This window comes from Hippichthys cyanospilos, chromosome 20 (assembly GCF_059441005.1).
Source record: "Hippichthys cyanospilos isolate Australia breed blue-spotted pipefish chromosome 20, RoL_Hcya_1.0, whole genome shotgun sequence".
NCBI lineage: Eukaryota > Metazoa > Chordata > Actinopteri > Syngnathiformes > Syngnathidae > Hippichthys > Hippichthys cyanospilos.
The window spans coordinates 10,388,096-10,457,809 of record NC_142388.1 but is presented as its reverse complement, the minus strand read 5'-3'; the positions used below and the strand labels follow the sequence as shown (position 1 = coordinate 10,457,809).

General features: G+C 40.1%; 6 protein-coding genes and 1 non-coding gene across 9 annotated transcripts in view; 2 read left to right on the top strand and 5 right to left on the bottom strand.

Annotated features, from left to right (window-relative positions):
* Positions 1-23,054: 23,054 nt before the first annotated feature.
* Positions 23,055-29,912, bottom strand: LOC148407366 (cytochrome P450 2K1-like). The gene is made up of 9 exons (XM_088402986.1): positions 29,500-29,912; positions 28,315-28,477; positions 28,092-28,241; positions 26,691-26,851; positions 25,984-26,166; positions 25,762-25,900; positions 24,083-24,267; positions 23,673-23,814; positions 23,055-23,577 (listed from the first exon to the last, which is right to left on the bottom strand). Exons 1-9 carry the CDS (start codon positions 29,776-29,778, stop codon positions 23,387-23,389), a joined length of 1,593 nt encoding a protein of 530 aa, XP_088259112.1. The 5' UTR covers positions 29,779-29,912; the 3' UTR covers positions 23,055-23,386.
* Positions 29,913-30,758: 846 nt separating this feature from the next.
* Positions 30,759-37,026, bottom strand: LOC148407365 (cytochrome P450 2K1-like). Of its 2 annotated transcripts, none has more exons than XM_088402984.1 (9): positions 36,744-37,026; positions 34,739-34,850; positions 34,520-34,669; positions 33,538-33,698; positions 33,271-33,453; positions 33,050-33,188; positions 32,490-32,674; positions 32,149-32,290; positions 30,759-31,206 (listed from the first exon to the last, which is right to left on the bottom strand). In XM_088402984.1, exons 1-9 carry the CDS (start codon positions 37,023-37,025, stop codon positions 31,016-31,018), a joined length of 1,545 nt encoding a protein of 514 aa, XP_088259110.1. In that variant the 5' UTR covers position 37,026; the 3' UTR covers positions 30,759-31,015. The 2 variants fall into 2 exon arrangements, with proteins under 2 accessions (XP_088259110.1, XP_088259109.1); XM_088402983.1 differs by having other exon boundaries at positions 34,739-34,901; positions 36,744-37,022.
* A 400-nt stretch (positions 37,027-37,426) lies between these two features.
* Positions 37,427-43,912, bottom strand: LOC148407364 (cytochrome P450 2K1-like). The gene is made up of 9 exons (XM_088402982.1): positions 43,650-43,912; positions 41,627-41,789; positions 41,413-41,562; positions 41,172-41,332; positions 40,636-40,815; positions 39,104-39,245; positions 38,854-39,038; positions 38,552-38,693; positions 37,427-38,481 (listed from the first exon to the last, which is right to left on the bottom strand). The coding sequence occupies exons 1-9, from the start codon at positions 43,854-43,856 to the stop codon at positions 38,294-38,296; spliced, it is 1,518 nt and encodes a 505-aa protein (XP_088259108.1). The 5' UTR covers positions 43,857-43,912; the 3' UTR covers positions 37,427-38,293.
* Positions 43,913-44,842: 930 nt separating this feature from the next.
* Positions 44,843-59,309, top strand: vash2 (vasohibin 2). 2 transcript variants are annotated; one of them, XM_088402678.1, is made up of 9 exons: positions 44,843-44,987; positions 45,888-46,288; positions 49,351-49,439; positions 49,548-49,604; positions 51,008-51,082; positions 52,741-52,978; positions 53,847-53,990; positions 56,457-56,581; positions 57,766-59,309. In XM_088402678.1, the coding sequence occupies exons 2-9, from the start codon at positions 45,983-45,985 to the stop codon at positions 57,833-57,835; spliced, it is 1,104 nt and encodes a 367-aa protein (XP_088258804.1). In that variant the 5' UTR covers positions 44,843-44,987; positions 45,888-45,982; the 3' UTR covers positions 57,836-59,309. The 2 variants fall into 2 exon arrangements, with proteins under 2 accessions (XP_088258804.1, XP_088258805.1); XM_088402679.1 differs by lacking the exon at positions 44,843-44,987 and adding an exon at positions 45,306-45,478.
* Positions 51,726-51,798, bottom strand: trnat-ugu (transfer RNA threonine (anticodon UGU)). The gene has a single exon. It is a non-coding gene; the product is annotated as a tRNA-Thr (tRNA).
* A 755-nt stretch (positions 59,310-60,064) lies between the features above and the next one.
* On the top strand, positions 60,065-67,473 carry crnkl1 (crooked neck pre-mRNA splicing factor 1). The gene is made up of 14 exons (XM_088403690.1): positions 60,065-60,217; positions 60,326-60,478; positions 60,555-60,646; positions 62,068-62,226; positions 62,306-62,472; positions 62,589-62,767; positions 63,700-63,870; positions 64,607-64,798; positions 64,877-64,936; positions 65,001-65,081; positions 65,207-65,446; positions 65,578-65,679; positions 65,740-65,988; positions 67,033-67,473. The coding sequence occupies exons 1-14, from the start codon at positions 60,170-60,172 to the stop codon at positions 67,369-67,371; spliced, it is 2,232 nt and encodes a 743-aa protein (XP_088259816.1). The 5' UTR covers positions 60,065-60,169; the 3' UTR covers positions 67,372-67,473.
* naa20 (N-alpha-acetyltransferase 20, NatB catalytic subunit) overlaps positions 67,411-69,714 on the bottom strand; it is a 2,504-nt gene continuing 200 nt past the window's right edge. The window contains exons 2-6 of the mRNA XM_088403691.1: positions 69,314-69,338; positions 69,041-69,131; positions 68,797-68,932; positions 68,557-68,702; positions 67,411-68,485 (exon numbers count right to left, since the gene is read on the bottom strand). Coding sequence (XP_088259817.1) covers positions 68,400-68,485; positions 68,557-68,702; positions 68,797-68,932; positions 69,041-69,131; positions 69,314-69,338 — 484 coding nt within the window. The 3' untranslated portion in view covers positions 67,411-68,399. The remainder of the gene's footprint in view (positions 68,486-68,556; positions 68,703-68,796; positions 68,933-69,040; positions 69,132-69,313; positions 69,339-69,714) is intronic.

Genomic DNA, 69,714 nt, shown 5'->3' with positions numbered 1-69,714 from the left:
CTTAATCTCCACGCTTGGCCTATAATTATAAGCCAGCAGCGCAACCTCCAAAGTTGAGCACCCTCGAAAGGAGTTCAACCGAAACCTTTCGGGTAAAAATCTGCCAAGGAGTCAAACAGAGTTTCAAAGTAGCCTAGTGAAAAACGCGCCTGCCTCACAGAGGAACGGTTTTGCGTTTGAACCGAGGGTCGTACTGATCTTAAAAGAAGACAAAACAATAGATGTTGGGCTATCCTGCCAAGGTTCTTTCCTTTTAAAATATGTTCATGAGGTTCCAATGGAGTTCCATTCCGACAAAATCGATTTAAGATTTTTTTTAAAGTACATTTGAATAGTCTCATGAAGCTATGCTAACATGATTAGAAAAAGTTACCATCTACAGGACTAGACAAAAGTTTGAAAACTCGCAGTAATTGTTATTTTTTAACTCACAGCTGAATATCTAAGCCTTTAAATTTACAAAGAAATATTGATGGATTTTGTTGTTGTTGTTGTTTTAAATCATTATATTTTTATAATTTCGATTCTTCAAAGTATACAACTTTTGCCCAGTTATCAACTTTGCTCGTTTCGGTATTTACTCAGTGTTTTGATGCTTTCACAGCTATGCATTATCAAGAATCGTACTCTTGATTGTTTTAGCTAATTCATTTATTTTTAAGTCTTAGTGTCATTGAAATCTTTTGGATTAGAAGGTGTTTCTCAAATTGTCTGTGTTGTTCATTATTGGGTTATGATTAGCACAACCAAAGTGGTCCAAATTTAATACAAAAATAGTAATTGAACGTTGGCTAGTGCTTTTATCCAATGTGGTCCAAATTTCGTCCAAAAAATATCTTTCAAAACTGGGCTGTACGTTGCTGATGTGCTGATGTGGTCAAAATTTTGCTCAAGAATACAGTCATCATTAAACATGTCCAATCAAATCATCAAGGTCTCACGATTTGATTCGATACAGAGTCGATTTTTGATTCAAAACGATTTTCGTTTCTAAAGGATTCGACTCAGTTAAAAATGATTCCTGCTTCAATCAATAGATGTAATCATCCTATGTTAGTCTGCTTTGTAAAAGAAAACAAAAAACAGTCTTTTTTTTAACATTTATTAAGTTTTGATTTGTAAGCAACGTGTTTTTGTTTTTTTTTTTCACAAAAACAGCATGTGGACAACTGTTGTGTTGTGTTATAGTGTAAAATAAGATGAAACCAAAATAAAGTGCAATTGTATCATGAAAAAGGTTGAATAAAATAAATTGTCATTTCTCAGGAATTTGCTGTACCAAAATAACTTAACAAATTAAAAAAATAATATTTCTCAGTGCGTTTATGACAAACAAGATATGAAAATGAAGTTTTTCAAGTGAACAGCTAAATTGAGAATATCGGCAAAGCATGAAACGTGTGCCAGGTTGTTAATCTGTGTACCTGCGAGCATATTGGAAGTTTCTCGCAATCATCAGATCCGTGATGATCCTGCCGCTTTTATTTGCAATGGAGTGAAGCATTGCATTCACATTCATGGCCGTGTGGCCTTCATGCATAACACGGGTTTTCAAAACGCAACAAGATCGCGTTGCAATTAATGTCCAAGCATCACATGTTGTTGCCTCTTGTTTAGTTTAAGGCACTGGTGGCTTTTATTCAATTGCTTGGTAAAAACTGTGGCGCTGCTGTTTCGATTGAAAAACCTTTGGAATGCCTACTTCTTTCAATGTACTTCTTAATTCTTTTAATACTTTTAAAACACCACTAGTTGACAATATCGGACAACTTCCCAAAGTAGTTCTGTTTCATTTGAATTCAGTCATTAATACGATCGTGTGGAAGTCATACAGTGAATGAATATTTGATGCTGCTGAGAGTTGCGCTTAAATTTCTCATGGAGGGTTTCACTTGATAATGTGAAAACAATTGTGATAGCACAATAAACCTGACCTTCTTGATAACATGCATAAGAAAGCCATAAAGGCGCGCTCCGTTCAGCTAAGATGAGAGAGAAAGAGAGAGAGCGGGAGCGAGAGAGAGTGAGAGAGAGAGAGAGATGAATAAATACAGGGACGTGCCCTCTCGAATGCACCTCCACTCATAAAGAGACCACACGTCACTCCATTATATGTCTGCATGATTAGAAGCTTGGGCTTTGCGTAAACAGCCTGCGTAAAAATGTACATTTTACCACTTAGTGGCCCTAGCAGCTGTTTACAAACTGTGGAAGGGAAGCACTTAGCGAGTCCGCCGCACAGTATCTGCGTAGCGTGCAAGTTAGCGACATTGGTCTTTCCATTTACAGTGGAAAGCTGCAAATGTGCGGAACCCTAGAAGTTGTACTGTTTGATGTTCAAAACATTATCTTGGGTGTGTGTGTGTGTGTGTGTGTGGGGCGGATGAAATCCTTTTAGGAAAAGATGATGTCAGTAGTTTATCTTTTTTAGGACATTATCCAATAAAAAAGATTCTCAAATAAACTTCTTAATGTCTACAATAAAAGCAGCTTACATTTTCTTTTTAGCAACGCACAGCATCAACAGTGTGTTTGTAAAGTTCTATGTTAACAGCACATTTTTTTAAGTATCACATTAGTATTGTCTCTTCCTATTGGGAAAGTGCAACATTAATTGTCTGTGTTTTAGGTGGTAAAGGAAAAGGCAACAATTTAAATTTTGCAATCGCAAAAATATAACCTTTGATGGCTTTAGTTTGAAAAGTGGCATTGTAAAAGCGACATTCCAACGTACAAGTAACCTTCATCCCTATCATGTATCGTTCCAATTTGTTTTTTTTAGTATATGTAGTTCATTGTGAGTGTCTTGGGATTCATAAACATTAAGCTCCAGTTCCAGTTCCACTTAAAAAAAAATAAAAATAATGTATCGCCACCTTCGCTGGACCAGATTAGACTCTGATGCACCAAAGGCGAGTTTATCAGAATAGCTGATGTCACATGCAGGATAGAGCAGAGGTTTATACTGAGCCAAGCATCTTGTATCAGGCTAAGCAAGGTCAGATTGTCGATACGGTTTGAGGCTAAATAAGACCAATGACATTAAACAAGCTTGCCTTTGATTATTTTCCATCCTTCAATTCCATAAACGCCTTCATGGTTTCTTTTGTATTTGACACTCGTCTAGTCAGTTTTTAAAGCAAATAGCAAAAAACAAAATAACAGCGAGGTTCAATCATATTTGCAAGTATGTTCCTATGTAATTAATTACCTTAAACTGTCCTTACAAATACGCACGTAATAGCAAACACAGTGGATCCCCGGTTACGCTGGCCCTAGCTTGCGTTTTTTTTTTTTCTCATTACAAAGTGTAATGCTAAGTTTTTTCGTCCCCCAGTTACAGCATTTTTCCCGCTTTACAGCATCAACAACAAAATTCAAACTTGGTGGTTAATGTGGATGCGTGCGAGTCGCACCACGCTCATATGTCACTATGTGTGTCACTGTTTACATCACTAGGTTGCTGGTCTGATATTGGTTGGCATCGCGGTGTTACTAAAACGCTAAAGACTTGATCTCGTGTGAGTGCTTACAAAATCTGATTTATTGTGCATTTCAGTGTTTAATTCATTTTTAAGTGGTTAGTCATGGGTCCCAAGATTGCTAGTGATGTTAAAGAAAGAAGTAAGAAGATGATTAGTATTGAAACCAGGCTGGAGATAATACGAAGGCACGTGCATCGATACCCTCGCTAGGGAATATGGCCGTAACTAGCTCAAGTTACACCACTCCAAAGGTAACAAAAATGGTATTTTTCCTTTTTTTTATTTATTTTTTATTTTATTTTATGATATTATTTTTTATTTATGATGTTATTTAATTATATACAGTACATGTATATTATATGCAAGTAGTACTGAATATTCTATTCTGTCACTAGTTTTTACTCATATTTACTAATTTGGGGGGTTTTGCACCCATTAGCCAATTACCACAGGTTTCTTTTGCCCGCCATGCGACGATTCCAACTCTGGAACGGATCAATTTCGTACGGCTGAGGTATGCCATATTTCACGGGGCTGGGCAAAATAGAAAGGTCAATTTACCACTACAGTATATAAGCGTGTAACTGATAGTTGAGAGTATTTTTTCAACGTGCAAGACCTTTTGTAAGTGCACCTAGGCCATGTCTGCCATCAATTGGTGAATGGTGATACAACAACTTGAAACTACAATTCAATACCCACAGGGTCACGTTTTGAATATTTTTGTTTGGTTTTCAGCACAGTATGTGTTTGTATATACAGTATGCATTTATGTACAGTATGTATCTACAATCTACTGTATCAACATATAAACAATATATAAAGCATATATTATACACATATAATATTTATAATATACTGTATGTATATTATACAGTACATATCCAGTATGTATATCTATGCAGTATATACAGTATATGTGCCTGTAAAGTGCAAATGAAATTAAGGAATTTATTGTATAAGAGAAATAAAAAGTAGTAATTGGGTGATTCACAATTTAATATCATTTAAGTTGGCGTGAAGGGCTCTATATACCTTCCAGTAACAAAACAGGCCTCACTATAAAACATCTCAACATAGAAGGCTTGTCTGTCATTGAAGATACACTTCCTCTACACCATTTCAAATTTACAGTAGAAAAGGCTATAGCAGCATCTTGTGGCATCTTAGGCAGGGGTTCCCCTGTTCCTCAAATAGGAATTAATTCTATTTCCGAACAAATTAATGGTTGCAAATCCAACATCAGAGGCGTTTGTCTGGATGTCGGGTATACATTTCACATCTGTGGTTGGCCATACTGAGCTATGTGCAAAGCTGGGCTTCATGCGGCCCAAGTCTGCCCTGAGCTCCGCAATTCTCTTGTCACATTTCATTAAGCCACCTTATTGCTACATCTGATCGTGTCTGTCGGGCCTGCAGAAGGAAGGGAAGCAGCACTCGGGGGCGGCAGAGGAAGAAGAAGGCTTGCCGGTTACAGGGAGGACCTGATTGTGCTCTGGCATCCGCAGAATGACATTATAGCAGCGCGGTTTGACGATAATAATAATCCTCCGCGCAGCTGCATAAACATTTAACTGAGATCCACTCCCTGGGCATGTCGTATGTATCTTTAACTTTTCGGGCTAGTCTGATGCAACTATTTGTATCTCCGCCCAGCTCGCCTTCCCTCCCTCTTAGGTAGTACTCCATGTGCATTTATGAATTGCCTTAAATGTCATTGGAAAAGGAACGTTTGCATCACATCCGAGGAGAGGGAAAGCACACAATGCGATGAGTTACAAGCCTGTCGTTTATCCTTTTAAATGTGGGAAGTCCTCGTGTGATTTTCCTCAGGCAGCGACAACCCCCACGCTATCTAGCTTGTTTCCCGGTAACGTTTGTCTCCGGCCGTGGCACTTTGTGTAAATATTTATTGGACTAAACTAACTCTTCTGTATACAGTAACCCCATTTCCACACATAATCTCCTCTGGAATGTCATCTAATTGGCGGTTTCCTCTGTTTATCCGCTTTCCGTATGATGTACAGTGAGGTAAAGATAAAACCGTAAATTGAAAAGGAAATCAAATGAGGTTAATCATGCAAGACCCGCCCATTCCGACGCACCACGTCTGTAATTCACATGGTGGATTATCACTACGTGTCATTTGTGTTTGCGATATAATAAACAAACTCCAGATGGCTCTCAGGGTAAGATGTATAGCTTCAGAAGCCAGGCGGTCCAGAATTGCTGTTTTACTCCATTTTCAGCTCCTTGTCCGCCCTGTCTCATCGCAAGCACGAGGAAATGGCAATTAAGGCGTCCGGGGTTGGTGGATTAATGTGTGTAGTGTCCCATTCAATCAAAGCGCATGACTAAGATTCTACAAATCCGAGCATGGTGAGAAGTAGTCGAAACTGTCTGGATCTGGTCGCCCGCCTAAGCCTTAACACATCCTTGAAATTGTGCAGCCATGTATGTAAACGGAAGGCAGGAAACGAGATCTGCCAATTTTCGCTCTGCCCACATCATGCTGTGTTTTTGTATATGTCTATGTAACAAGTAGACAAGTCTATAGACTGGCTTTCGTCCAAAAGTCCGTGAAAACACAGTCATATCTTGACTTTATTTTGCTCTCCGACCACATTCAAACGCAAATAAATCAAATACATTTTCCCCGTTAATAATTTCCAGACTCCCCAAAACATATTGAATGTGTTTCAATAAATGAAACCCTTGTTCAAAAAAAAAATTTGCATTCTTTTTTTTTTTGCTTTTATTAAATGTAATTACCGTACGCAAGCTGTAGTGTTTATGCATTTGTAAGTGTCTTATAATGTACATGCGTGTGAGCGTCTCGGTGTGAGTTGTGGCCAACAGCAGCTCTTTGTGAATCTTCTCAGTTTGCATTTGTGAGTTGGACTTTCTCCCATTTGTTAAACAAATTCATCCTTTGGAGTTATTAGGGCTGCTGTCCTTTTGGGCTGATGCCATTCATTCATTCATTCATTCATTCATTATTTCATTTATAATACGGAAAGCAAAACGAAAGAGTCAACATCAGTGGGCCAGTCTCAGTCAAAATAAGTCCAATTTTAATATATATATATATATATATTTATTTATTTATTTATTTATTTATTTATTTATTTATTTATTTATTTATAGTTTACAGGGACATTTATAGTTCCCTGTGGAAAGTTTGAGCATCACAAATAACAGATAAAACACATAAAGGAAGACAAACTTCAGTCTTTGCCGGTTAATGGGATAAAGTTGTTCTGAAAACAAATTGTGGGGTTTGTAAGACAGTTCTGGCAGTCAATGGCAATGCTTGTCAAGGACATGGTGTTCATTTGCTTTTACTCCCATGTTAAAAATGTCATCAACGCGAGCTTTTGATGAACCGTTTCTATGACGATGGCTTTCCATCACTGTGATTTATCTACCTATGATACAATTGCTGTACATTTGGGGTGGGGGGCGACCACTCGTTCTTCTCCTACTTGAACACAAGGGCTCTTGTCGATTTTTTTTTTTAACCGAGAATGAAACATTCTATTTTCTTAACCTGGTTAAGTAATCATATTAGCTAAGACTCCATAAAGGGGAACAAACAGTAGCGTATAACTCGGGCTTCTTTTTATATGCCTTGAGTGGCAGATTGGCTTTCATCAAAGCGTCCCAGCAAGTTATAGAGTCATTCTGCTGCGCCCGAGCATACAAAATTGATCCTCATATGTGCAACATATGGTGGAAAGCAATTTCCACCCGAGTGTTTTAGTATTTCCTCCTAATTAATTTCGCATGTATGAGACAAGCGCGTGCGCCCTTCCAGAACCGAGGCACAAAAGCCAGCTTTGTTTCACGCGTTCGTCTGCGGTTTTCAAACTCGCCTGTGCTTTTTGACACACCGAAGGCAACATTTTGGGTAGAGAAGTCACATCTTGCACTCTGAACTGCCAAGGGTGAACTTTTATAAACAACCAGTTGAGGGCCTAAACAAAGCCATGCCAAGAACCCCTGACACGAGGATGGTAATCTCCGTGTCCGAACTGAAGCAATAGATTTTTACGTTAGTGTTTAACGGGTTTCTGAAATCGACCCTTTAATGATGACCTTTTTGACTGCGTCACCAGAAATTGCTTTGAAAAGATTTTCAGAAATAAAGATGTTCAAGATGAATCATTGTGTAGTATTACGATGCATATGACAATAAAACTCTTGAATCTTGTAGTTTTAATATTAGGGTGGACTACCTGTTGTAGGGTTGAAGTGAGATTCAAAGCAAACAGTCCATGTTGTAGATCTGAATGATTTACTGTATTTCCCCAAATATAGGACACGCCTGTGTATAGGACGCACCCTTAATTTGAGGCCCAAATGCTGGTATTATCTACTGTATTTTACTGTGTATATAGCACACCAACAGTTTTGTGACAGTGTAAAAATATCAGCAAGATAGAATGCAGTAAATGTCATCTTTGTAATTGCATCATATTTTCTTGTATTTATTTTTATAAGTTACATACACGTATTTGTTGATGATTTGATGCCTGCTGACAGCTGTGTGTGGCTTGCAGACGAGTGAGTGAGTGAGTGAGTGAGTGAGTGAGTGAGTGAGTGAGTGAGTGAGTGAGTGAGAGGGGAGCCATGAGGCAAGAGAGCATTAGTTATATTTTTATTCAAATGTTGTTGAGATAAACGAAAACCCTACCTCCTCGTTCTCCTGCTTGATCGGCTACGGGCTCCACTCTAGGTTGCCATGTGATGGCCGTTTGCCCAAACCTTGTGGCAGCCTCATGGTCTCTAACCTGCACCCCTAAAAGAATCACTCTCTTCTTGCAAAGTTTACTGTAATAGTCCTGTAAGTGAACAAGGATGAACTCGGACGCTGGTTCAGTCTGTTCGCTTCTTTTGTTGAAAATAATGCAGAATTTGCAGCTCACAAGCTGCTCGTGTTAGCCCAGGTTGTTAGCTCTGGTTGCTAACAGCCAGCTGACTGCTTCTAGTCTAGCACATCCTAATACCGTAATTACCATCAGTGAGAAAACATCCAAAATAGAAATGCGCGTCCCAAAATCATACCTCGGCTTATGTGGCCAACAGATGCAATCATCCTCAAATGTTGCCGAAAATCATTTTCTAATCTTTAAGTTACCGTTTATAGGACGCACCCATACTTTTGGCCTTCATTTTTGGGAAAAGCAGTGTGTCCTATATTTTGGGAATGACAGTAATTATCTTGAGAATTTACTAGGATTCTGGTCGAAAATAAATCTAAGTCTGAATTGCCTTTGTTTGATTTTGAAATTTGTGTCTCCCTTTTTCTTTGGCTTTTTCTGAACTTCCACCACGTCAAAGAAGAAAACTTTCATGACAACCACAGAATAGGAAATGTAATTTATTGCAGCATATGATGACAATAAATGTGTCTGCAACCGGACTGCAGAATACTACAGAGTATGACTGGTGTTTTCAGCAATTGGATGTGAAAACATAGCAATTTGAACTAGTCTGTTAAATGGAGGCTGTGACAGCTCTCTCACATTGCCAGAAAATAGTTTCAAAATGTGACATTTTTCTAGGGATGATTTTTTAGCACAAAATAAAACTGCAATAGTTTTGTTTAGAATTTCTTGTCACGGAGTTAAGAAATATCCCATGATTCAGATCAAATGTTCGAGTAAAAGTTCTCATCAAATGGGATTACAATCTCGGCTCCTTTCCCAGTCGGCTTCCTTGGGTGGGTTGATTTAAACTTGGGGTAGTCTGTATCCGATATGCTTGCTATGACCACAACCCGTCCTTGATCCGATCTAGTTTACTCGCTCTTGTAAGCTTCAGCCAACTTTGGTCTCCTTGGAGTTTCCACGATGTGAACACGCTAACTACAAAGTCACGGCCTGGCTTTGAGACACAACAGGTTTGTGTTCTTACTTGCCGGCACATCAAGGCAAAAGACTTCCTTAAGCATCGGCGTCGACACATGAATAGTAGCCTTGATCAGATTTATCATTAAAGTCAGGAGATAGCCCAGAGCATATCTGGGTTTTGTTTTTAACCCAATCTCCATGCTGTGACACCTTTGTTTGGATAGGGCGTCTGGGACCACCTGGTTGAATGGAACTTTTGTTTGCTCACACCGCACATTTCTCCACTTGAAGGCTTCTTCTGCTGTCACCCCGAGACCTCCTTCTTTTGACAGTCAGCTTTTTATCTCTGGTAGTTCTTCATCTTTTTCTTAGATGTGATGCATAACTACAGAAGAAACAGTCCAGAGGTAGTAAGCGACACAAACAAAGCCCAACCAAAAATGCTGTGGTATTTTGCCACGCAGATTCAGAAGTGAGATACAAGCAGGTGCTTACCGGAATGTCTGAAGTTGAAGGGAGATGGTGTGTTCTGATTAGCGCCTCAAATAAGACTGCTGACACTCAAAGATCTTCGTGTTCTTCCTGTCTCTTGTCTTCTCCCTTTTCCCAGACAAAGGTTTATACATCTGATATCACAAACTACTAGAAATCATTGTTCTCCTCATAAAAGTCCAGCTACTTTTCCAAACAGGATCAAATATGTCACATCTACGCTCCAGTATCGGTCAGTGGTTTTGTTTGCGGGATGAAGAGCTCAAGACGGTTTTGACGTTCACAAAACTCGAGCCTGTTTGTGCCATCAAAGCATTTTTCCATGGCGGCAGCGTTGCAAGCTCTTTTGTGGCATGCCTCATTTGTTGGGAGCATTCTACAAAGCGACTCATTTCATCATGAAGACCCGTGGCGATCTTGGGTTACACCCGTGAGTCCCCTCTATTACGAGCCGACGACTGACAGGAAAAATGGGGAAGCTCTTTTGCGGGGCTCACATAAAAACGGCAATAAGAAGAAGAGGGGCGAAACAACAGATTAGACGACTGATCTCAATCTGCTTCTGCTTTCTGGTTATTGGGAAATAATAGCTCTACAAAGGAAGCCGTTTGAAAAGGGGCCTTTAATCAACCCTCCCTCTTTTGGTGAGCTCGTATAAGTACGATGCAGATAGGCTCTAATTTGTGTCCTCATGGTGTCCAGGCATCTCCCCAGCTCGCTTTCCTTCACACCACAGCGGGCCTTGATGCCATGTGTGAGCGTCAAAGCTTCCAAGGTTCCCCGGTGGTAAAAATTGCATTGCCAAAATGACCACGACCTCTAAATGAAACACTACCCCCTTTTTAAAAGGTTCCATTCAAAAGCCATCGCTTCTTTTTTTCGAAGGTGCATAAGGTAGCAATTTCCCTCAAATATGGCGTGGCCCAGCAACTGCAGATGTAACTGACACCATGTCAGCGTGAATGAAAGATTTTTGATGATGTGTAAATACGAGGCACACGCTAGATCAAACGTTGAGTAGCGTGATTGTTTACCAACGCGCAAATTCAGGAGCGCTAATGTCGTTCATTACCACCCAGCTCTGCCATTCCTCATGTCTTTTTTGTTTTACAGAGCAAGTGGCCAACCCTGAAGCACTGAGGGAGTACATTGTTCATTCCAGAGCCTGTGCAAATCTGTTTTAAGTTCAAGAGAGGAGGAACCCTTTAATTTAAACCCCCAAAATGAAGTCATTCATTCCTCGCTAAACTGCAGCGTGACCCATAAGGTTAGGTAAACAAATGTCCTTTGCATTACTGTCAAAAAGCTCCAGCCCTTGCTCAGCCGTCACGTTGACTTCCACTTTCCTGCTACAGCTGCGCCGTGGGTAAGAAAATTCTTTGTGATACGTCTGTTGCGTTTCCCCGCCACACGACGGGGAGGGGAAATGATTACCTGAGTCCTTTTCTCAGGAAGCTTCACCCACAAGTAAGAAAAGTCGTCTTGTTCCATAAGCGAGGGAAAGGACGAGGCCTGCGGTGTGCCTAGCTCAGCGGGGCTCGCTCGGGCCTCTGACCAGCTTCGGCGGCTCCGACGCAGGCTGGAATGCGAGGAATCCTGCTGGGCTGAGGTTCGAACACGGGGGTAAAAAAAAACCTCACTTTGCTACTCACAGCTCATTTTTCCCTTTCCACTTTTTAGCGGTTGTGTTTGGCAACAGGAGGAATGCCAATTGTAAACTCTCCACTGCTGACAAAGACGTGCTGTTATGAAGTGTTGAAGAGAGAGATCCCTCAAGCCCGGTTTCCACCAAGTACATTGGTTTTGATACAGTGCGCTTATTTTTTTTATGTTTCTATCGTAACGGTTGCCAAAATTTGCAGTCATTACTGTCAGTCTCCTTTGTTGTATTAGCCAGCACGGATGGCGCCAATAGTATATGGGATGTAATATTTCAACAGAGAACAATTTATGTTCTGCAAAAACTGGCCTTATAACCAGGACAAAAGTAACATTCACTCATACCGCACTAGGCATGGACCGATAATAGATTCTGACGCTGTCATAACCAAGGGCAAAAATATCACAGTGCCAGGGTATTAAAATTGCAGCTCTAGATCTTTCATTAAACGCATTCTATTTTATTAATATAGAAAATATTTAAGATTTGGTACCTTAGGAAATGTGTACCATGTTTAGTCCAAATGAAGAAATTACTACATACAACAACATTCTTGTTTTTTTTAATTGTTGTTTTTAATTGTTCTTAATAAGTCACCGTTACCCTGTTTTTAAGACAAAGACCTTATCCTTATCGTCCGTCAATGCATAACCCTAAGGCCTGAGGAAAAAAAAAACTAAACAGCTATTGCCTTCTAATTATTTTGTAAGTAGGAGTTTGTTGACCTAATTCTGCAAGTGCTTGTGATTCTGTATCACCAGTCCCATTATGAAGCAAACTACACTGTGAAGCAAACTACACATTGAAAAGAAATTCTAACGCTTAATTTTAACAATTGGAGCTCTTAAAATCACGCATAAATTAAGTTTGCTTGATCAAAATGGGCATGAATATTTGTTTTTGATTAAAAAAAAAAGGGGGCACTTTATTCACATTTAGGGAGCCATCTTGTAAGAGCGAAAAAAGGCACGGAGGGCGTGCTAAGCATAATGACTTGATTTCTATTGATAAAGTGTCATCCAAACATCTCCCAGAAGTGGTGACATCATCAAAATTCTGCGTATTTATTAGTTTAGACACGCAAACGCGTCATGTCCTCCAGTGGGATGCTTTGGTTTGAAGGGCTTAAAACAAAGCCCTCCTTACCCGTCATGCCAAGAAGGTCATTATTGTCAAATAGGCGGCATGTTGAGTGAAATCTGCAAGCGCTCAATCATATTCGGCCCTGTTTAAATACCCCCTTTGTTAGATTATGCAAAAAAGAAAAGCACTCATTACCGGTGATAGACGGAAAAAGCAGTATTTGAATCCTTGACTTTTTTACACCAAAGGTATACTGTCAAACTGGTTATTGGCCCTGGAGGCTGGTTACAGGCTCGCAGATCTCGATTCACCGAAAGACATGGATTTTGACATGCACGTCAACCAGTAGGTTGGTCGAGCAGCACTACGAGCAGCAGCTTGGCCATCGAAAAGAATAATTCCCCAAATATGTCTAATGTGACACTAATTGCTTCTTAGCCTGTCAAGGAGACAAGAGAGGGAGAAGAAACAGAAAGACAGAGGATGAAGGTAAAAGGGGTTGGCGATGGTGGGGGGTTTCTGGGTGCTGACTGAGGCTAGTAATGACTGCCAATGGAATGTCTACACCCATAATCCCCTCTGTCACCGCTGACAGATCCTCTTGACCTGTGAACTCCCCATGTAAGGAAGGGAAAGACAGGAAGTCACAACTTAATGAAATGACCTGGTAGTTAGTCGTCCGTGTGGCCGTTAGGGCGGGTGGCGGTTGACAGTCGCTCGCTAATGCCGCGGTGTAGCTTTAGTGGGCGCAAACTGTCAAAACAAGAGAAGAAAAGCAATCATAGTTGCAGTTGTCTGTTTTTATATGTGCTCTGTGATTGACTGGCCTCCAGTCCACGGTGTAGTTTGCCTTCCCCAAAATCATCTGGGATAGGCCCCAGATCTTTGTGACCCTGAACAGGATAAGTTGTAGACTAAATTGATGGATGGACGGGCTTGTTGATCTTGTGATAATAATTGAGAATAATCATCATGTCACTGACTTTCTACTCGATTTAGTGTCCCCGTTCATCAAGTCCAGACCTTTGTTATTTTATTGCTGCCCGGAATTGGATTATGTCTTAAAAGCCCTTTTCACACTGTCCATCAAATTTGGTTTTACACCATTTTACTGTTCCGTATGAAATGTACCCAGAAGCAATGAGGGGATTTGAAGTGGAGATGCAAATATCCTTACTGTGGAAGTCAAAGAGACATAACATTAGGCAGAAAATTAGGACCAGGGTGAGTTCCCCTTGAAATCATGTTTGTGGTGCCTTTTATGTTCAAAGCATTTGTCACAACAGCAAATATATGTCGCTTTAGATGCTACATCAGATATGATCATGACTTGAATGATCCAGTCCTACAGGCACGACGGTGTCTTTGATTTCTTGGCTTCCATATGAAGGAGAATAAGGGAGTGGGTGTGGCATACAAGACTCTCTTCTCGTGCCCCCTTTGTGTCAAGCAATCATTACTGACAAGTATTTTATCCGCCACACCAGATGCTGTCTCACATGTTGCTTAGCATCAAAGCTTGCGGCATGGTAATGCCCTACTATGTTGGGTTCCGTGTTAAAAAGCTAAATTAGGCTGGGACCTTTATTGTGGCTAGCAATTGTTACGATCCAACACATGTTGTATCCAGGCATGTCACACAGCATGTTAAATCGAATTTCACTTTGCATCATTATTTGTGGCATGGCATCCTTCTTCATTGAGTTCCCTGTGAAATATCCATCCATCCGTCCGTCCGTCCATCCATCCGTTTTCCACCACTCCCTCCAGGGGAAGCAGCCCAGACTTCCCTCTCCCCAGCCACTTTGTCCAACTTCTCCAGGGGGATCCCCAGGCGTTCCCAAGCAAGCCGAGAGACATCGTCTCTCCAGCGTGTCCTGGCTTGTCCTTGAGGCCTCCTCCAGGTGGGACATGCCTGGAACACCTCACCACGGAGCCATCTGGGAGGCATTCTGACCAGATGCCCGAGCCACCTCAATTGGTGGCTCGACACTGAGCCCCTCCCGGATGACCGAGCTTCTCACCCTACGTGTTGCCTGGACACTCTATGGAGGAAACTCATTTCGCCAGCTTGTGTCCGAAATCTCGTTCTTTCGGTCACAACCTCATGAAATATGCAGAAAACGAATGCTAGCTCCACTTTTACGGTGTTGATGCTGCAGACTTATCAGACTTTTACCGGTCAATACTCACAACCAATTTGATGAGCTCAACGATGCACTAAGATGGTCCTAAAGTGTTTAAAAAAAAAGACATCAGAGATGGACAACCCCCCGCTTCCAGAAAAACCTCAAGCGATTCATAACAGAGACTATGAAAAAAGTTTTTACTATTTTCTGTGAAACACAATATGTACTCTCTGACCAATGTGTGTTTGCACGCATGTGCATGTGTGTTAAAGGCACACTGCAATCGAAATTTTATCTGGCGGGCTACATCTGAACACAACCGGCCAAAGCTGTCAAAGGTTTGTCATCGATTCGCCTCGCCTTGTCATCAGGCTTATCTGATTGCTCCATGTTTCTGGCTGAAGATTTTTCTCCTCCCTTGTGGAAACAAGTCAGATTTCTAAAGAATGTCTGTCCTAGTGACTTGCTGATTCGTTTTTTTTACCCGTTTTTATGCAGTCTCCATCTTGCATATATATATATATATATATATATATATATATATATATATATATATATATATATATATATATATATATATATATATATATATATATATATATATATATATATATATATATATATATATATATATATACACACACATAAATATCTCAATTTTGGTTTTCACATAAGCCTGATTATGTGAAAATGCTTCATATATATTCGCATACTCTTATTTTTGTATTGTTTGCATGTAGTCACTTTTTTATTCACCTTTATCCTACTACAACTATACTATTACTAATGTATACTAATGCAGGTACTATATATTGTCTACAGAGTGCATGTAAGCATGTTCAGCTTTGAAAATCTATTTTGACAAACACACAACCTCCCTAGTTACTGTCTACTGCGTACGTATGAATTATGGTTCCGATCTCCATGGCCTTGTGCCTCAGAGTAGTGCTGATGGCATCCTGAGAAGGAAAAACTACCAAATGCGACCGGTCCATTCACTGAAACAAACTCTCGAAGCAGCATTGCAAGCATTCCTGCCTAATTGTCCATCGGTCCTCTTCCAAAGGCGGGTGGGTGGGGAAGAAGTGTTAAGCCAGATTCAAAAGCATCTTGGGATAGGATTGGGCGCTAGGGCACGGCATCCGTCCCCAACCGCCTCCTCGGGGCTATTTAAAGGTACAGTAGGCTGTATTTTCCGCCGCATAGCCAGGCACCCACCCTTCCGCCGGGCTCCATATTGGAACCAGATGCTGCTGGATGCAAGGCCCTGCCAATTTAAGCGGCCGGGGCAGATGGAAGCAACTCGCCTTGCTCGCTTACAACCCCTTGTTGGCGTCCACGTCATAAAAAAATACAGAGCATGGGCCCTCTGCAAGTAAAAGCGCATGTTCGCCGATGCCACAGTATAAAGCGCTTGGTATAGTTTATGATACTGTTAATGTATACGCGCCAAGAGAATCACGTTTCAATAATAAGGTTAACAATGGCAGTTTCTCTTGCTGCCAAATTGTGATCCAGTCCTGACATCATTGTCATAATTATAATAAATTAATTTCATTTGTATGAAATAAATGTACAAATGCAATTTTCATATACAGTATATATATATATATATATATATATATACATATATACAGTGGGCCCCCGGTTTACGAGATTGATCCGATCCGTGGTTGGACTCGTAAGGCGAATTATGGCGGGCAATCCAAACCTATGTTAAATAGGTAATACGTTTAAAACCCCAGGAAAAGACATCCAAATTGTATATACATATTAAAAATTGGTATCAAAATAGTATAGTAGGTGCTACGTATATATAATATACATGTATACAATTAAATAACATTGTGAATAAAAAATATAGAAAGGATTTATTTACCTTTGAGTGGCGTGACAAGCTTGTTATGACCATATTGCACAATAAATACGTTATTTTAAGCAGTCAAGATGAGATCCAGTCTTTAGCATGCAGCCATTTTGACCTTGACTCCGACCAATAGCAGACCATTATTGTAGTGAGTTAAGTGATGACGCGTGTGAAGACGTATGAGCGCAGACACATTCAACAGTCACACACGCACACCGACTGCCATCTTGGATGTGTCACAAGGTGAAAGAAATGGCATAAAGAGGGGACAAAAAAATGTGCGGGTCACGTCGTAAGTTGAATTAACCATCAGGCAGGGACGTCGTAGACCAGAGGTCCACTGTATATATAATTATTCTCTATATTCTGTTCTCTTCATGTCATATTATATCCATTTGGTTATGCTCCTGCCAGTGCTGTAGTTTAAGGTTAGAGTTATATCCAAGTAATCCAGCTAACTTGTGTCGCCAGGCTGTATGAAATCTGCCAGAGGCTTTCACAATCAACAGTGTGGGTTTCTGTGCACTTTAAGTCAATAGATGTTTGCAGTAGCCAATCAGATCACGATTTGGTGACAGTAAGGTCAACGAGAAGGTCTCAAGATGATAATGAGATGTGCGTGCCCTGTGATTGTTTTTTTTTTTTGATCAAATTCTTTCGTGAAAAAAAACAAATCACCCAATTTGATGATACATAGCATTGCGCACACCCAACGAAAGCTAAATTAGCATCACCTGAGGTCGTGCTAAGCTTGCAACACTATCCCCATCGTAGGTTACCGCGGCGCCTAGCAACGCAAAGGACTATTGTGTCGCCCCTCGCTGTGCACATGTGCACCTACTATGTGTATGTTTGCATAAGAAATGGAACCTTCTGCTATAGAGGTCACATACATAAGGGAGACATTGACACCGATACACCACGACTTGTGCAGGTGTTCCTAATGTTGTGTCCCTTGAGTGTTTAATACAAAGAAATCCTTACTAAACAGTCCACAGTGTTGCTAACTGACAGCCAGAGCTCGTGCCTCCTCCCGAGAGAGCATCTGGTCAATGTACATCTGCGGAGCGCCGAAGAGGGAAAACTTTCGCATCGGCCAAGAAATTTCCTCTTTGATAGCATTTGTTTGTTTAGCTGGACTCGCTTGACCCGTGTTGACCCCTCCTCATTGCGCTCAGTGGTCCACAGCCGAGCCGACGAGCGCTCTGCCCTGCACTGACATTCGTAGAGCAACATCGTGAAATGTACATTTTTACGGTGGCAACTTGTTCATTGCGCTGGCAAAAAAAAAAAAAAAAAATCAAGGCAGTTTCGCATCATTCTTCTGTTGAAGACAGCGATGCTCAAATAGGAGTATGAATGCCCATGCGCATACAAGAAGGCACTACCGGGGGGGAGTGGATTTTAACAGGGTTCTTGCAGGTAACAGCAAATCTAATTTAATGCCGTGACAGAAAAGATTTTCTTTTCAAGTTAAGAGCAAATTGCTTGGAATATGAAGAAATGTATTGCTTAAATTGTGTAGAAGTGAAATGCAAATATTGTATGCCTTTATTTGTTAAATTGTGTTTTGTCATGAGTGAAGCAATTGTGATGTAACACGATATGAGCTTCTGAATATCATACAGTACAAATGTAGTTCTAAAGTTTAATAAATCAGACATGGAAGGCACAGCACTCCGTTCAATTTGTGTTCACTATTAGGGATGCGTCATTAAAGGGGAAGTGATGTTTAAAAAACATAAATAAATCTTGCAAACATGCCCCCCCTCCCCCCATCTTAAATAAATAGAGTTATGTTTTTTAATCACGTTTTTAACCTCTAACTCACTGCTTTCTATTTGCTGATTGAATCCGTTTGTATGCATCGGGCTTCTTGTGCTTGAGTTGTTGGGGTTTGGAAAACACAAGTCACCCCTGAAATGGACACCTGATTGGCTGTCATTGTGTCCGGCATAACCTGATAGGCTCCTGTTCTGGGTGGGAGGGCAAGTTCAGGAGCAGAAAGAAGATGTGAAATTGATAAATCTAGTGATATAAATTCTTTAGAAGAAAAAGCTTTCTTACAAAGAAGCAACTTCAGTTCAGTGCAGCCTACCACATAAATGCAAAGCACCCAGCTGCAACTGCAGCCACAGCTAGTGATACCAACAAAAGCGCTAAACTAGTGAGCTGTTGCCATGCTAAACTCGAAAACACCCTGCATTTGAGAACATTTACGGCAGATAGGCTAGACAACCCATTCTCAAATGGTTCTACTAGTACCCCAGGGGGTACTTGATGTAACTTCAGGAAATACTTGAGATTTTAAACAAAAGAAACATGCAAAAATCCTTGATAAATAATTATTGGATTAATTGTTTAAGGCAGGTATACATTCATAAATTAAATTTTATGTTCAGTAGGTTATTCAATTTAATTATTGTAAAAACTCTGATTCTTCTCCAAACTAGAAAGGTTGGACCCAACTTGTCACGTGCCACCTCTCGTTACCTGTCAGCTTAATGATTTATTTCTGTGAACACATCTCTCCTATGATCCAAAAGAGGACACCTAGAGTTGAATGTTTTTCAGTGGATAAATATTTACTCATAATGATTTCTTTTTGAGAACAGGGATGACACAATGTTGATTATATTTTGTGGACAACAGATATCTACTGTAAATCCAAAACACGACGCATTATGTTTAATATTTTTCTGTGAACAAATATTTATTTAAAATATTTTTTGACAACAGTTCTACCACTTTATATAGATTTTTGTGGGAAAATATGCGTTGATAATTAAGTTATTTCTATTTAATAACAGATTTTTTTTTTTTTAATGATCCAAAAGAGGTTATTTAAGAGATTATTTTTTGTGGACCTAAACTAAACTTGAACAAATCAGACACTGATGGCATGTTATAAGTCTATTTCTTTTTTTTTAAATTAAAAATGATTTGCACCGTTTAAGGGGTACTTGCTTGAAAACATATTTCACAGAGGGTATATCACTGAAAAAAGGTAATTATTTAATGTAAATCGGAAAAGTAAATCCTTACAGCATCCGTAAAAAAAATAAATAAATGCCCAAAGCCATATTTTTGTTGTTGTGGATCTGCCACAATTACACAATGTATCTGTATTTAAAAAAAAAATAATAATACAATCATAAACTGGTTAATATTACTTTTTTTTGAGTATTTATTTGGTAATCTTAATTTTAGAATAATTAGAGCAGGCGTTAAATAATTAAACTACATTTTTTACATTTCTTGACAGACATCATTTAGAAATGTTACTTTGCTTTCATTTTTAGGAAGGGGTTTTTAGAGTATCTATTTGCTGAGACTTAAAGTTCGAATAATTAGATTTCAATGAATTTCTTGAAAGCACCAATTTGGATGCATTTTTTTTTTAATGTTTTTTGGTGAGTGGTGCAGAGATCACATTAGATAAATATACTAACTAAATATACTAACACCCTAATATAATGAAGCAGTAAAGGTTCTCAAATGCGTTCTAATAAATAACAGTATTTGCCCCCCCGGCATTAACGCATCATTGATTGCGGAAAAAAAGAGCAGTTAATCCCTATGTGCAAGTTCCATGCTCCCGTGCATTAAAGAACACCCACACTCACACGAGACAAAAGGAGAGAGAAGGGGTTAAGGGCTTGCTTTGTTATCACTGAGGTGCCCCTTGGCTGTGATTAAGCGTTGTTTTCACTATCCCTCTGGTGTCCTCAAGCTTAGCGAGATGTGTCGCAGCTATGGCAGGAATGCTTCGGCGGCCGGGCCAAGGGAGGGTCACGGCCAGGATGTAAACATCAACATTTTCTTTCTTTAAAAGGATTTTGGTTGGGGGGGGGACATAGCCGGGCCTCCCTAATCCCTAACTCCGCACCTGGCCCAAGGCGCGGGCCGCCGACCAGCTTACCTGCTGCTTTAATCCTCATCTGAAAACCATTTGCTCGGCGCAAAACTGACCATAGATCAGCATTTTAGTGCAGGCCGGGTTTAGTGTTGTGCTGGCGTGTAGGGATTGAGAGAGGGGATTTAGTCTAAGATTGCTATCACAGAAGACTTTTTTTTTAACGCCCTTATTGGAATTGTGCCATGATCACAATCCTTGGACAATTGACCCTTTGTCCATGTCTACTGAAGTCTAATCAATCCTGTGACATGGCTTAATTTGGCATCCAAATACACTGGCCATAAAAAGTCTACACACCCCTATTCAAATGCCAGGTTGTTTTAGGGCAAAGAAATTTGACCTATAACCTAAATGTTTTCGTTCAAGACCGCAGGAGCGAGTAGATGTGTGTGAATGAGGGAGTGACGGTACAGGAAAAAGAAATAAAGATGGTGGAGGATCCAGAGCAATGGAGAGTGTTAAAAAAGGTGAAAAAGCGTGTGAAAGCCGCCATGCATGTTTTTGGAATGCGGGAGGAAGCCGGCGTGCCCGGAGAGAGCCCGCGCGGGCACAGGGAGAACATGCAAACTCCACGCATGGAGGTTGGAGCGAGCTGGGATAGAACATATAATTTTGAAATGACTGGCTGCTGATTTGCTTCAAAATGTCAGAAAATTGGCAAAAATGTTGATAGTCGTTTTCAAAAGTCAAATCAGATTTTAGCAAATAACTTATTTCGATTGCCCATGATGATAATCAGTTTGCTTTCATTACAAGACTAAAGGAAGCTGAGAACATATCCAGTTGAGAAATTGACATTCTGAGCATTTGGACAATTTTAGGCCTCAAAAGTATTCAGCGATTATCCAAAATAAGTATAAATGCATTTGGTAATTGACTAGTTGTTAATTAAATGTTGCACCTCTTTCCATTAATATGATTAATTTCTTCTTCAAGTCTCTAAAGTCTCTCTGAAATCATGAATGAACAAAACTGCGGCAAAAATATATGCGTATACATTTTGAGCCTTGGGTTTCATTTCTCCACACTGGCGAGAGAACCACATCGCTTATAGCAGCTGTGTGGAAACGGTTTGAATTAGCCCCGCCGTTTCCCCTGAGACCATGCAGTAATGATGCAAATTTAGGGGCTTTCTGACAAGGCCTTGACACTTGATATGTTAGTCAACTCCCCGCTCCGTGTTGGTCTTACCAATCCATAAATATTGGATCCACTGGGGATTGTATGAACATGGGGAGGGGGGACTAGACCAACATGCTGGTCTAGTCTTGGTTTTTCTTCTGTAGTGTGCCTGTGTATCACTGGTGGTCTGCAAGCAACCCCTAGTGGAGTGTGGAGAAAATTTCGGATTCATCTGTTACTGAAATAATCGTTATTTTACCAGTTAATAGGATTTTTAAAAAGTCTTAGTTTCAGTTACATGGGTTTTTTTGTGAAAAAATTATGACATTTCAAATTGCATTAATATTTAAATTACATGGATTAAAAATAAACTGAGTAATTTACTGATTTGGTCCCTCATATGTCAGTTTAAAAAAAGGCAGACATTTTATTTTTTTTGCCCAACTAAATGCAAACATTTGCAAATGTTTTTTCATTCAACACAGCTAATAAGCCTGCTTACATTACTACAGAAATGAGAGAATGTTTACCTGAAATGACAATGTTTTGGATCATTTTAAATTAAGCTAGGTCTTAAAGTGATTACTCAATTGTCAAAAAATGTTATTGATTAATTTGATGAATGACTAGTAGTTGATTAATTGTTGCTTCTTTTTTTTTTTGCTGTTCAACACGAGTTGACTGAATATGCAGTTGTTCGGACCTGATGGCATTATCAAGATATTTTAATGCTAGTATTGCAATTATAGACTGCTTGGTTTTTAAGAATATCTGTTAATTTGCCTTTATTTTAGCACAAACGTACGGTAGTAAAGTTTGACTTTGGAACAAAAATGTGTATTAAATAGCATTCGCGGCACAAATAATTCAGAATTTTAGTATATGGCAACTATACATGGATGAATGCTATACATCCATTAAACGCAGTCTGAAATGAAACCAACAAGTGCAGTGATACTGTACATGAATAAATATGATGTCAAGATGGCTTCTGGGGGAAAAAAAAAAAGATCTTTTACCTCATAATAAGAAAGTTCAACTTTTCTAGCTCACTGTATTACAGAGCTGCAGCCCCATCTACTGTTACAAATGAACAAAAGCAACAACAAAAAGTGACCGGAGCTAGAATTAGAAACTCTCCAATCTAATCTTTCTAGTTATTGTTCAGACGGTTATGTCAGAAAACACATTTCAATGGCTACATTTCCTTTTCTCTCCCACCCACCTCCTCCACACCCCTCATGTGAGCATATTTATGCAAACTTAGCAAGGGATGAGGACCTTTTTTTAAGGCTGTGATCACAGAGGCAGTATAGTGCGTATTTTATTACAAATCAAGAGTCATATGCAATTTAAATGTAATATATTTAATGTATATGTAGTTGTTTGTAAATTTCCTAGAAAACGTTCTTTCATTTATAAGTTGGACTCGAGTTAGTGTGTGTTCCACCTTTAAAATTACGAATACTCAAATTGTGTTTTGGGTATTATTTTGACAGCATCATGTATGACAAGTTTTAATTGCTCATGCGGGTTTATTGATGGTTAAATGCTCCACTGATGTTTAAATGCCTGTGTAGCCCAGTAATGCGTACATGTGCACATGATTGGTATTTATTCGCAATGATTGCACTTTATTAAAAGCGGAAAATTTGGTCCTTTTTTTGTCAAAACTATACTGTGATACGTTGAAACGATTTGTGCAAAATTTGTAATCATGAAAAAGCAAACTGACGCAATTAGTTGATCAAAAATGATGCGTGCCACGACATGGCTAGCCGGCAAGGAAGACGGCGCAAAGCTTATGCGGGGCGGGGCTGAGAGTGCCGCCCACGCTGGGGTTCAGGTCCAGCTGGTCCTCGGAGACCCCTGGCGGGGGGCAAAAGCGGAAGTTCTGCAGCAGCATGACGAAGAAGAGGAAGAGCTCCATGCGGGCCAGGCTTTCTCCCAGGCAAACCCGGCGACCTGCAAAGCAACCAGCAGAAGGCGCCATTGTCAAGAAAACAATAGGCTTAACTTCTTCTATTCTGCCTAGCAACAAGTGACGGTGTTTGACGCACCTGCCGAAAAGGGCATGAAGGCGTCCGGCTTGACGAACTTTCCGTCCTTGTCCAGGAAATGTTGAGGGTGGAAGGAATTCGGCTTCTCCCACACACTTTCGTCATACAAGACGGAAGTCAGGAAAGGGAACACAGTCGTGCCCTAAGTCCCCAAAAATCAAATAAAAAAATGCGCACAGTGGAAAGTAACCTAAAAATACCTGGGGGCAGATCAGCACAGATAAATTCTAGTCCTGAGAAAAGGTTCTGTTGTAGCAGTTAGACCTTCTTGTTGAAATAGAAGGTGACATAAGTAAGTTCTAGTAGCAAGGGAAGTTTTAATCTTGAGAGAAGATACCAGTCCAAGGAGAAGATGCTAATCTCGAGACTGGTTCTAGTCCTGAGAAAAGGTTTTAGTGTACAGGTCTTGCCTTTTTGATGAAGTAACCTCGGAAGGTGACATCCTGGTTGGTCCGATGAGGGACGGCTATGGGTGCGATGTTGGCCAGCCTCTGCGTCTCGTGGATGACAGCGTCTGTGAAGGGCAAGTTCTTCCGGTCCTCCACCTGAACCTGACGATCTCCAATCACCTGCTTTAGTTCTGCTTGGACCTTGTCTGTGAGATTACAGAAACAAAGGAAAAAGGGAGTGGAAGCATAGGACATGAAACACATGAGTATCTGTGTGAGTGAAGTGGTTTCCTAATTGTGTGAACATGCTAATGCTGTTATGCTAATTTGCCCTTCCTTTACTTCCTATCTTAATTCGTTGTTACTTTGCTTAACATGTTAACGCTACCATGTTCAACTGTTGTCGTGTTTCAAATATTGAAGCTGTAGTTCTACTTGTAAGTTTAGCAAAGCAGTTAGCTCGACATGCTAATGATATCGTGCAATGAAAGCATATGAAACAGATCAGTTGTTGTATGAGCGAAGTGGTTTACTTTGACTAATTGTGTGAACATGCTAATGCTGTTATGCTAATTTGCCCATTGTTTACTTCCTATCTTAATTAGATGTTCGACTTTAAGCTTAACATCTTAATGCTAACGTTCAACCATTGTCATGCTTCAAATTTTCAAGCAGTAGTTGCGTGCTACTCATGTGACTAGCATAGCAACTAGTTCAACAAGCTAATTGCATCATGTGGTGCTAATTGCTCATTCTCTATCATGCGGTCTGTAAACTGATGACATCTAGCAACATTATCCTTTGTTAGCCCTACTTCCGTGCTGACCTTATATTTCAAGAAGGGTTTGTATTTTTTTACTACATACTGCATGTTTATTTGCTTTTCTTGTCAATTATATTTTTTCATTTTCTATATGTTTTAAGTGTGAAAAATCCCTCACTTTACACTTAATACACTTATCAGGTGACCATGAACATTTTGTCACATTTTATTCAGTTTTAATACTGTCAAAATGTAATCCTTTCTAGATGATAGTGTTAGGGCTGCACAATTAATACAATTTTAATTGTGATCACGATACTGGCTGCCACGATTAATTGAGCTGATCATCTGCGATATTAACATTTAAAAAGCTGGCTACACTAGATGTCAAATCAAGCAGTTTGTCATTCTACCACCAGGGGGCAATGGTTTACACATGTTTGCACCCTAATGTATTATTTACCAGAGTGAAATGGCGTTGAGTTTCTCACCTGATCCTAATATATACCGTGTTAGCTGTCAATTGAGACCCATTTTGAAAAATTCGGTTTGAAATGACCGAAAATGACAGTCGGACTGCTCATTGAGTAAAATTTACTTCAAAGTAAATAATGTACTTGGTTCTAAATAGGTTTATTTTTTTTCAGTGGTTTGCACTCAGCAACTCAGTTAGCCGTGTTGCCCTGTGTGCCATTGTTTTAAAAATTATTTTCTTTATTTTAGTTTATTATTATTATCTGTATCAATAAGTATAAGTATCAAGCCTTGAAGCCTTATAGCCTGCTTATTTAAAAAAAAAAAAAAAAAGTGCAATAAATGGACACGTTTGACCAAACATGATGAATAATCGTGATTTCAATATTGACCAACATAATTGTGATTATTATTTTGGTCGTAATCGTACCGCCCTAACAAGTGTGGGGCCACTTTTTTCTACCTTGTATGTGGGGATACTTGGCCATGAGGAGGAGGGCCCATCTGATGGTGGTGGAGGTGGTTTCTGTGCCTGCGGCAAACAAGTTGCCGATGCTCATCACAAGGTTGGGAGTGTGGAAGTGACCCACGTCCCCGGATTCCTGCGCCCAGGCACAAAGGAAAATCAATGGTGGGCACTTCCCAATCCAGTTTTGAGTTGTAACGTCACGTCGCCTTGCGTGACCTCCAGCTGCTGCTGACGGATGAGGAAGGCGTCCACAAAGCCTCTGCTGCTCTCATGGTTGAGAGTCTTCTTCAGACCCTGGATCAGTTCCATGTCCTGCTTCTTGTTGGCCGCCACCAGACTGCGGAGCTCCTTTTTTTCTGACGAGAACAAGTTGCCCAGCCATGGGAACATGTTGGACAACTGAGGAAGAGCAACATGGGCCAATAACTGGATTGGTAATTTATTTGAAAATCCCTTTTTTTCCTTTCTTCTTTTCATAATGGGCAACTGCAGTGTGCAGCTCTCATTGTGTATTACACATGAGTCCTCCTCTGCTGCCGCAGCCAATCACAATGTTTATTCCTGTTTTGTAGGCTTTAGCATTCTTCTAATTTTGCTCCTGCGGCTAACTACTTGGCTAACGAGAGAGAGCAATCCACATTGTACTGTTAATTGATTAACATGGTTGTGTTGTAGACGTACACTTATTTTATACTAAGTGCCCATATTTCATTTTAAATTGGATGTGTTCAAGCAGATATAATTCATGTATACATTTATAGGTCTTTAGGAAGGTTTTTTTTTCCTTTACATGTTTAATTTAGCGTGATAAATGTGATATTTTTGCTAAAGGTTATCATCGCGCCAGAATCTGATATCGTGTTAATAATTTGGGCATTGAAGTATTCTTCCCAGAATCTCAAAATGAATGGTGTTCCATCTACCTGCAAAGATGGTAGACCGAAGCCATGAATGATTTGGCTGATGCGCTGCACCCGGGCTGTGAAGGCGGGGTCGTCGTACCGGAACCTGCTGCCGAAAACCAGCGAGCAGATGATGTTGGACACGGCGTAGTTGACTGGCCGGTGGGTGTCAAAGGCTTCACCTAAAACCATAACCACCACCAGGAAAGAAGAACATTTTGGAGATAGGATACTAATATCACTACAAGTACTTGCTTTTGAGTTGTTTTTTTTCCTGCTCAAGTACCCGTTTATTCAGTTTACACTATCAGAAAGAAGAACCACAGCAACAATTATTCACTAAGACACAGAGAAGGCCAAATTCAAAGTAAAACTGACCTTCATAAATAACATCAATTCTATTGGACACTTTTATTTTGACGTATACCCCGGCAGCGTGCCACTTCTTAACAGCTGACCTGATTCTTCAACAACACTACCTTGTCCAATTGCTAGTTTTGCTATTCAGGGATGCCTTAAAAAGACTTAATCACGCTGACAATTTATTATGTGGTGCCTGTTGCCGGCGATTAGCGGCAGCTCCAATTTTAGCGGTTAGCATTAGCCGTGCTAACAATGGCTTGCAGAAGTACATGCTAGCTGGGGGGGGGGGCTGGCTACTCTAAAAACCACATCATCCTTCTCACTATGTATGTAATATCAACAGCGGCCAGAGGCGGCGCCAAAAAAAAAAACAAAGATCAAGCACAAACGTATGAACTGTTAAACTAAATCATCTCCAAAACATTATTTCGGGTGCAGCTCACGCGGCCCGGTTCCAGTTGATCCACGGACGGGGACCAGTCCGCGGGCCGGGGGTTGGGGACCACTGCTCTAGGGGTACTTTAACGAAAATGACTCAAGTAACACAGTTGCTGTGCTTACTAATCACTTTTGAACAAAACAGTCTTACTCAATGTGCTTTTAGCTAGCAAAAAATTATATATATATATATATATATATATATATATATATATATATACTGTATATATATACTGTATATATATATATATATATATATATATATATATATATATATATATATATATATATATATATATATATATATAATTTTCATCCATATAACACATTATTCTAATTTTCATATGTACATATGTACTTTTGATACATAAAATCTCAAAATACAGATGTGTATGGACATACTTATGCTTGTTTTCAACCTTCTCTGTAGCATGACTGGGTGGTATGATGAGCAATAACTTCTCAGCCATGCTGTTTGCTTCTTATGGTGTGAAGATATTTTTTTTTTCAGGTTACAGTCTCTATTGTACATTGTTCAATTGGCTGCTCTCTCTAAATTAAGGGAGAAACGGAGGAAGAAAAAAGAAAATGAATGGGCCCAAATCAACGCCTGCCCGTCACCTTTGAAATTCTTGAGAACTTCCAAGAGATGCTGGCATTCCTCGACGATCTTGTCCTCGCACGTCTTCTTTCCCATCCCGAAGTCTCGAAGGTTGCTCAAAGCGAAGCGACGCATCTCCTTCCACGAGTCACCATTGGTCCATACGATGCCTCGGGTGAGTCGTACAGTCTCAATCGCTTCCTATGCTTGAATAAATTTGCTCATTGGAACGTGCATGTTTACCGTGATCCATCCCGGCGTCCTTGATGAATTGAGAAGGTTGTCGCTCTCCGAATTCTTCAGCGTGCTGAACCAGGGCCTCCTTGACGGCCTTGTATCCAGCCAGGACCACTACCTTTTTGGGACCCATGTGGAAGGTGAACACCGGGCCGTACTTTTTCGACATCTTGGACAAAAGTGATGAGATAATGTCGATGTCAAGTCACATGTAGATTATTTAGTATACAAATAAATAGTTAGTACAGACTGTGGTCATATAAAACACTTTTTTTTTGGAAGTGTCACTTGAGCTGGAGATTGCTGCACTTCGGTTTGTCGTCTTGGCTAACTTTTAACACACTGGACCAGTGTAGTCTAGAAGTGCTCAAATTAAAAGTCCAAAGTGTACATATTATATGGTCCAGAGGAATGTTGTTATACAAAGACTAAGAAACAAATTGCATTGAAAGCATTTTCACTAATGAAATAAATGCAAAGGTTCTGCAAAGGAAGAAAATGAAACTGAAACATCTTATGTTTCAATTAAAATAAGTATAACAAAATTGTCCTTTTTTCACCTTTTTTTTCCCAACTTTCCAGATGTATTTACAGGCACGGTGTTCCCTCACTACTTTCACCGATTTTTTTCATTGTAATCTTTTGCAAAGGTTTAAATTTTGACTATGAAAACTGAGTAAAATGTGAGAAAATGTTACTGGTTGCCTGATAAGTATATTAAGAATAAGGTGAGGGATTTTACACACTTAAAACATATGGTAAGTGAAATAATATAATCAAAAACAAAAAAGCAATAAACAACATGCATTATATTAAACAAATACAAACAATTTTACAAAAAAAATTAAGAAATGTAAAATGTATGAGAAAACTCATACAATTTAATAATTTTGAAAAATGTCAAAAAAAGATCAACCCCATGGATTTCAACACGGATTTCAACACTCAAACGTTCGTTTCAGTATTGTACTTTACGTAATGCAAACAGTTAAAAAAAAAAAAAGACTAATCCAAAGTGAACTCAAATGACAGATTTCTAGAAAATAAAATAAATGAATAAAACACACACCAAACGAGTGCAATCTGAAAAAAAAAACAAACAAAGAAAAACTGAAGTCAAACTGCGCGCATTCGTGCGTGACTGAAGTCAAAACTACGCGCATTCGTGCGTGCACGCGCATGCACGCTCACCTCCATGAAGGTTCGGTACTGTCCTCGCAGGTTGAGACTGAGCAGGTTCCCGAGCAGCGGCAGCGGCTTGGGGCCCGGTGGCTCCGGGCGCCGGGGCTCCTGGGAACCGGACGCCGACGACCAGGCCACGTAGGCGAGGAGCAGCACCAGCACGGAGCCGAGCACCGAACTGGAGCTCAGCGGCAAGAAATCGGTGGAAACGTCCATGCTTGGGTTTGGAGCAGCAGTGAAGCTCTCACTCACCTGTCGTCGCAAGGTAACTGCCCAAGTCCAACCCATAGTAGGAGGGCAGGACGTCACTTGAGGTCAAATCCTTACCATAATAAAGTCCGCGCTGATGATTTATTGAGAAAACAAGATGACAGAGTTGACTAAATACATACTGTTTCAATAACTCTAAAAAGTCATTTTAGTATCATCAGAATGAGTAACAAGTGTCTGTCGTGAAACCTACCAATACGGTATACAGTGGTTCTCAAATGGGGGTGCTAGTACCCCCTGGGGGTACTTGAAGGAACTTCAGGCGAGCAAACAAACAGGCAAAAATTGTTTTAAAATAAATATTAAATTAATTCAGTGTTTGAGGAAAATATAAGCTCATAAAACTAATTTTACGTCCAATTGCATTCTTGTAAAATGCTAGATTCTCGTATACTAGAATGGTTCCACCCAACTTGTCACCTCTCGTTACCTGCCAAGTTAATGATTTATTTTTGTGAACACACTTTATGTTTAGTATTTTTCCCTGAAAAAATATGTATTTATAATAATTTCTTTTTGAGGACAAGGTCTGACATTTCATGTTGATTATTTCTTCATAATTAATGATTTGTTTTTCTGATCAGAAATCCCCAAAAATGACAATGTTTAATATTTCTTTGATGACATAAGTATTTTGAGAACAGGCCTGACACTTTACGTTGATTATTTTTTGTGGAAAAATATACAATAATAATAATTTATTTTTGATAACAGATTCATTTATAAAATTTCAAAAGCGTACACTTTATGCTGATTATTTTTTTGTGGACCAACACAAATGAAGTTCGAAAAGTTCTAAAGGTTAATAAATCAGACACTAATAGCATGTTTTAAGTCTTTTTTTTTTTTTTGACCTAAAAATGCTTTGCACTGCTTCAGGGGTGCTTGACTGTAAACATATTTCACAGTGGATACATCACTGAAAAAAGGTTGAGAACCAGTGCTTCAGACCTCAAGCATTTAAAGAAATAAAAGAAAATGACACAATGAAACGTAAGTCTATTCAAATATCTTCATTTTATGACATTTAAAAAAAACACCAATATTGCATTATCATGTAGTATTACAGCAGCATAATTTTAATACAAATGTGTAAAAATCATCTTTATTCACTCACAGTCAAAAACAATTTAAACTTGTGCAGGAAAAACACTACTTTCAGACACTACTTTAAAACAAATGTGCAAAGATTGCCGTGATGAAAAAACAAACTGCAAAGTTATTAGTAGTTTGATTAAAAATGATCGCTAGCAGGCTAGCTGGCAACGGGGATGGCGCAAAGCTTGTGAGGGCTGGGATAGAGAGTGCTGCCCACGCAGGGGGTCAGGTCCAGCTCGTCCTCGGAGACCCCCGGCGGGGGGCAGAAGCGGAACTGCTGCAGAAGTGTGACCAAGAAGAGGAAGAGCTCCATGCGAGCCAGGCTTTCACCCAGGCAAACCCTGCGACCTGCAGGCCAACCAGTAGAGGGCGGCAAAGTCAGAAACCTTTTTTTTAAGAAGTGTAAAATGAAAAGTCCATTTTTTTTGTTTTTGTTTTTCAATTTCAATTCATTGATGCATTTCCAAGCATTCCTTCCATTTTCTGCACTCTTGCATCGGCCCCACCCGTGCAAATGAAAACGGCTTGAAGTTTGCTTATGACGACAAGAGCAAGACAGGTGCAATTTGCAAACCCCCTACACCTCCTTGCATTGCCTGTGCAAGAGTAAATACATGCCGACCTTATCCACATCTTTTAGTTTCATTTTGGTTTCAGAGCTGAGGACAAGAGGTTTTGCACCAAGTCAGCCAAGTACACAGCAACATTTAATTTATTAACTACAATATTTTACTTTAAAAAATGCTGAAGTGGCCAAAATGTGTGTTTTGGAGCACAGAGCCACACAATTAGCGTCAGTATAAAATAATCCACCCGCAGGCGGAACTATTGTTATGAAAACTAGGTTCCTACAGGGACGAAATTTATAGGAAAAACGCATGTTCGTGAGAGCAGTGTATTGACACCGATTTCCATGTGAATGTCAGTAAAACACCTGTTTTTGGGCCGTATTCTTTCTGTTGGAATAGTCGCCATCAGCAACGAGCCTCATGAGGATGAGTGCTCAAGAAGCTAGAAGATCATGAACGGGGCAAGGCAAACCACATGGTAAGAGGCGCTGTCTCTACAAATGAGGTGTTTTACTTCCTGGTTATATACTGTATATCGGTACCATAAAAGTCATATTTAATCTGACATTAAATCACCAGCGTACAAAATGTAATTTATATGCACATATTACACTATGGAAAGAATAAAATATCATGTTATAGGCCCTTTAATTCATGAAAACAGATTTTCAGTTTATTCTACTCTGCCTCGCAACAAGTGACGGCGTTGTGTTTGACGCACCTGCCGAGAAGGGCATGAAGGCGTCGGGCTTGACGAACTTTCCGTCCTTGTCCAGGAAATGTTGAGGATGGAAGGAATTTGGCTTCTCCCATACGCTCTCGTCATGCAAGACAGACGTCAGGAGAGGGTACACTGTCGTTCCCTGTGACCCCCCCCCCAAAAAAAAAGACTTAGACCTACTAGAACTACTTGGTTGCACATCACAGGAAATTGAAAGTAGTAAGTATTAATTTAACTTCATGACTCATTCACTGTAAATCAAGTTCAAACTTTGACGTCTATAGCCGTCAATGGCAGCGAATGAGGTTGTGAGTCTGAGTCATTTTTTGTGTTTTGCTGACCTTCTTGATGAAATAGCCCTGGAAAGTGACATCCCGGCTGGTCCGGTGAGGAAGCGACAAGGGAATGAGGTCAACCAGCCTCTGAGTCTCGTGAATGACTGCGTCGGTGAAGGGCAAGTTCTTGCGGTCCTCCAGCTGCACCTGACGATCTCCAATCACCCGCTTCAGCTCTGCTCGCACCTCGTCTGCGGGTACACAAAAAAAGTAGAGTAAGTTTTCTTACTTTTTCATCATTTTATGTGGCCCGCAAAATGATGATTGGACTTCAAATTTCTGGCTAAAATACCCCATTTGCAACTTATCCTCAACTTTTAAACATTTTTTTTTAAATAAAGCTTTGTTTTTTATTCCCAATTTCTCCCAGCCACCAAATTCAAAACTACATAAATTAACTGACTTCCCAGTCATACCAGCCCCCTGACAGAAATTACAACTACATTTCGGGGGTCGCAAAATGTCTTCTCTTTCCTTGAGGGGGCTTTATAAAATGTGATTGAGAAGCACTGAAATAAGACAACATTTTGTTTTTGGGTTGGATTAAAAGCATAAAATAAAAGCACCTTGTATGTGGGGATACTTGGCCATGAGGAGGAGGGCCCATCTGAGGGTGGTGGAGGTGGTCTCTGTACCTGCGGCAAACAGGTTGGAAACGCTCATCAGAAGGTTGGGAGTGTGGAACTGACCCACGTCCCCGGATTCCTGCGCCCAGACACAAAGAAATGTCAATGGTGAGCCATTCCCAATCCAAATGTATTCAGTTGTTGTCATTGCTTTGCGAGACCTCTAGCTGCTGCTGGCGGATGAGGAAGGAGTCCACAAAGCCTCGGCTGCTCTCGGGATTGAGAGTCTTCTTCAGACCCTGGATCAATTCCATGTTCTGATCCAGGTTTGCTCTCCCCAAACTGCGAATTTCTTTTCTTGATGAAGAGAATATCTCGCCCAGCCACGGGAACATGTTGTACAACTGACAAGAAGCAACATTTGGATTTTGGAGTCACCTGCTCCAACTCAATGAGTTTCACCTAAAAGTGGATGGCGTTCCATCTACTTGCAAGGATGGGCCACCCAAGATCTGAATGCCTCTGTTGATGCGCTGCACCCTGGCCGTAAAGGCAGGGTCGTCGTACTGGAACCTGCTACCGAACACCAGCGAGCAGATGATGTTGGACACGGCGTAGTCGACTGTCTGCTGAGTGTCGATCGGACCGCCTGAAACCATAGGCAATACCTTTCAAAGATGGATGGATGGATGGATGGATGGATGGATGGATGGATGGATGGATGGATGGATGGATGGACGGACGGACGGACGGATGGATTTTTTGCTAGATAAAATATGGGGAAAAGTGACCAGTAAAAACAGCAGCTTTGTCTCTTGCCAGCCTATATGGAGCACTTGAGTGCTGCTAGCCGCTAACTTAGCTAGCCACCAATTACTGGTATAACTGCACTTTGAGTAAGTCCGCTTTAACAAAAAGTGATCAGTAGGAACAGTAACTGTAACAGTTGTCGTGGATGTCTATTGAAGTGCCTTTGAAAAGTAAATTCATTTTTGCTGCTAACTCAGCTTGCATCTAGTGCTGCTAACCGCTAATGTTGGAGCTGCTGCTAATTGCTGGCAACACAATGTTGCTTTTTAAGGCTTATTTAATTTGGAAAATTACTGGTAGCAATTGGACTTCATTTTAGGACAGCGTAGTGTTTACTTTGATGTTGAGTGAAGTCAGCTGTCATACCATGTCCATTAGTTATTTGTGAAGGTAAGATGTTATTGTCATACATAGCATGAAACAGATCACCACACCCATGAAAAACGATTTAACTGATTCACTGCCATTAAAGCTTAAAAACATCAAAAATCACATTTTACTGTAATGGCACTGAATGAGTTAAGGTCCTACTGATGATTCCCTCTTGAGTGTTCAGCGATACCAAGCGCCGATACCACAAGGACTTTTGATAGGTAAAATCTCCAATATCTCATGAACAGATGAAGAGTCATACACAATCAAGTACTAAAACGTAAGTACCTCCGAACTTCTTGAAGACTTCCAGGAGGTGCTGACATTCGTCCATGATCTTGTCCTCGCACGCCTTCTTTCCCATCCCGAAGTCTCGGAGGTTGCTCAAAGCAAAGCGCCGCATCTCCTTCCACGAGTCTCCGTTGCTCCACAAGATGCCTCGTGAGAGCCGCACAATCGTCGTTCACTTCATGTGCTCTCTATCATTGTGGTGTATAAACCGTTTACCATGCTCCAGCTTGGCCTCCTTCACCGTTAGAGGAGGTTCTCGTTCCCCAAACTCTTCGGCATACTGGACCAGGGCCTCCTTCACCGTCTTGTATCCGGCCAGAACCACTACCTTTTTGGGGCCCAAGTGGAAGGTGAACACCGGGCCGTACTTCTTCGACATCTTGGACCAGGGTGATGGGTCAAAGTTAACGTCAAGTCACATTCAGATTATTATGTACCGTAAATATATTACATATAATTAGAAAATTAGAAACAATTGCTTTAACCCTTGTGCACACATTTGACAAACTATACACATTGCATTTTTTTCCTAATTTTGTAAATGCGTTTAAAGGCGTAATAATTCAATTATTTGGGATTATTTTTATAAACACCCACAAAAAATTGAGAAAAATTTTGTGACATGGTGACACTTGAAGACATAGCCATTATCTGGTCCCTACCACCACCTACTGTCTTGAGGTGAAACACAAGTCAACAAGAATTTTCTGTTTGCTAACTTTGTTTGACGGCAGGTCTTCATGGTTTTATCTGGTCCCAAATTTGGACAGTAGTTATTTTTGTAAACAAAATCTCGCACACCCAGCAGCAATCAAATATTTTTACATACATCATATTTTACACCAAATATTTTTTATTTTTACATTGTTGATAAATAATTGGTGCATCTTATACATGATAACAAAGAAAATACCTAGATTTGATATATATATATATATATATATATATATATATATATATATATATATATATATATACGTATATAAAAAAATGTTAATACTGTAAAATTTTATGTCTTTTTTTTTGTATGTGTGACTTGAGCTGGAGATTGCTGTGATTCTGTGTGTCGTTTAAGCTAAATTTTAACTTTGATGGTGTTGGAATAAAATATCAAAAGGCTGGAACTTGAGCGAGAGTCCAAAAGTGCACCAATCTATGATGGCCGACTGGGGCAAAGGCACGGGAGCCAGCATAATGCTATAAACAAGAATGGGGTATAAAAAATAATAATAAATAACAGCAAAACAATGTGCAATCACAAAAACAACATGGATGTTAATTTACAACAAAATAAATGCCTCATTCTCTTTTTTTTTTAATTGCGAATGGTCAATGGCTTTTTTTATCACGCCCCCTAGTGGTGTCACTTCCGTTGTAAAGGACTGCAAAAACAAAAATGATGCAACCACAAAAATGACATGGATGCCAATTTCAAACAAAACAAATGCCCCATTCTCTCTTTCTATATTAATATTACTACCTGCAGATGGTCATTGCTTTTTTGGTCCTGTCCCTATTAGTGTCTCTATTTTCTTTTTTTTTTTTTTTTTTAATAATTACTACTAAATAATGTACTAGCCAATGGTCAATACCTTTTGGTCCCACTCCCTAGTGGTGTCACTTCTGTTGTATTTTGTTTTACAGCTATTTTCATCTCTGAGCTGTTTTTTTTTGTTGTTGTGGTTTTTTTGCATTCTTTTTGTTTTAGTTTTGCGCCATATAGTTTTGTGATTGCATTTTTAGATAGTTTTCTTTTAATGTGTATGCTTTTTTTTTTGCAGCTTTTTTAATTTGGGGTGTTTTTTGCACATGTTTTGCTTCCATTTTACTTGTCCATTCTCTTTTAATGCGTTTTCTTGCTTTTTTTTGGTTTGTTTTTGGTTTGTTTTGTTTTTTGTTTGGCTTGCGTGTCGTTATCTCGTTTCTATATTCATAATACCGTTGCAGCTCTTTTGACCCGCCATTGTATTTCAAAGTTCGTTTTAAACATCTGTTTCGAGACTGGAAGGACAGTGAAATAATCTTTGAGAATGATTTATATATTACATAATGAACTCTTTTCAAATTTGCATTCGACAAAAACAAAAAAAACGACGGAACTAAAATGAATCCCTTTGAGGAATTGTGCGAGTTAAGCCTATACAAATAAATGTGACTTATTTTAGAGAGTAGTAGTGAAAACGACGCTCGTTCGTGCGTGCACGCGCAGGATGTCGTTCACCTCCATGAAGGTCCAGTGTTGTCCTCGCAGGTTGAGACTGAGCAGGTTCCCGAGCAGCGGCAGCGGCCTGGGGCCCGGAGGCTCCGGGCGCCGGGACTCCTGCGAACCGGACGCCGACGACCAGGCCACGTAGGCGAGGAGCAGCACCAGTACGGAGCCGAGCACCGAACTGGAGCTCAGTGGGAAGAAATCGACGGAAACGTCCATGCTTGTGAGCCCGATTCTTGCAGTGAAGCTCCACCCAATCTGTCGGAGCCTGACTGCTCGCAAAGTCCAACCCATAGCAATAGGGCAGGACCTGATTTATAGGTCAAGTCAAAAACTTCACCATAAGCACTTTGTGTTGATTTTGAAAACATGGTAGTGTTGAACAAATACAAATCGAAAAGTCCACATTTGGTGTCCTCGTTAGAATCAGTAACAGCTGTCGTAATAATTCACAATTTCTTTAAAACATGACCTTTTTACACGATTGTGAAATGTAATGACAGTTTTCTGTTACTCATTTGTTGTTACTCGATCATTTGTTTGTGTTACAGTGGCCCCTGTTGTTACATGTGAAGACTGCAGGCTGCAGTTCCGGCAAGATCTTCTAATTCTGCTTTAGTAGATGAAAAGGTATGCAGAATGATCGTGTTTGTTTCAAGCTATGGAGATGCATCTAAACATGCTGCACACTCATGTGTAATTATAAGTTTTTAATCACAGTTTTTACTCAAGCACTGGTTAAATATAGGTCAATTCATTCAGTCTTTCTCGACAAGGAAGAAAAGCTTTACAAGTACTCAAATGAAGTCGTAGGTCTCTTCAAGCGTCTTTCCTTCGTTTTCATTATTATTATTATTTTTTTTTTTATTGTAGTGATTTCTTCATGTCCATTGCTGGACTGACCATTTGGCATACATGGCAGATTCCCAGTGCGCCAGCTTCTTTTAGGGCCAATGCAGTGCTGTTCAATTTTTATTTTTTCCCCAAGAGATTTGTCCACAGTTTAGAAAGTGATTATTTATTTACAATTGAGTCACTTTGATTTTGTATACAGTGGTGCCTTGAGATATGAGATGAATTTGTTGCATTACCATGCTCATAACTCAAAATTTCTACCACAAATCATCTTCTCCAAAGTCAAATCCTGCTTCATAGCATTTGGCATTAACTAATTCATATATTACAATAACAAAGGAATGCAAAGGGTGATAGTTCATGCATCACGTCGAGCTCTTTTTGGTGTCTGACTTGGCCACCAGGTGGCAGTACAAAACCGTCAAGCAGACACAAAGATAGATCATTTGTTGGAGAGAATAAAGAATATGTACCTCCAAGTATTGATATATTGTCTGTCTACATGTGTCACTGCACTGATTGTGTTCAGATATTCATTGCTTTCATTTTCATAACACTACTCCATAGATTCTATCTGTTTGTCCAGGGTATTTATGTTTTAGCATTTAGCTTGTGAAGTTGCTTGTTTTAAATCCACAATTTAGTAACGTGAGGTTTCCACCTTGAGTTATTTAATAACTGCAAGTCTTCCGGTAAAACTGTGGCACTCACATGCAGTCAAGTGCTCTGAGCTTGTGCGCCGTCGGGCTGAGGGTGAAGCCCACGCGGGGGGTCAGGTCCAGGTTGTCCTCGGAGACCCCCGGGGGAGGTCGGAAGCGGAAGTGCTGCAGCAGCGTGACGAAGAAGATGAAGAGCTCCATGCGGGCCAGGCTCTCTCCCAAACAAACCCTGCGACCTGCACAACCACAAGCAGCAGAGGGCGCTAAAGTTAGGAAGATTTTCCTGACTCGTTTGTGATCGCCCACCTGCAGAGAAGGGCATGAAGGCGTCTTTCTTGACAAACTTCCCGTCCTTATCCAGGAAGTGGTCAGGATAGAAGGAATGCGGCTTCTCCCACTCGCTCTCGTCATAGAGGACGGATGTCAGGAGGACGTAGACAGTGGTGTCCTGGATGTATAAGAGGTTTTAGTCACGGTAGTTCTACAGAAGTAAGTTTCTTGTAGCGAGGGAAGTTTTGATCTTCAGAGAAGATACCAGTCCAGGGAGAAGATACTAATCTCAAGACTGGTTCTAGTCCTGAGAAAAGGTTCTAGAGTACCGGTCTTGCCTTTTTGATGAAGTACCCTCGGAAGGTGACATCCTGGCTGGTCCGATGGGGGACAGCCATGGGCGCGATGTTGGCCATCCTCTGCGTTTCATGGATGACGGCGTCGGTGAAGGGCAAGTTCTTGCGGTCCTCCACCTGGACCTGTCGATCCCCAATTACCCGCTTCAACTCGTCGTGGACCTCGTCTGTGGGGGGAAACCAGGCCTTTAGGCTCCGATGCTGGACACTCAAGTTTTGTTTCTGGTCTTACCTTGGATATCAGGGTACTTGGCCATGAAAAGCAGAGACCATCTGAGTGTAGCGGCCGTGGTGTCTGTCCCGGCGGCAAAGAGGTTCTGGACTGTCCACATCAGGTTTTCGTCATGAAAGTGACTGTTAGTGATTCCGCTTTCCTGAATACACCAGCAGAGCAACCATTAAAGTCACGAGACACAACAGTATACAGTATATGGACCTTGAACACATCACAATTCATATCCAGAAAGTATTTGTAGCTCTTCAGTTCTTCCCCATATTCCAAAATGGAGTTATTTTTTTGTTGTGAAACGCAATCTGATCTTGATTGATTCAGTTGGGACAGGTTGTGTTATTTAATCATTTATTTTGGTGGGAAGATTGAATCAGGTCTTAAAAGACAGTGGGTGTCGGAGTAACTGTCTTTGGGTAAGATATGTTTGTTTGCCAAAACGAAGGGCAACAAATGTGACAAATTATGACCTCCACTCAAGGGATGAGGCCATCACCATAAGACTCTCAGATAGGACATGTGGGAGTTTGCTCACAGGCACCTGGGACTTTTATCCCATGAGAGACTCATTTCTGTGGTCTGATGAGACAAGGAAGAAATTTGTGCAATCCACCAGTTGGTAGAGTGGTGAGACAGACGACAATCCTTAGTCAGATTGAAAAATCAGCCAAAGATGCCTAAGGATTCTCAGACCATGACAGACTAAGTTCTGAGATAAGATTGAAGTCTTTAGTAAAAGAAAGTTGTGAGTTTGCCGAAAGGCGCCTGTAGGACTGAAGACCATGAAAGACTAAATACTGTGTAATCCACCAGTCGGTGGAGTAATGAGACAGAAGCTAATATTTTGTTGGGGGTGTGCCGTAAAACATATTAGGGACTTTTAGACCTTTAGAGACTATATTCAGTGGTCTGATAAGACAAGATTGAAGTCTTGTGTAAAAGACCGCTGGGAGTTTGCCCAAATGCACCTGAAGTACATTCAGACCATGATAGACTAAATACTGTGGTCTGAGGAGACAAGATAGAAGTTATTTTGTGTCAATGCTAGACTTCAACAATCAACCAGTTGGTGGAGTGATGAGACAGAAGCCAATCTTTTGTTGAGAGTGTGTCATAAGACATACCTATTAGGGACTTTTACACCATGTAGTCTGATGAAACAAGGTTGAAGGCTTATGTGTAAATGCTACATGTCATTTTAGGAATAATCCCATTTTTTAGGGTAGTCAGGGTAAAGTGGGAAATGATTTGCTGTAAGTTTTAGAGACAGGATCAAAACCTGCTCGGGTGCATTCTTGACCTCAAACTGGGCATGATGTTTATCTTGTACCATTTTATCAACACTTAGCACGCAAATGAGATACAAGGAGTTGTTTCAGGACATCTGATTGTCCTTGAGTATTTTCTACTTTGACCTGGACCACTTTGAGGCGAACTGTAGTCATTTCAGTTGAACCTGTGCAGGTTTTTGGGCATTTACAGTTACTGGAGTTGAACCAGTAGACAAACGTTTGGGGGTTGAGACTGCTTCGTACCTCCAGTTGTTGCTTCCGGGCGTAGAAGGCGTCCACCAGGCTTCCGCAAAAGTATGGATTGAGGCTTTCTCTCAGTCGCTTGAATATCTCCAGATTTTTTTTTCGGTAGTCGGCTGTCAGCTGGAAGAACTCCTTGTTCTGGGGCAACCTCTTGCCGAGCCACGGGAACAAGTTAAACACCTGTGCGGGCACAGTAACGTCATGGAACAGAAGATGCAGAGTGGTATACCACACCACGAAACCCAGTTTAACGCAGGGTATCATTTCCAGATCCATTCACATTATTGCAAATGAAAATATGCAATTATAGAGACCATGCCACCATTGTGCAAGAGGTGAGAGGTGTGTGTAGCTCTCAATAGATCAGTATGTTCAAAATCTCCAACCAGAAACCTCACATAGTAGCAATGCAGAGGATTTTTACAAGCTTTTCATCCAAACTTGGAACCACAGGTACCCTAAGTCCGCACCCAGAAATTAGTTAGACCTTAGACTTAACTCAACCAAAATTTTGTTCTACCGTGTTACATTCATACCTGAGCAGATGGTGAGCCGGCCAGCTGGATTTTCCGATTCATTCCGTCCACCATGGCGTTGAACTCAGGATCATCGTAGTCGAACCTGTTCCCGTACACAATGGAACTGATGATGTTGGACACGGCGTAGTTGATTGGCTGCGTGGTGTCAAAGGCTTCGCCTAGAATCCGAGAGGAAAAAAAAAAACAAAAAAAACATGCTAACTTTGGAGATTTATTCTTGGAGATCCTCAAGCTTTACCTTTGAAGTTCTTGAAGACTTGCAGGAGGTGCTGACACTCCTCGATGATCTTGTCCTCGCACGCCTTCTTCCCCATCCCGAAGTCTCGTAGGTTGCTCAAAGCGAAGCGTCGCATCTCCTTCCACGAGTCTCCGTTGCTCCATATGACACCTGGAGGTTGAAAGCCATGTCCAGGAGTTGTTACTTATTGTGAAATTGGTTGCGTCTGACTCACCGTGTCCATCGTTGTACTGCTTGACGATGCGCAAGATATCTCGGTCTCCAAACTCCTCGCCGTGGTTGACCAGGGCTTCCTTCACCGCCTTGTAGCCGGCCAGGACCACCACCTTCTTGGAGCCCAGGTAGATCGTGAACACTGGACCGTACTTCTTGGACATCTGAGGATATGGGAGAGAATTTAGAAGGTGAAGTCCTTCGATGTCGACTTTGGTCCATATGACGGTTTTCAGCAGAGGTAGGAACAAGAGTTTGGGTTATCGGCTTTTCAAGTGAACAATTTGGATTTTTTTTTTTTAACTTTTCGAAGTCCAGTAGTTAAACTTTTCTGCTCTTTTTTCACATACTGTTTGATGAGGAGCTGAGAGGCAAAATGTACATTTAATGGTTTTGCCGCTTTTTGCTGATTTTATCGCACGATTCATTAAAAAAAAATTAAAGGCAGGGTTCTCACTTTGATATCAGAATTCTCACAAAGGTCAGAATTCTCTCTTTAAAGTCAGAATCATCACTTTGGAGACTGATTCTGTGGAAGAAGTAAGAATTTTGACTATAAAGTGAAAATTCTGAGTTTATTATCAAATTTCTGAATTTAAAGTGAGAACTCTCACTTTTGAGGGTTCAGTTTGACTCCTGAGATTTCCGAAATCTGACTTTGAAGACTTTTGAGACTGACTGACTTCTGAGACTTAAAGCAAGAATTCTAAGAATCATCAGAATTTTTACTTTGGTCAGATTTTTTACTTAAAAAGTCAAAGTATTTTTGACCTAAAGTCAGAATTCTGAGTTTATTCTCACAATTCTGATTTTAACAGAAGAATACTGACTTTTGAGAGTAAAGACATTAAAATCAGAGTTCTGACCTCTCCCTCAGGATTCTGAATAGTCAGAATTTCAACTTTAAAATGAGGATTCTTACTTTTGACCAACGTTTGAGAATAAAGTGAAAACTCAGAGAATTGTCCAGAATTTGAATTTTAGGCAAAATACTGAGTATTAAGTCAGAACTCTGCCTGAAGAGGAAATAACTGAACTGAAATAAGTTAAAATTCCAACTTTATTCTCAGAATTCTCGCTTTAAGGTGTGAATTCCGACTTCTGAGTCTTCTGAAATCTGAGAATATCAAATCCTGACAAAATCTGACTTACTTCTGAGACTTTTGACTGACTGCCGAGAATAGTGAGAATTTTGAGGATAGTCAAAGTCCGACTTTAACGACAGGTCAGAATTCTGACTTCAAAATGAGAATTCTGATATTCTGACTCTAATGTCAGAATTCAAACTTTATTCTCAGACATGTCAAAATTTTGATAGTCAGAAATTTGACTTTAAAGACTTGATTGACTTCCAAGACTAGAACAATAATTCCGAAAATCCCCATAATTCTGACTTTAGTCAGATTTCTGACTTTTAAAGTTAGAATTCTGACTTTTGAGAAACGACTTTCAAGTCAGGTCAAGATAAAGATAAAGTCAATACTTTAAAACGAGGAATCTGACTTGAAAGACTGACTTTTGAGAATAGTGAGAATTCTTAGAATAATCCAGAATTATAACTTAAAAGTCAGAATAATGACAATAAAGTCAAATTATGATTTTAAAATGAATTCTGACTCCTGAAACTTCTAATTTCTGAGAATTCTCAGAACTTTAAAGTGAAGATTCTCACTTAAAAGACTTTCAAGACGTTCGTCCAACTGCTGAGAAGTGAGAATTCTGAAGAGTCCAACTTTAAAGTCAGACTTCTGACTTCAACATGAGAATTCTGATATTCTGACTTTAAATTGGAATTTCGTAACTTTATTCACAGACTTCACAGTCAGAATTCTAGGAATAAAGTCAGAATTCTGAAAAATGCTGGGAATCCTGCCAACCATTTTCTTCGTACTCAAACTCAGATCCAGTCTTTCATTAAGTTTATCTGGGTGAACCGAGAGTTTTAAAATTGTCTTTTTCAGCGCATGTGACTCGAGTCCACCGCTGCTGTTTTTCACACGAGTAGCAAAGTTGTTGGTTTGAACCTCCACCAGGGTGTTGTAAGGTCTCTTGAGGTCCAGCTGCAGCAGATTCCCCAGCAGAGGCAGCGGTCTCGGTCCCGGAGGCTCGTTGGCATTCTGCTGCTGCCTCAAAGCGGACGACAGCCCATAGACCAGAAGCAGGATGGCGGCAGCCGTCAGCACGCTTGACAGTCCGCCGCCGAATTCCAGGAGCTCGTCCACGGTCACCATCTGTGGAATGATGAGGCGTGAAGCTGCACGGCAGCACAGCAATGTTGAGATGATGTGAAACTTGATACAGTGGAAAGTGGAGGGCCGGGCTCGTCCGTCTGGTTCTGTGGCCCACATTTAACACCAAGTCTTGTGTTTGGGTTGTTCTGAGCATGTTTACACATGGCAAGCAACATTCCAAATCATGTCCTGATTTGAATTTGATGTTGCGCGAATGCTGCACTCTTGTTGTTTACTGTATACCAAAAATTCTGCAATTCCACATTAACTGAAATAAACTAGATTTCTTTAACTTTTTTTTAATTGAAAAAATAAATGCATATAGTTCTTGTTTTTGTAAGGTGAGACTTGTGAGGGGGAAATATACTGAGAAAAAAAGCAAGGTAAACCTGTAATCAAGAGAGTTATGGTCATAAATGAAAATCAGCGATAGAGTGAAGCCGTCATGTAGCGAGGGAACACTGTACTGTGAGTTCAGTTGTTTTTATTACCAGTTTTTTCCACTAGAAGGTGCTATAACGCAACTGATGAAACCTCCGTCAAAAGTCAGTCACCGCTCCAACATAAATGCATCTTCATCCAACTTTTGCTGCTAAAATTGGTGCATTTGCGTTGCGTGTATGCAATTTCCATCCTTCCTTTGATTATTGTAGTTATTTAAATATAAATATGTTGAATGTATGAACTGTTAAACAAAAACGTCAAAATGTCTTTGTGATTGAATTACTTGTTAAAATAAATTGCTCTCGGTTTTATGTAAATTTGTTGATGTGTGTTGTAATCAAAGTTTTTTTTTTTTTTTTTTAAGTGCCTAAGTGCAACAGTATCCTTTTCATTGCAGATAAACGAACACTTGTTAACGCCTCACACCTCCAAACTGACCAATCACAGAGCAGACTCGGATAACGATGCCCCATAGTCCCGCCCTTTATTGTTGGCTCAACCAATGGGGAGCTAGCCAGGCGCACAGATACTAGCTACTCGGCAACAGTGAGGAGAGGGTTGCATCTTTCCTCTTCTCGCCGGCGGTGGCCAGGGGCCACTTGGAACAACACGATGCCCAATATGCGAACGAAATAACCGAGAGTGAGACGCCGCCTGTCCGCTGAAGGCGAGAAAGGCTCACAAGAGGTAATTTTCTCCGTTTGACAGGCAAGGAGCACCGCAGTAAGACAAGATAAGTGAAGAGGAGCGAGTGTGTCAAAGCCACGATTTCCTGGCTGCAAATTTCAAAGTTCAAGTTTTAACTCGCTAGCTTTCAGTCTTTTGGAATGATTGCTTCCTGTGGGAATTGAGTATACAATATTTTATATGATTTAATATTTTGGTTTGCAGTTTTGTACACGTTGGTTATCGATTTTGTGTATTTGTCGATAACGTGAACTTTACCCTGAAGCCGCGTTTATAGAATTTCCGGTTAGAGAGCTGATGTAAATGTGTGTTTGACAGTAGTGGGAAGGAAAGGGATGAAGTTGCAAAGGCTTGCAGGCACCAAAACAACACTAAAACTAAACAAGAGTGCACCCGAATGCCATTTCTTTAAATGCGCATATTTCTTTTACATTACTTGTAAATCATTCTTTCTTTTTAACGCCTTTTACGTGACGCCGACGGGCGATGTGGTGAGTTTGAATTGACGATGTTTCAACGGATGTTCTTTTATAAACGATAACACTCAATCATTTTAAAGTCATTCTATAAAAACGCCGCGCGTTCAACGGATCTTTGCCGTCTGCAAGATTTCTTAAAAAGAAAGAAAACAGCAACTTTGTATTAGAGTGGAGAGACCAGACGTCGCTTGGGGGACTTTTGACGTCATTTTCACGGTTATTGTGTTGCATTAACTTGTCTTGCGCCATCTCTATTTTTAGATAATAGGTCTTTTCCCAGTCAGTGTCCAAGTAGTTGGACAAGTTTACTACGTTGTCTAGTCTTTTGGCTGCTGTTGCAATAGAAGTTTTAATCCAGTATTGTGAGACGTGAAAATGTGTTGTTTTTTGTTTGAGAGGTGTTGATGTTGACTTTTGCCAGGATTCTCAGCATGCTCTCAACCACGCCAAGCGCTATCAGGATGATGCTCCTGCAGTGAGACTTGGTCCATCATCCTCCTCTTCCTTGCCCTCCCAATGACCGGCCCCGAGCCCCCGAGCCAGGCGCCAGCCCGCCCGGCCAAGCTGAACAGGCACGGCCGCTCCAAGAGCACCAGCGCCCACTGCCTGCTACGACGGGCCGCCCAGGAGGAGTCGAGCGAAGGTAGCAGCCCCAACCGCGAGGAGGAGGAGAAGGACGGAGGGCTGCTCCTCTACGTCAACCGCGCCGGGTTCCCCATCCAGGATGCCACCTGGGAGAGGATGTGGGCCCACGTAGCCGCGGTGCACCCCAGGGGCCAGGAAATGGTGGATGCCATACGCAACGCCACATACCTGCCCAAGGTGAGGCCGACTAGCAAATCTCAGTCGTGTGGGAATCCAAATGATGCATTCTCATTTTTTATCATGGTGGTTTTCACTTGGGATGGACCTGACCCGATTATTGGTGCCGATATTCTGTTTTTTGAAAAATACCAGCATTTTTAACTCTTTCAATGCCGGCTCTATTTTCAGAACCACCTTTGTCCTTTAATTTATGAATTTATTTATTCTATCTAGTTAAAAGAAATTCAATTAATAAATAGTATTTAAAAAAAATCAAAACAATTTTAATAAGCACCTGGGATTGAATGTCTCAACTCTGTAAAGTTGTATAAATATGTCTTTGGGATTAAATGAGTTAAAAAAAAAAGATCTCATGGCTGATAAGAGATCAATTAAAAACTATTCTATTATAATCTATTTACAAGACACACGTTATTTTCATTTTAATTTAACTTAATACATGCTGATGCTTGGAGCTCCCTGGATGTTTTTTTTCTTATTTCATAACAAATATATCTTATGACTGAATTTTGTAATATGATATGATTGTTAGTTTGCTCTGTAGCATGTCAGAAAATCAGCAAAAATGTTGTTCATTGTTTTCCAAAGTCAAACCAGATGCTTGCCAATATTTTATCTGGATTCCGCACGAATTTAACCAGTTTCCTTTCACTGAGGCCTAAAAGAATCTGAGAACATTTCAAAAATGTCTGAGCATTTGCACAATTTTAGGTCTCAAAATGATTAGTTGACGATCAAAAATAGTAATTGAATAGTGGTTAATCAATAATTCCACTTGTAAACATAAAGACATTCCTTCAAGGTTAAGTGTTGGCATTTTCTTGTTTACAGTAAATCAATATCGGCTCCAAATATCAGTTATCGGCCTCTGTGACCACTGCTGTATTTTCCGCACTATAAGGCACACCACATTATAAGGCGCACCTTCAATGAATGGCCTATTTTAAAACTTTTAATATACAGGGCACACCGCATTATAAGGCGCATAGAATAGAAGCTACAGTAGTGGCTTGCGTTGCATTATTCGTCCACTAGGTGGAGCTGCGCTAAAGGCAATGTCAACAAAACAATCACATAAGTCAATCAAACTTTCTTTTACAAAAATGTGCAGTTTTTGCGCCTTGTTCCCATATCATTTGCTTCAAAATTTCATACATGGTGTTATAAAAATTGTAATTGTAAAAAAATACGTTTATAACTGAAATGCAGAGGTACAAATTGAAGACTTTACATGAAGTTTTTGGGGTTTTTTTCCATTCAAAATTCATAGCTGGCTGTTTAGGCCCTGTATAAGGTGCAGCGTTATAAGGCGCACTGTCAGAAAATAGAAGGCTTTCGGGTGCACTTAAGAGTGGGGAAAAATATGGTAGTAATCAGCAAAGGCCTTGGAAAAAAAACATTTATGTGTATCTGTAGTTTTTAGTCACCCCGTATGCTTGAAACACATTTAACTCAGTCCCTGCGTGGCCTGAATCACACAAAGGAAATAATCCCTCAGATACAATCTGGCCAGCGGATAATCTCCAGACGCCAACTGGACTTTCAATTGGCGTGGCACACACCGGTCGTTTTATTAGGGACGCCCGTGCCCCTGTTTTATCTCGTCAGGGAGGTCTCGGTCACGCTTCCTGTTTGCCGTGCCGACTGAGGACGGGGAGGCGGGATTGAAGAGGAAAGAGTGTGGACAAAACAGGAAGGGAGACAATTTAATTGCGGGGGGGGGCTAACGCAGCTGGCCCGCCAGGAAGTGGCGTTGAGTCACGCTAAACACTCGCAGCCTCGTTTACTCAAGGAAGCTGATCTGTACGACACGCATATAATCTCAATTGAACACGCGTCATGAGGATTTAGCAAACCTGAGACGAGTTTGCCGCAAGTCCGCCACTAAGATCTTGGCTCCTGTGTACAGTTCTCAAAACTGCTTGTATCTCAGAATTCTGAATTTTGACTTTCAACTCACTTTATTCTCACAATTCTGACTTTAAAGTGAGCGTTGACTTTAACGGTAAAATTCTGACTTCAAAGTCAAAATCACAATTCAGAGAAAAAGTCATAAGTCTTAACTTTTAAGTTTAAATTACGACTTTGACGTCTGAATTGTGAGAATAAAATCATAATCCTCATTTTAAGTTGAACTTCTGCCTTTTTTTTTTCCTCAAAATTCCGAAATATTGCATGCTTTTATTTTGTTAGGTTTCATACAGAAGTGCTTTATCATTTGTGACACAATTTTACAGCAGATGAAACAAATAAAACTAGTAAAAATTCTCAATTCAAAATTCAGTCAGGATTCTTATCTCAGACTTAATATTTTCAGAATCTCACTTTTAAATTCAGATGAATGGAAAACAAAGTCATAATTCTCACTTATAAAGTGGCCAGTCCAACTACAAAGAATTGTGTGTATAAAATCCAAATTCTAACGTCAGAACTGTGCCAACTTTTTTTTATCAATGGGCCTTATCCTCTGTAAATTTTGTTACAAATTTAATTTAAAGCTTATGCTGTGTATCTCAGACTTCCGATTTTAAGTTGTCACTTTTGAATTCACATTTATTGAGAACAAAGTCAGAATTTTCACTCATACGTTTGAAATATTGTGATAATAAAACCCAAATTCTAACGGCAAAATTGTGGCACAATTTTTAATGTGACAAAAGCAGTCTTTTCAAATTGAGAGCAAATTAATTGGAGCATAAATAAAATGCTCACTAAAATATGGTCTGGTGTCTCCTTTCCAAAATATCGTATGCTTTTATTTTGTTTGGTTTTATTCTACAGAACTTTGTCATTGGTGACAGAATCTTACACCAGATAAGGCAGAAGAAATCTGATTATTGAGATGCTGGATCAAATACGCCTCGAGAGAGCAATAATCTACTTCCAAAGGAGAACGTACTAAGCACAAAAAAAAAAAAAAAAAACTCGAACAAAACCACAGATCCATGGCCAAAGTGCCCAATATGGTCGATCGTGATTGACTGGTCGATCACGTTCGCTGATTGTCAAAAAAAAAATATTAATGAAAAGCTAACTAACTCGTCTCTCTTCTTTGGCAGCATCACGCGCCCCCGCTGCCCAACTTCAAGCCAGCAATGTCGGTGCCAGACTGGCTCGTGGTGGTCCAGAATTTCATGAAGGCTCTGCAGTATCCTTTTACTTTTATTTTTTTGTGGGCGGAGCGACAGATGATTTGATCAGTTTTAGCTCCCTATTTTATTTTTTTTGAACTCCATTTCTTAACCGCTTCCACCAGATACAACCACACGGGCACGCAGTTCTTTGAGATCAAGAAGAACCGGCCTCTCTGTGGGTCTGTGCCATTTCACATCATCCGGGGGCGGAAGGGTTGGGAGGGGGCGTGGCTCAGTGCCAGATGTCACATGGCACAAGGTTAGAAAGGGCAAAATTCGATTTCCTGCCTTCTGTGATGCCTTCAACGTGCATCAGGAACTTCAAGGCCCAATCTTTGATGCAAATGAGATCAATAATTAATTCATTACTAAATAAAATAAAAGTAATCAATTTTAGTCCATTTCAACACGTTAAAAAAATTGTTTTTTTTTTTTAATTAAGGAAAGAATTACGTCTAAAGCTGGTGTTGTCAAACATTCGGCTCGCGGACCGATTTTGGCCCACGAATTGGTTTAATCCGGCCCGTTAGATGAATTTGTAAAGTATAAACATGAGCTGAATTTTTTTCAATCAATGAACAACCTGAAATCCTTTGATTAATAGTAATGTTAATGTTTTGTGATTAATCAAGATGTTGCGCTTGTATCATTTTGGACGGTATTCAAAAATAATAAATCTCAAGGTGCTGTTTTAGTTCCATAATCATATCACCATTGTTTTATAGATCCGATTTTCCTCGATAAGAGGTAAAAAAAATTATGATAGCAAATGAGTCCATTTCCAAGTAAAAGGATAAAGTTAGCTTTTAAAGGCTTATTCCATTTAGCCATTTTCAACTGTAAAATGGTAATATTTTGTTGGAAATTATTTTTTTTAATCTTTAATTGACAATTAATAGTTTTAAAAACACATTTGTCCGCTTATTCTCCACTGAAAAGGACGTCACAGTCAAGCCCCAGGTAATGACCAATCACGGCTCGCCTGTCTGTCATGTGACATATAACTAAGCCATTATTGGTCGTTACCTGAGCCTTGATTGTGATGTCATTTTCAGTTGACAGCAAGTGGCAAATTTGATTTGAAAAGTGTTTAATTGTGCCTGTAAAACAATTTGACCATCAATTAAATTTTTGATCAAATATGTTTTTACTGCTTAAAATTGTTTGATAAACAGAGAATTATTTTAAATGTGAGAAAACTGCAAGGTGGTTTATTAGTTTGAAAATACAACATATGATATGGCGGGCCAGACCTGGCAGTTTGACACCAGCTGTTTTTAGACCCTCCTTAAGCCATATACAGGCAAAAAAATGTCTAGACACTTAAAAAAAAAACGTAAAAACACGTCATTGGGATTTAATGAGTTAAATGCTAAAAAAAAAGGTATTGTACTTACGTATGCTCAACTAAATAACCCATGGAATTATGGGTGAAAAATGCTATGTTTAAGTAGGATGGAACAAATGAAAAAAAAACTTTCTTCCATTTTGGCACCTCCAGATTTCAGAATGTTTCCAATATTATTTTTCATGTATTATTTTCAACAAAGCGGCAGATTGTTTGATGTTTTTTCCCGATCAGGTTAATGGAGACGGCGCGGGAGATGGTGCGAGAGTCTCTCCCGATCAAATGTCTGGAAGCCGTCATCTTGGGAATGTATCCTTTTTGGCGCAAACACCTCCTGCCCCCCCAAGTGACCCCCACCCCCGGGTCGCCTCACACCAGCTTACACACGAATGGCGGTCACATAGTTTGCGTGCATGTGAAAATGGAACCGACAGCCCGCTGCCGCCATCCTTGCCTGTTCTCCCAAGCTTGTTGCCAGGCAACAAGAGCTCACTTCAAAGTTCATCACTTTAAACCCCCCCCCCCCCCCCTTTTTTTTTTGTTTAACTGGCACACACATGCACAGATTGCTTCATTGTTTTATATTTCAAAAGGTTGAATTGTTGGAATCACCTCTCATTAGCGGGAGATTCAACAGAGAACAATGCTTTGGAGTGAATCATTTCTTGGTTTTTTTGGTGGATTTATTCATTCATTTATTCATTCATTCCTTTGTTCATTTGTACGTCGTGGTGTGTGTTTACTATTTTTCCAGGTTAAAGGCAATAATAGATTTTTGCAATGCTGGTCGGGTTGTGGATGACAGTATGAACAGTACAAAAGAAGAGCTTTATTTACTGTGCCCTCTTGAATCGTGTGTTTGAGGGGGAAAAAACACTTCGTTTTCTATCCAATACGCATTCAGACTTACTTATTTTGACGTGAAACGTTCAAACAAAAAGCGAAAAGTCTCAGGCCCCAGCGAGAATTGAACTCGCGACCCCTGGTTTACAAGACCAGTGCTCTAACCACTGAGCTATGAGGCCTCGTATACTTCTCGGCTTAGATATATTGTTATAAGCACGTTTGCGTATGAAACGCCCCTCTTGTTTCTATTTGTTTCCTATTAACCCTGAAACGCCATGCTTTCCTTCACGAAACATGTAATAGAGTGTCGTTTTTCCATTGCGTGACTGTCATGTGACTAGTCAGCAAGCCTCCCGGGAACTGCTTTCATGAACGAGCCATTCATTGGCAACGACACGGATCTTAGCCGTTTTCACTTCTGCCTTACTATATTTAGAAGTTTTGTCTAAAAGCAAAAAGTCCTTCGACAGTACAAATGATCATTTATTGAGCTGTGAGTGTTTTGTCGCGCTAACACACTGTAGGTGACGTCACACCAAGACGGCCGCCGGGATCCCGCGATGATTGCAAATCACGCGAGAATTGAACAATGCTCTCGAATCGTGACAGCTATTGAAGATAGATTAAGGGAGGCCAAAGTTTTTAGTTTTTTAAAATTACTTAAACCTATTAAACACAGTAAAAATAAATAATGAAAGTAAATTTACATAATATAGACTTTAAATGTATAAACTTTATACATTTATAGTAATCATTCAATTAGTTTTGAACCTTTATTACATTTAATAGTAAAACTACTTTTACTTTTAGTACTTAAAGCAATTAATTACTTAAGTACATAAGGGGTAACTACCAAAGTAATAAATTACCTGAGGAATTAATTCATTAAACTAATCAGTCATTTCATACATTAATTACTTTTGGCACCAGAGCTAGCATTAGAGCTAGCTAGTGAGAAAAATGTCTCTAGCTAGAGAGAGGGAATGACTTAAACTAGCCGGGTAAAATCAGGGTCATTCGCTGTAGATGTGGACATAGACAATAAATATCATAATAATTTCTTTTCATATCCACTGATGCAATTTGAATTTCCAAGTTAGTTCCTTACATGAGACGCACAGCTACCTGACCAACGGCCTGACGTCGCTGGAGCGCTTCCCCATCAGTTTCAAGACGCAGTTCTCGGGCCACTGCTTCCACCACGTGGTTCTGGGCGTCTACTGCAACGGACGCTACGGCTCGCTGGGCATGAGCCGACGCCCGGACCTCATGGACAAGCCGCTGAGCCACCGCACGCTCGGTGAGCTGGTCGCCGACTTCGAGACCTCCTACAAGCGATACCAACACAGCCTCAAGAAGGTACCAGCATCTGTCACACCAGTGTCGATTAAATGAATAGAGAGAAATAATCGTCAGATTAACTCATTCAATCCTCATTTTTTAAGAGTCCAGACAGTCAATCCCAGGTATTTATATATGTATATTTTTTTTACTAAAGTAATTGATTACTTTTGTACTTATATTTCCATAGTAGTATTACAGTCCTTATATATTATTGATTGCTTTAATGCTTATCGTATGAAAGTATTCAATAATCTATAAACATTCAAAGAAAACTCTAGGGAGCTGAAATTTCATCCAGTTGGTGACATCTCAAAGTTCAACACTGCTAAAATACTGCAACAGTGATGTGGAAGAAAATGACCATAAAAATGTAAAAAATACTGCAAGAATTGACCATCAAAGTCCAAAAGTATTACTTTAGTACTTAACTCATTCACTGCCAGCTCATTCAAAATGGATCTTTGACGTATATAGCCGTCATTGGCAGTAAATGATGAAATGTTCTTCCATGAAATGATTGTCATCTATTCACTGCAAGTAAAGCATTTTTATTCTTCAATATTAGACAGTGATATAGAACAATTAATTCATTCGCTGCCAGCCCAGTATAAAATGGATCTTTGACATCTACAGTTGTCATTGACCGTCAATGAGTTAATTACCTACTAAAACATCTCAATTAATTGATCACTTTAATGCATGAAGTAATTGATTACTTTACAGCCATTCTTCCATACTCCTTTAGCCAAAAAAAATGGAATAAGTACCTGGGATTGAACGTGTGAACGCTGAAAACGTAAAAATATGTCTTTGGAATTGAATGAGTTAACGGATGATTGAAATACCGTAACCATGACCTTTTTGCGCAACATTTGTTGTTCAGGTGAAGATCGGCCTATACGTGCCTCACGACCCGCACGTGTGCCAAGTCATCGAGTGGAAGTACCTGGTGCTCAATGCCGCCAAGATGGCCGCCCCGGAGATGAAGCGCGAGCTGGAGAAACACGGGCGAGACATGAGGATGAAGGTACGGGCGTGTGTGTATTGAGAAATGACTGACCTACTTAACTGCTGACATGCAGCCAGTTTCATGTGGCGTTATTTGACACCATCACACACACACACACACACACACACACACACACACTTAGTGAGCATTTGCACAAGCACAACACTGTCAGCTGTGCGAGGCTTTGCTGTGATCTCCACTCAATCCCCAACAATGGTGCTTTTTTTAAAAATATACTTCAGGCCTCGTGTGTGCTCTTTACAAGAGCAACATTTTTGAGCGCAGTTTAAATAAAACAAAAAAACAATGATCAATCAGATCAGAAGCTGGACCAATCTATCCAATAGGGCTGTCACTATCAAATATTTTTTACAAGATTTAGATTATTCTATGGCAATACCATTAATTGATCAAATAATTGATTTTATTTTCAATAAAAGAAGTGAGCAGACTAAACCAACATCCGAGTCCGTCCTTGTTCGCGCACACAAATATTACTAAAATGGAAAAGATCATGGAAAGGTTAGGATGTCTCCATCTGATTCAAATATGAATGCACCAGTTAGAGAACACAGGTTATTTGACTCCTTTGTTAATTGCGGTCTTTTTGCATAAACATACAATCATAAACTTGGTGAAACCCGTATGCTGCGCAACTTCGGCTATTTATGTTAAAATGAGCTGTGTCGAAAAGGAGCGCATTCACTCCACAGCCGAGGCGTTCACTGACCAACTAAAATGGGGGAAATCTGAAACACGCTTAAGGCGGAACAAATATATAACATACAGCTATGAACACAAAAAAATATAAAGAGTTTACAGAAGATAAGATTAATCGACGTTGTCGTCAAAGTGTTGGTGCGTCTTATACATGATAACATTGAAAATAACAGAATTTGACCCCAAAATTAAGGGTGCGTCTTATACACAGGTGTGCCTTATGTTTATTAATTTATTAATAATTACCACTGAAATCTGGGGATTTTAACAATTTAAATTCAAACAAATTCTCTGGGACATTACTCGATTATTAAAATAGTTGTCAATTATTTGATACTCGATTCATTGCTACTAATCGATACAATTTGAGAATTTAGCTGTACTAACCAATCTATATAAACGATTTGTTAGCACATTCAATGCCAGTGACGTATTTTCCCTTTTTTTTTCCAAAAGTTTGGACATTAAATCCCAGATACTTAAGTACATTATTTATTTTTTTTTTTTTTTTATAGGAGTCCAGGAATTCAATTCCAGGTACTTAAGTATCGATTTAATACTTGTGCATCATGTCCTTAAAATACTTAATACTTAAATATCTGGGATTTAATGTCCAAGTGAATATACTGTATAGTTGACGCCCATTTTTCGGAGGAATGAGAGCCATTCCCAGCCCACAAAGAGACAAAATTTTGCAAATAATTGACGCCCATTCAAAGACAATGGGAAAAATTAAGCCCCAAAAAGACTGTCATAAATGTTCAATCCTGGGAAAATATATGCATAAAAACTAAAAGTATTTAAAAATATTAAGAACCAAAAATATTTTAAACATTTATGAATGCTGAGAAATTATAATTATTACCTGGGATGTCCCGATCACGTGAAAATGGAAATCGGAACTGATAGCATCAAGCTATTCTATTCTATTCTATTCTATTCTATTCTATTCTATTGTATAAGAAAAAAAGATAGATTTATGTATTCCATACATAACATAGCGGAGACGTTTAAATGTTTAAAGTTACTTGGTTTAAACTGTTTCACTGTTTTGTTTTCAGATTGAAAAAAAAACAAATGAAAAACATTAAAAAAGACATTTTGGACGCACACGGGATGACCCACTTCTATCGGAAGCCACAACAGCTGTGTGCAGCTGTTCACGCCGCGCCAGGAAAAGCTGTCGTGCGTCCATGCTGAGTCAGCACTTTTTTTTGCTGCTGATTCTTGAAGGCCACACACACAAGGGTGTTTTTCTATCGTAGTGGGGACATGCCATCGACAATGCATTTTCTAGTCCCCTAACCTGAACCATCATAACAGATTGCCTTACCCAGGTGTCCCCAACATTTTTATCAGCACAGACCAGTCAATGCTGGAGATTTGAGTGAGTGAAATTTGCGACTCAAGTGACCACAGAAAATCCAAGAGAATCCAGAAAGGTTTCCAAATAAAATAGGTTTCAGACTAGGATAAAAAAAAAAATAGAAATGTTTCATAATTTCGAGTGTGGCCCACGGACCGGTCGTGTTGACCCTCAAAAACAGGTCTTGGCTTCCACCAAAATGGTTCCCACAAGTACAAGATGTCCCCACAAAGCCTGCCATTGGTTTCTCTCCATGTAACAAAAGCAAAAGGCACACACACACGCAAATACACACACACACACTGTTTTGTTGTGTTTGTGTATTCGTATTCATGCTAATTGTGAGTTCCACCACAACACTTTTCCGACTAATCATCCTGTTGCTTTGTGAATTTCAGATCCTGAAATCGTCCAGCGCTCAGTCTCCCATCAAGGAGCGAAGCCGCGGCAAGTCTCTGTCGCCGCGCCGCCACCGGCAGGGCGGCAGCCCGCAGCGACGGCTGGGGAGACGCAGAGACAAGTCGTAAGTGGGCCAACGGGAACAAGAGGGATGCACATTGTTGCGTGTGTGAGTTTGCGTGTAAATGTGTGCGTCAGCTGTGCGGTGGAGACGAAACACGAGCCGACTTGGATGACAGCTGCGAGTTAGTGCGATGTGGCACCGCCGCGACCTTTGCCACCTTCGCATCACTTCTTGTTTTTTCCTACTTGGCAGAGCTTATATTCCATATTTGATCTTTTTATGGGGATCTCTTGTCCTTGTGAGGCCATTTTGGTCCAGACCTCTTCTAGGGTTCTTGTAGGAACTATGTCAATTTCAAATCCACACTAAGAGAGTAAGACAAATGTGAGTTTGTGTGTGCATGTGCGTGTGTGTATATGCGTGCGTGTATATGCGTGCGTGTATTTGTGTGTGGGGGTTCTTGTTTTTGCACACAGTGATTCTTACATTCTGGGGTTTACATTCTTGTGAGGACATCTTGACCTTGTAAGGCCATTGTTGTTCCAGACCACTTTTTGGAGGTTCAAGACTTAGTTTTAGATTTAAGGTTTGAAGTGTATTTGGGTTGTTCTTAGGGTAAAGGTTAGGCTTATGCAATCACTTGTGATAGTCAAGGTTAGGGGTTACGAAATACGTGATGCCAATGGCTGGTCCCCGCTAAGATAGTAAGCCAAATGTGTGTGAGTGTGTATATCTGCGTTTATTTGTGTGTGGGGGTTCTTGTTTTTACACATAGTGAGTCTTACATTCTGGGTTTTACATTCTTGTGAGGACATCTTGACCTCGTAGGGCCATTGTTGTTCCAGACCTCTTTTTTGAGGTTCAACACTTAGTTTTAGACTTAAGGTTTGAAGTGAAGGTATGGGTTGTTGTTAGGGTAAAGATTAGGCTTATGCAATCGCTTGTGTTGGTCAAGGTAGGGGTTACGAACTGCATTATGCCAATGGCAGGTCCCCACTAAGATAATAAGCCAAATGTGTGTTTGTGTGTGTGAGTGTGTATGTGTGGTCATGTGACCTTAGCTCTTGATAAGTCGCACTTATCATAAGTGTACTGGTTTAGACTTAATTGTACAATATAAGTTGATCCTCAACATTTCAAGAAAATTAAAAAAAATAATGAGTGATTTATGCCAAAATGTTCTTGCTGAAAATGTCTTTTTTTATTTTTATTTTTTCAAAAACGTTTTGTTTTGTCTTCGCCAGACCAGCCTGCGTGGAGGTGAAATCTCCCGAACTGAGCACACTGACGGATGGCTACCAAATCCGAATCTGATTTCCGGGTCCTTCTGAACTTTCCGGCTGTCTTCCCTATGTCAACCGTAGCCAATCACCTTCGTCTCCGCCCACTTTTCCAAGCAGTTTTATGCAAAGACGATCATCAATCGCACAGCATCCGACGAGGACGTCGGATTTCAAGAGCCACAAAGAAAAAAAAAATGCAGTTTTGAGAGAAAAAAATGGAAATACCATACGTGGTGCTGCTGACTTCTGCTTGTTATGCAGGGTCCTTTTTTCGCATCGATGACATATAGTACCAATCAAAAGTTTAGAAACACCTTCAAATTCATTGAGTTTTCAAGAAATTCAAATAATTAACACTTCTTTTAAAGAATGAAGCAAGTAGTATTAATTAACAAAGTAGAAAACGATTTTGGATTTGAAGTCCATTTCAAAAATTTTGACTGGTACTGTATATTAGGATGTGCATCTCAAGACAATGACTTCTGGAAAACTTAATTCATTTCTGCTATGAGTTGAAGTTTTTAAATTGTGCTTCTAAAATAAATGTGGATATTCAATACCACTTTTACTGACTACAGATACCATTTATACATTTGATATACAAAATTGAAGTCACCATAATGCAAAGAGCTTTCTGATGTAGATAACTTTTTTTTGCCTTAAGTAATGGTGGCTGGTATCGGCAGCCTCTAGCAGTACCCGATACCTAAAAAAAATGCTGATATTAGGCTGAAACTACAAATAAAGTTTTCTATGATATTGTCATTTTTTGAGATGCATTTCGATGATGTAGCAAACTCAACATACAAATGAATGAGGTCAAACCAAAAACAATTTGGTCAGATGGAATCAAACGAAATGGAAAATTATTTTTGTTCAGGCCAATTCGTTAATATTTTCAAGTCACTTTCAAGTGAGCTGGAAAAAATGTTTGACGTTGCACATTTTGCTGTATGGCATTTGACATCATGTGGACTTTGAAACTTTCATGTTTTTTTTTCTTGAATGTTTTAATCCCGACGTTGACATTTTTGGCACGGATCTTTGCACAAGTGTCCGCGATTTCTGAGACTAGCACAAATGCGACGAAGAGTTCAGCTTGATCCTGAAATTTCAACATCCTGAACTTTCAGTACTGTATTGTCAACATTTTCACTGGTTGAATGTTTCTTTTAATAGTATTTGACATTCGAGTGTGATATTTTTGTTTTCCGATGAAGGCCTTTTTATTTCGTTCTCATATCTACAAAAAAAAACAATCGATCAAATGGTGGCCTGTTAGCAAAAACAATGTTTTGTATTTACAGTTTATGCATTTGAAAAATGTTTTAGTGTTTTTAAAGGTAAACCAAAAAAAAGTCTGAGTTGTGTGACCCCCCCCCCCCAAGCACGTTTGCTTTTGTAACCAGAGCGACACCCCCCAGATCATCTGTCGTGATGTCATCCAACTGTTACCATGACAACGCATGTCTTCTCAGCTCAATAAAATGGCTTTGTATTTCTTTGGTGGATTACACATGTCACTTTACTCGGTACATCGCAATTGGTGTACAGTACTTTAGTAAAAGTACACAAGAAGAGTAAGAATGTTTACAAATTCTACAAAGTTTGATTTGAAATTATTATTCAGCTATTCAAAGAAAAAAATGGTGTTTGTCGTTTCAGCAAGGTATTTCAATGAGGCAAGCAAAATATGACAAATCCCCAAGGCGTTTTTGAAGGAGGAAGAGCAAGGATGTCGCACTTTGATCACGTGACCGTGGCCCGAAAGCTGATAATCTTCTTTACCGTCGTGTGTGCGTGTGCGGCAGATTTGTAGAAATAATCCTTCATATTTCATCCTTGCAATAGTTAAGAGATCAGGAAGCATACGATTTTGTATGTGTGCATACAGCTTGAAATTCTCGTTTGTTCTCTTGAACAAGTAAGAATAACGCAAATACGTTGTTTTAATTTTATTTTATTATTAAAACAAAATTAGGGTACAGCACGAGACAAATAAAATTTAATTTTGTACTGTATGTCCTCAATAGTATTTTTAATTTTGACCACAAGATGGCATCCGCTTACCGCTTGAAGATGAGACCGTCGTATGAAGTCAGGGAAATACATTGAAATTAAAATGTTGAGAGAAAAAACACATTTAAAAAAACCTTACAATGCGACAGTAACTCCAAAAATTCAATTTTATTAGTTTTATAAATTTGAAAAATATTGACATAATGTAACCGGATGTCGCAATGCATGCTGGATCTGTCATGGTGGCTCGCTTGTGCTCCACTACGAAACATTTCGGCGCCTATTTGACTTATTGACTTTTCTAGCGGGGTAATTTCAGTGATTTCATAAACTTTTGTTTGGCAAGATGGCTTCGACGGCAGCTGGCAAACAGCGAATACCGAAGGTGGCGAAGGTAAAAGAAACGCGAACGAGACTATAGCTGCTGCTTGAGCTAATGCTAACAAGCAATTCTTCGTAGCAAAAGTCCACGAGATGGCCGTATAACATGTTTGTGTTTCAGGTGAAGAATAAAGCTCCGGCGGAGGTGCAGATCACCGCCGAGCAGCTCCTCAGAGAAGCGAAAGAACGAGAACTGGAACTTCTGCCTCCGCCACCAAAACAAAAGATCACCGACAAGGAAGAACTCAACGACTACAAGCTGAGGAAGAGAAAGGTTTGCAGCCATACGGGACGCATTTCTACAAAATCTCCTTTTTTGTTTCTTTGTAAAAATCTTGTTTACTTTGCAGGCGTTTGAAGACAACATCCGAAAAAACCGCACTGTCATCAGTAACTGGATAAAGTACGCACAATGGGAGGAAAGTCTAACGGAGATCCAGAGGTAGTTCATACAAAGTATATTTTTACCTCTTTACGTTGATGATTGTGGTTCACTGGATAGGGCTGGCGAAGCCTTTTCTGCATGCGAAACCTGGTTAAAAGAGCAAAATTTGTAATGTCTTGCACACTTAAAAGGGGAAGTCAACCCCCAATTTTTTGTTCCATGCAACCCCGTCTTCTACACACTCTATTGTTCTTGATATTGTGCTTGTGGGATAAGAATTATGCAGAAAAATCCACTCGTTTTTATATTGCCAGGTTGATGAGCATTTTGAAACTTGCTGTCGACTGAAAATGACATCACAGTTGTAATGACAGGTAACGACTAATCACATCTGAGCTTGTGAAAGGCACATGAGCAAACTCAGAAATGATCGAGCTGTGATTGGCTGTTCCCCTTGCGACTGGAATGTCATTTTCAGTCAAATCAATCAATCAAATTTTATTTGTATAGCCCTAAATCACCAAAGTCTCAAAGTGCTTCACAGATGAAAACAGTCAACATCAAGTGGCAAAATGGCTGCCTACTGAGAAGGAAAATAAGTGGATTTTGCTATTTGGTTTGTTTTCCACAACAAAACACAACAAAAATTAGAATGTTTTGTTAAATTATGTTTAGGCATTTAGAACATTATAGGATGAAAATTATTGGGTTGACCTCCCTGTTAATACATTTAACCATTTTTGATCAGTATGGTTATTTACTTGTTTGTTTATTTACTTGTTGTTTTTATTTACTTTGTATTTGGTTATTTACTTGTTGTTTTTTGTCATGTTATGAGATAAATATTGATTTTTCTTTTTTTTTTATTTAATACAATTGGATAGAAATAGACTGTTGTGTTTTTATAGAAGCAATACCGATTAAAAGTTGTCAGGGAGGTCAACAATCTTCATTTGGAGTCAATATTTTTAAGTAAAACGGCAATATTGGTGCAAAACAAAATCCAATTCTTTATTGAAATGTTTTCAGGCATGCGCTTTCAACAATATGTTTTTTTTAAATAACTTTTAAAACAAAATGTAAATGTAAGTGAAAACCTCATGTACATAGATCTTGATCATTTTCAACTGTAAAAAATGTGTCCAACATTCCAAAATTAAAGCATTGTTCAAATGTTACTTATCTTTGTTTTAGCTTCAAACAAACAAATGTGCAGAGTGTCCCAAGGGTCAGCAGAATCTCTTATAAAGTTAACTGAAAATGTACATACATATTCCCTGATGTTAACTCAGCGTTAACTTATTTATTATTGGCTGTCTCATTTCTTTTTTTTTTAAGGCCAATGCCGATATCAGCGTTGATAATTGGTGTCTCCCTAAGTTTGTCTGCTGTTATTTTGCATTTTGTCAAATTTCCTTTGCTTCAAAATGCGTAACCCACACTGTCATTGACTCCGTCCATCCCGTGCGCAACTTTAGGGCCCGCTCCATTTACGAGCGCGCGCTGGACGTGGACCACCGCAACGCGACCCTTTGGCTGAAGTACGCCGAGATGGAGATGAAGAATCGGCAGGTGAACCACGCTCGCAACATCTGGGACCGAGCCATCACCATCCTGCCTCGCGTCAACCAATTCTGGTAAACGCCCACCCAGTAGCGCCGTGCGCACGGGTCGCGCCACCTGGGACGTTTTGACACCAATTTTGATGGATGTTAGGTACAAGTACACGTACATGGAGGAGATGCTGGGCAACGTAGCAGGCTGCAGGCAAGCCTTTGAGCGCTGGATGGAGTGGGAGCCCGAGGAGCAGGCCTGGCACTCCTACATCAACTTTGAGCTGCGCTACAAGGAGGTGGACAAAGCTCGCAGCATCTACGAGCGATATATCCTTCCCGTGCTGCCGTCCTTTTTTTTTTGTTTGTTTTGTTTTTTGTTTTTGTTTTGCCGGGGGGAAAAAATACACCAAAAAAAGCATCCAGCGTCCTTAACCGGTACATACTCGTCATGGTCCACCCGGAAGTGAAGAACTGGATCAAGTACGCACGCTTCGAGGAGAAGCACGGCTACATCGCTCACAGCAGGAAGGTGTACGAGCGCGCTGTGGAATTCTTCGGCGAGGAGCACGTGGACGAGCACCTGTTTGTTGCCTTCGCCAAGTTTGAGGAGACGCAAAAGGAGGTGGGTCCACCCTTGTGGTTCCTTTGCCCTATATTGATTTATTTATTATTGGTGGAATCTTTTGGGGAAGTTCTCCTTTATTTACATATTCACTGTTCTGTGGTAAGGTGTAAGCAAAAATATTAGACATCGACGGATGTGTTTTTTCTGCATCGTCAAAGGGGCCAATAAATGACTTTAATTTTCATTATAAGGGAAATACTGGTTTTAAGTAAAAAAAAACAACACGAATTTTAGCTTTGATGAAATGGCTTGGGATAGATTTATTGATATATTACTTTTCAAATTTACATAATGTTGATTTGTTTTTGATTTACTTCCTAAAATAAATTCTAGACACCCATCTCTGTTGTAAAATTGTAAATAAAAGTTACATGAAAACTTCATGTAGTTCCTTATAGTTTTCGTCAGTACCCCAGGTTCTCCAAAATTTCAAAATAATAGCCCTGTTAAAATTTCACTTATCTTTATTTTCAACCAAAGCAAAAGATGCAGAGTGTCCTTGGGCTTAGCCGAATCTCATTTAAGATGAACTGAAATGTTAAATAAGTTTCTCACTGAATTCACATAAGTTCTAAAGAGATCTTTTATGGACCATCAGATTTTGAAAAAAGGCCAATGCCGATGTCATAGATAATCAGCCCAGCTATTAAATTGTTTGTCCTTAAAAACTATTCAATCAACTATCTTAAAGAGTTGAATTTAGACTAGAGCTTAAAACTAGAACTTTGCCACCCACCAGTTGATTCTGGAGACAATTACCAGCACGTTGCTGGAGAAGCAAATTACTTTGGGGTCACTTTCCCCATGAATATCAAAATTCTGTGCATTATTGCTGTTCTCCAACTGCCTATTGATGCCACAAAATAACAATTATTTAAAAATTAGTCTGGATCGACACCAAGTGATCTCGATGTTTGTCTTTTGGTCAGTTTGAGCGCGTGCGCGTCATCTACAAGTACGCTTTGGACCGAATCCCCAAGCAGCAGGCCCAGGAGCTCTTCAAAAACTACACCATGTTTGAGAAGAAATTCGGAGACCGGCGGGGGATCGAGGACGTGATTGTCAGCAAAAGGAGGTTCCAGTACGAGGAGGAAGTCAAGGTAGGTGAGCGCCAGGTGGACTTCCTAGCATATTTCTAACAACAAGAATTCCATAGGCTATCCAATAATATTAATGTTGTGATGTTACAAAACCTCTTGTGTTCACAAATGGTGAAGCAACACATTTAAACAGATAATACAACAACCCCCACTGGAATATATTATTTATCCTCTTCAATTTTCTGAGGAGATGGGCGTTGTTCCTAATCTTTAGCTCATTTCCTACTTCCAATCACTAAAAATTGATTTTTAAGGAACTGTCCAGGTCAGGGGTTCTCAGACATTTTCCAAAGATATGTTTCCTGTGAAATATTTTTTTCAGAGATGTACCCTCTAACTAAAAAAAAAACAACAACAAAAAAGTCAGAGTGCTATGCCATGTGGTTTTATTGTTTGTTTGTTTTTTACAATTTGGAACTACATTTGAAATAGTATCTCTCGTGTGTATTATATTCAGGATCTCCAGAAGATAGATTGTGTAGCATTGTCTGTTTTATTTCCCGAATTTTCTGCTGCAAAATTGTCGCTAAAATATTTTTGAACAATAAGTTATTCCAATTCATTTGCTCTCATTGTGACAAGAAAAATATATTGTTCCTGGCACGTCATTGAATTCGATTTTTTTGACACACGCAGAAACCTTGTTAAAATCTCTTTGTACCTCCATTTGAGAACCATCAGTCTAGGCGCACTTTCTATACGAAAACGCGTCCAAACGTTGTCCTCTCTCGCCAAGGCCAACCCGCACAACTACGACGCCTGGTTCGATTACCTGCGACTAGTGGAGAGCGACGCCGATCCGGACACGGTGCGGGAGGTGTACGAGCGCGCCATCGCCAACGTACCCCCCATCCAAGAAAAGCGCCACTGGAGGCGCTACATCTACCTGTGGATCAACTACGCCCTCTATGAAGAACTGGAGGTCATGGTGAGTTTCCAGAACCGAAAGGAATCGGTCGGGCTTGAATTGTCATGATCGAGACACTCCGTTTGTCTTTGTGGACAGGATGTGGACAGGACAAGGCAGGTGTATCAGGCCTGTTTGGATCTGATCCCTCACAAAAAGGTAATCAGCTAAAAGCCAATAAATGCATCTTCGGCTGACAGACATCTTGTGTTTTGTGTCCCAGTTCACCTTTGCAAAGATCTGGCTGCTCTACAGCCAATTTGAGATCCGACAGAAGAACCTGCAGGGTGCCAGAAAGGTCATGGTACGACTCGCATTTTTTTCTGTCTTCGCGTCACAGGCAAAATTTCTTTCCCAATGGAATTCGGTCCATAGAAGATTCTGGAAAAGATTTTGCAAACACAACATCCTAACCTTTGACCCCTCCAGGGCACGGCCATCGGCAAATGTCCCAAGAACAAACTGCTGAAGGGCTACATCGAGCTGGAGCTTCAGCTGCGCGAGTTCGACCGCTGCCGGAAGCTCTATGAGAAATACCTGGAGTTCTCGCCGGAGAACTGTACCACCTGGATCAAGTTCGCCGAGCTGGAGACCATCCTGGGCGACGTGGAACGGGCGCGAGCCATCTTTGAGCTCGCCATCGGACAACCGCGGCTGGACATGCCCGAGGTACCGTCCATCCCACACTCAAAATTCAATACTGTGTTTGGAAACAGAACACAACTATATCAAACGTTTTAGCAAGCATTATCGATTATAAAAAAAAAAAAAAATCCCAATTCTGTCATGGCGTCCTACAGGTTTTGTGGAAGTCCTACATCGACTTTGAGATCGAGCAGGAGGAGTTTGGGAACACGAGGAACCTTTACAAAAGACTGCTGCAGCGCACGCAGCACGTCAAGGTAAACGCCGTCGACGCGCGGGCCGCGCCGAGCGTCTGCTGAACGACTCGGCCCACTCAGGTTTGGATCAGCTACGCCAAGTTCGAGTTGTCGCTGGAAGGCCCCGAGCGGCTGCACAGGTGCCGGCAGATCTTCGAGGAGGCCAACAAGAGCCTGAGGAGCTGCGAGGAGAAGGAGGAGCGCCTCATGCTGCTGGAGGCCTGGAAGGACTTCGAGGTCGACTTCGGCTCCGACGTGGACCAGGAGCGCGTCGGGAAGCTGCTGCCCGAGAAGGTCAAGAAGAGGAGGAAGCTCACGGCCGAAGACGGGGTACGACATTTTATGCTCTTTGTGGTGGCGCGCGCGGGCAGGTTGGGGAAAAAATATTGCATTTTTTTAATTAATGGGATTTTTTTTGTTTTGTTTTGTTTTTCAAAAAAGGTATTGAAGAATACTTTTAAAAGAAAACAGATTTTGAAAAATAGATTTGGAGTAACGTTTTGTTTTTGTTTTTTGTCATGAAACTAAGATTAAGTAATCTGGGTTTTATTATTTATTCATTTGAACCATTAAGTTTATTGATGAGTTTTGTAGAATAGAGGATTTGTATTGATTTTTTTTAAATTGGGAAAAGTCTAAAACTTTATTTACAATTTCTATTTGAAAGATCTTTAGATATACACAATTTTTATTGGAAATATATACATATACAGGCAGTATATACAGTGTATGTGTGTGGGTATAAATTTTTCTTTTTTTTATGAAAATATGTATTAAAAAATGTATATATATTTTTTTAAACTCAATTTTATCCATTAATTGGGAATTATATTTGAGATGTTTTTACATATATGTTTTGGAGGGCGATGTAAAAAAAAAAAAAACTTTTTTTTCCCCTGAATATATTTGCTTTAATTATTTGAAAATGGACATTTTTTTAATTTAACAGATTTTTGTACATACCATTGTATGTATTTTAAGATAGATTTTACAATCATTTTTTTTTTTAAAACATGGTTTTTGGAAGGTAAAGACTTATTTATTTTAAACAGATGTTTCTAAGTACTGTTGTGTATATTTCTTAATTTTTTTTGCATAAAAAGTCTTTTAAATAATGTTTTTAAACTAATTTTTACACATTTTTATATGTACCCTGTATTTATAGTTTTAAGACTTTTTAACATTTCCTGCAGTTATTTTTTAAATAATTAAAAAAAGAAAAATGTCTATTCGTTGATGGTTTTTCCATTAGTTTTTAGAGGGATTTTTTTATTTTTTAATCTAAAAATAAATAATAAGAGAAAAAGTCAATTGAGGGAAATGCCATTTTTGGATTTTGTCCTGACCGTAACATTTTGTGTTTTGCGGCGGCAGTCGGACGCGGGCTGGGAGGAATACTACGACTACATTTTCCCCGAGGATGCGGCAAACCAGCCCAACCTCAAGCTGCTGGCCATGGCCAAGATGTGGAAGAAGAAGCAGCAAGCGGCCACCGACGACGACGACGGGGACCGCGACCTTCGGGAAAAGCCTGCGAGGAACGAGAAGAACGCCGCGGCTGCCTCAGAGAACTGTGAGGAAAGCAAAGTCACTCAAGCGGAGGACGCCGACGACGACCGAGACGACAGCAACAGCAGCAGCAGCAGCAGCGAGGATGATGAAAAGGACCATGGTGACAAAAAGAAGAACAGAAGCGACGAGGATCGAGATTAGATTTTTGTGCCCTACCGCCTTGATGGTGACTCCAACACAGTTTTTTTTTTACAACAATAGTTTATTCATAATGTACAGCAATTAAAGACCATTTGAACTTTTTCATTTTACTTTTTTTTGTTTCTGTGGCTCTCTGGCAAACAGAAAGCCATTTGAGGATTTCTTCCATATCCTTGCGTAACAGTATGCACCGCGTCATTAGTAAGACATACTTGCTCAAAATGGATTACAATTAATCCATTAACTCATCAGTTATCAGACTTTGATAATCGATGATTCGTTTAAAGGCTAAAATTGTCTAAATTCTCAGAATTTCAGCCACTACAGTAAATATTCTCAACTTTGTCTTTCTGATTATCGCTTCACCCAACCCCCTCCAAAAAAAATTGTGATGGACCCAACCAGGAACTGAATCACATGATCGGTTTTGTCTTTTTTTTTTTTTATGCAACTGTATTGCAAACATCCTATAAATGTTATTCGGACTACAACCAACATTTTTCACTTTTAATGCCAGACGTTTCTATTAAAATGTGCCTGTCAAAAAAAGATAAGTTGACGTCTTTTAACGTCGATTGCGCTCCTTGGTAGCGTTACCACTGACGTCATTTCACATCAATGGCGCTCAATGTAACCTATTGATTAACTTGTTTTGTCTTTCAATCAGATTTTTTTTCAGTCCCTTTATTCAGGCCAAGTCATACTTTCAAATTGACAGTGCAGAAAATTTCACAAACAAAATGATCGATCCAAACATTAGTTTGGTCCATAATCATCATAAATTGGCAAAAATGATGATCATTGTTTTGCAAACTTAAAAAGAAGCTCACATGACCTATTGCTCTCCTATTTGATATAACATAAAGTATCAGTCTGCTTTCATGTCCAACGACAGTTTGAGATGCTGAAATTCTGAGGTTTTGGACAATTTTGAATTCAAACGATGCCTCTACTCGGCAGTCAAGGATATGGCATCAACGCTCAAACGACTTGCAATTCCGGAATCCGCCAGTGAGCCACAAGTGTTGTTATTCAATGTCCTCAGGCCTGACGGGATGCGGCAGCGGGATGATGGACTTCTTTTCGGTGTCTCGGGACAACGCTTTCCTCATGTCTGCACAGGGAGACGCACAAATGTCACGGGACCGCCAACTTCACCGTGATAATGATTGATCATCTTCTGACCGTAAGCGTCCTCGTCCGGCTCGCCGTTGCTGGCCGAGTAGTACTCGATGACGGTCCTGTAGACGCTGTAGCCCAGGCGCTTATACATGCTGACCGCCACTTGATTGGACACGCGCACGAACAAGTCCACGAAGAAGCCGTCCTTCCTGCGGGATGACATCCACAACGAATAAAAGGTAGACGCGATTTATCTGCTTGGAATTTGTCCGCGTGCTGAGAAATCACAGTTGAATTCCATACCTTTCCGAGATTTCCTCGAGCATGTCCATCAGCTTGGCGGCCAATCCCAAGCGTCGGAATTCCGGCGCCACAGACAACGCCGTGACGTGGCCGTGCCACTCCTCGCGGGCCACCGAGCCCTCTGCCTTCCCCATGACTGTGTACGTGCACGCATGACAGCAACAACAACAAAAATGTCAGTTTTTGACGCGTTCTCTCATCACTACAGAGATTTTTAGAGGACTTTTTAGATGACCCAACTTACTGTATCCCATGAGTTCCCCTCCAGGAGCCTCAGCAACGATGAAGTACTCGGGCCAGTGGGCCAAGTATTGCAGGTAGAATGGGATCCCGTACTGATGTAAAAACTCAGAGAAAACACCAGTTCATAATAGAGTGCACTTTTCATGACGTCACTCGATGTTCATTTTTAAGAATGTCTTAAAATACAACAGTAGATGCTTAAGCCCTCATGGCGCAAGCTGCTCCATGCAAGATGGCTTTGCCAAAAAGTAGAGAGAACCACTTGGCAGGATACAGTTTCTGTCAAAGGGTCCAAGTTGCTGTGGAACGAAAGGTACAATTTAGTGTCATTTATGATCAACATTATTATCCGTGGCTATTTTTCACATTATCAGTTACGTCTTAATATGCATAAATGCAATTCGTTTAGTTGCGTCAAAAACGTACAAAATAAGTAAATGCAGTATCCATGCACTACCTAGCCTTGGTGGCTAGTTGTTATTTATTTAGGCAGTAAATAAAATTGTTTGCGGATGATAATTGACCACCTTGTCAAAATAATATTCACTATTGACTGTAACGACAAGTTTGTCGTATGGAGAACATAAAATCAGCACTTTAGCCAAAGGAGTCTGGTGCGGTAGAACATCATACAAACAAGAATTAGCTTGCTAACGTTTTTACGCATCAAACGGA

Excerpts from the sequence above, each read along its gene's own strand:
- LOC148407366 (XM_088402986.1), bottom strand. The coding sequence starts at position 29,778 with ATGGGTTGGACTTGGGCAGTTACCTTGCGACGACAGGTGAGTGAGAGC. Across the intron at positions 28,242-28,314 it reads GGACGCCGGGATGGATCACG|GCATCGTATGGACCAATGGT; the intron begins GTAAACATGCAC and ends GACTCACCCGAG. Across the intron at positions 24,268-25,761 it reads CAAGTATCCCCACATACAAG|ACAAGGTCCAAGCAGAACTA; the intron begins GTAGAAAAAAGT and ends GTAATCTCACAG.
- LOC148407365 (XM_088402984.1), bottom strand. The coding sequence starts at position 37,025 with ATGGGTTGGACTTTGCGAGCAGTCAGGCTCCGACAGATTGGGTGGAGC. Across the intron at positions 34,851-36,743 it reads AACACTGGACCTTCATGGAG|GTAGTGGTTCTGGCCGGATA; the intron begins GTGAACGACATC and ends GGCCCCAAAAAG. Across the intron at positions 33,699-34,519 it reads AGTCTTCAAGAAGTTCGGAG|GCGGTCCGATCGACACTCAG; the intron begins GTACTTACGTTT and ends CTATGGTTTCAG.
- LOC148407364 (XM_088402982.1), bottom strand. The coding sequence starts at position 43,856 with ATGGTGACCGTGGACGAGCTCCTGGAATTCGGCGGCGGACTGTCAAGC. Across the intron at positions 39,246-40,635 it reads CCCGGAAGCAACAACTGGAG|GAAAGCGGAATCACTAACAG; the intron begins GTACGAAGCAGT and ends TGGTGTATTCAG. Across the intron at positions 38,694-38,853 it reads GAGGGTACTTCATCAAAAAG|GACACCACTGTCTACGTCCT; the intron begins GCAAGACCGGTA and ends TTATACATCCAG.
- vash2 (XM_088402678.1), top strand. The coding sequence starts at position 45,983 with ATGACCGGCCCCGAGCCCCCGAGCCAGGCGCCAGCCCGCCCGGCCAAG. Across the intron at positions 49,605-51,007 it reads AAGAACCGGCCTCTCTGTGG|GTTAATGGAGACGGCGCGGG; the intron begins GTCTGTGCCATT and ends TTTCCCGATCAG. Across the intron at positions 51,083-52,740 it reads GAAGCCGTCATCTTGGGAAT|CTACCTGACCAACGGCCTGA; the intron begins GTATCCTTTTTG and ends TGAGACGCACAG.
- crnkl1 (XM_088403690.1), top strand. The coding sequence starts at position 60,170 with ATGGCTTCGACGGCAGCTGGCAAACAGCGAATACCGAAGGTGGCGAAG. Across the intron at positions 60,479-60,554 it reads ACAAGCTGAGGAAGAGAAAG|GCGTTTGAAGACAACATCCG; the intron begins GTTTGCAGCCAT and ends TTTACTTTGCAG. Across the intron at positions 60,647-62,067 it reads AGTCTAACGGAGATCCAGAG|GGCCCGCTCCATTTACGAGC; the intron begins GTAGTTCATACA and ends GCGCAACTTTAG.